At 43.4% G+C, this 72,089-nt stretch overlaps 1 long non-coding RNA gene and 1 pseudogene across 1 annotated transcript; both read right to left on the bottom strand.

Moving 5' to 3' along the window:
* Positions 1-3,298: 3,298 nt before the first annotated feature.
* On the bottom strand, positions 3,299-6,491 carry LOC137348935 (uncharacterized). Its single transcript, XR_010969142.1, has 2 exons — positions 3,882-6,491; positions 3,299-3,749 (listed from the first exon to the last, which is right to left on the bottom strand). It is a non-coding gene; the product is annotated as an uncharacterized lncRNA (long non-coding RNA).
* Positions 6,492-6,765: 274 nt separating this feature from the next.
* Positions 6,766-19,429, bottom strand: LOC137348934 (Ig heavy chain C region-like; annotated as a pseudogene).
* Positions 19,430-72,089: the final 52,660 nt, after the last annotated feature.

The raw sequence follows: 72,089 nt of genomic DNA on the forward strand, positions 1-72,089 counted from the left end.
CAGTCACAATGTTGGGAGTTTACTACGGGCCTCCCAACAGCCAGCGGGAGAGAGAGAAACATATATGTAGATAGATTTTGGAAAGATGTAAAAGCAACAGGTTTGTTGTGGTCGGTAATTTAAACTTCCCCTGTATTGACTGGGACTCAATTAGTGCTAGGGGCTTGGATGGGGCAGAATTTGGAAGGAGCATCCAGGGGGGCTTCTTGAAACAATGTGTAGATTGTCCAACTGGGGAAGGGGCCGTACTGTACCTGGTATTGGGGAATGAGCCCAGCCAGGTGGTCGATGTTTCTGTAAGGGAGCATTTCCGGAACGGTAGCCATAATTCCGTAAGTTTTAAGGTACTTGTGGATGAGGATAAGAGTAGTCCTCCGGTGAAGGTGCTAAATTGGAGGAAGGCTAATTATAACAATATTAGGCAGGAACTGAAGAATTTAGATTGGGGGCGGCTGTTTGAGGGTCAAACAACATCTGACATGTGGGAGTCTTTCAAACGTCAGTTGATTAGAATCCAGGACCGGCATGTTCCTGTGAGGATGAAAGATAAGATAGGCAAGTTTCGGGTACCTTGGATAACGAGGGATATTGTGAGCCTATTGAAAAAGTAAAAGGAAGCATTCGTAAGGGCGAGAAGGCTGGGAACATACGAAGCCCTTGAGGAATATAACGAAAGTAGAAAGCAACTTAAGCAAGGAGTCAGGAGGGTTAAAAGCGGTCATGAAAAGTCTTTGACAAACAGGATTAAGGAGAATCCCAAGGCTTTATATACGTATATAAAGAACAAGAGGGTAGCCAGGGTAAGGGTTGGTCCACTCAAGGACAGAGGAGGAAACCTATGCGTGGAGTCTCAGGAAGTGTGCGAGGTACTAAATGAGTACTTTGTATCAGTATTCACCCAAGAGAAGGACTTGGTGGATGATGAGTCCGGGGAAGGGAGTGTAGATAGTCTGGGTCATGTCGATATCAAAAAGGAGGTGTCTTGAAAAACATTAAGATAGAGATGTCCCCAGGGCCTGATGGGATCTACCCCAGAATACTGAGGGAGGCAAGGGAGGAAATTTCTGGAGCCTTGACAGAAATCTTTGTATTCTTATTGGCTACAGGTGAGATCCCAGAGGACAGGAAAATAGCCAATGTTGTTCTTTTGTTTAAGAAGGGTGGGAAGGATAATCCAGGAAATTAGAGGCCGGTGAGACTTGCATCAACGGTAGGGAAATTATAAGAGAGGATTCTTCGGGACAGAATTTATTCCCATTTGGAAACAAATGGACTTATTAGCGAGAGGCAGCATGGCTTTGTGAAAGAGAGGTCGTGTCTCACTAACTTGATCGTGTTGTTTGAGGAAGTGACGAAGATGATTGATGAAGGAAGGGCAGTGGAAGTTGTCTACATGGACTTCAGTAAAGCCTTTGACAAGGTCCTTCATGGAAGATTGCTACAAAAGGTGAAGTTACACGGGATCAGAGGTGAGCTGGCAAGATGGATGCAGAACTGGCTCGGTCATAGAAGACAGAGTGAAGCAGTGGAAGGGTGCTTTTCTGAATGGAGGACTGTGACTAATGGTGTTTTACAGGGATCAGTGCTGGGACCTTTGCTGTTTGCAGTATATGTAAATGATTTGGAGGGAAATGTAGCAGGTCTGATTAGTAAGTTTGCGGACGACGCAAAGGTTGGTGGAGTTGAGGATAGTGATGAGGATTGTCAGAGGATACAGCAGGATATTGATTGGTTGGAGACATAGGCAGAGAAATGGCAGTTGGAGTTTAATCCGGACAAATGTGAGGTAATGCATTTTGGAAGGTCTAATACAAGTGGGAAGTATACAGTAATGGCAGAACCCTTAGGAGTATTGACAGGCAGAGCGATCTGGGCGTACAGGTCCAAAGATCACTGAAAGTGGCAACGCAGGTGGATAAGGTAGTCAAGAAGGCATATGGCATGCTTGCCTTCATCGGTTGGGGCATAGAGTATAAAAATTGGCAAGTTATGCTGCAGCTGTACAGACCCTCAGTTAGGCCACACTTGGAATATTGCATACAATTCTGGTCGCCATACCACCAGAAGCATGTGGAGGCTTTGGAGAGGCTACAGAAGCGGTTTGCCAGGATGTTGCCTGGTCAGGAGGGTATTAGCTACCAGGAGAGGTTGGATAAACTCGAATTGTTTTCAACGGAACGACGGAGGTGGAGGGGTGACATGATAGAGGTTTACAAAGTTATGAATTGCATGGACAGAGTGCTTAGTCGGAAGGTTTTTCCCAGGGTGGAAGAGTCAGTTACTAGACGACATAGGTTTAAGGTGCGAGGGGCAAAGTTTAAAGGGGATGTGCGAGGCAAGTTCTTTACACAGAGGGTGGTGAGTGCCTGGAACCTGCTGCCGGGGGAGGTGGTGGAAGCAGGTACGATAGTGACGTTTAAGAGGCATCTTGACAAATGCACGAATAGGATGGGAATAGAGGGATACGGTCCCCGGATGTGCAGAAGGTTTTAGTTTAGACAGGCATTGTTCATTGTTCTTTGAATTGTGCCTCCTTCTTTGTCTAATATGCTTCAGGATTAGGAAGTCATTCCCAGGGGTTGTCCTCTCTGATGTATTAGATAGTCCCTTGGATGTGGGCTCATTCATCGTGTTTTTGCTCCCTGTTGTGGGAGATGGACCCCAGGCTCTTGGAATAATTCCCAGCATTTATTCTTAATGGTCTATCGTTCCAGATATTCATTAGTCTTGAGGAATCATTCCCAGCGTTTATTGTCTCTCATGTCTGTGTTATATTTCTAACCTGGTCTGTGCCTGCCCTGGGAGCGTTTGCTTTTGCAGTGCAGAGGGAGCTTTACTGTGTATCTAACCCGTGCTGTGCCTGCACTGAGAGTGTGTGTTGTGGCAGGGTGAAGGGAGCTGGACTCTGCATTATCCCGTGCACGACCTATTCTGGGAGTGTTTGATGGACAGAATTCTTTCATATACTATACTGTATCAGCCTATGATGGAGCAGGACGCTGCTCTTTAATGCAACGTGGCACCTGACTGTGACAGACTATAAGATGGGAGGTGCTCCTCTTCGCTCTGCGGCCATTCTGTCCCTGGGCATTGGCATTTTGAGGCAGAAGGAAAGGTGTCTTTATTCTGATGGGCCACTGGATGGCGCAGCAGCACCATCACCGAAAGACTTTTGGTTCAAACACAAACCAGACAGGACTGGTGGAAAATAGCTGTCAGGAAAAGGAAAAATGTGTAATCGGTAAAATGGAGTGTGTGAATGGGCCTTGGAGCAAGGAATTCAGCAAAGTCAAGTTAGTCCATTTGTTACTCAAGATTTATTAACAATTTCAAAAAAAACATTTTACAGAAACATTCTTAAAGGGTCCAAAGTGAATTTAACACCTGTGAGTCACATTGAGGACAAAACACATGCGATCTGAGCTGTAGACTACTTCTAAAATTGTTACAGATCAGAGAGAAAACAGGGGCTCAACATAAAGAGAAGGAAACAGTTGCGAATAAGGAATAGTTATTTATTTACAGATGAAATTCAAACTATTGTGAAACTCGAAGGCGCATAGACATTATAGGTAAGATTATCTGACACAATTCAAAGAGTAAAACGGAAACAATGTTTATGATCTTCTCAGCTACAGATTCTGAACCATAAACGGACGGCAATTTACTTTTACAGTTTGTTTGAGAATACAGAAATGTTAAAAAATAAGGAAAATCCATGGCGGCCGAAATTCGATCGATTACTTAACCTGTAAAAGAGGGATAAATGAATGAAGCAGAGATTTCGTGGTCTTGGACATTCATCTCAGAACTATGAAATTTTAGAGATTTGTTAAACCGCTTCATTTAATTTGAAATGTGAGTGGATTGAATATTCTCACCTTCACCAGAGTGACGGCAGCGCTGTAGAAAATGCTCAGGAAGAACAGGATGATGAATGTGGAAGCGGTTGTCCAGATGTTGCCGCTCTCTTCCTCATTGTCTTCAATCCAGATGTGGCCTGTGTAATCTTCAGGTTTTTAGAGGAGAAATATATTTAGATCGTTCATTAATCCAGGATATAAGATTGTCAATTTGCACTCGCAGAGTTCTTCCTTAAGCCATTATTTTGCTCTCTACTTTAATTTTCAATTTGTATCGATTGTGAAGTTAATCACTCTCAGCAATCTACCTCTGTTACTAACCCCACAGCCATTCTTCCCATATGATCCTCGTCCAGGCCCTGTTGGAAAATATGATATTTCTTTCTTCAGGGTCAGGCGCTATTCTAGTCTGGATCAATCTTGTTCTATCATTCGGGATATCGATGGAATTTTACTGATCAATATCGATAGTTTTGAGATTTTCATTGGTGCTGGGTAAGAGATTGGATGCGAGTTCTAATCTTGTTTATTTGTGATGGAAGTTGTTGGTCTATCATTAACTGACCTCAGTTTCTAAGTGAAAACTTTGCTTCACTGTGTTTGTAGGTCCAACATGTATGAGGGAATATGTTGGAGAAGGTGCCCATTCAAACAGTGCATTTGAATGCTACTTTCACATATCGCCTGGTGCTTTTGTTTGTACGCTTTAATACATGTGTATGTGTGCATAAGTATCTGTTACTTTTCATCACTCAGTGCGTGTCCATGGCAAGTGTGTGTGAGATATAATGTATGTTTTAATGCGTTTCTTTGTGCACCCGCCTGTGAATGTCTCAATGTGCGTATTTATATCTTGATGCCCGTGTGTTGTGCCCCTGTATGTTAGTATGTGCTTATGTGCCAATGTGTATCAATGTGTGTTTTCAAGTGGCCGCGTGTGTGTGTATGTGCATGTGCGTGTGTATAAAATATATCATCCTTAATGTTTTGTCTTCATTCATCCATGTGTGTGCATGAGCATGATAATGTTTGTTTTTGTGTGTGGTTTGGTCCCCATGCGTGCTTCATGTTGTGAGCATTTGTGTTGACAGATGTCTTTATGTTTTCCTGTGTGTCAATGTGTGTTTATGTTTCCATGTGTGCGTATGCGTTTGTTAATGTTTGTTTTTGTGTGCTTCTGTCCCCATAAGTGTGATAATGCGTCTGCTTTTGTGTTGATGTCTACGTTTATGCATTAATATGTGTGATTATGTGTACATGTGTGCTAATGCGTGTGTTATGTGCATGTTTTTGCATCCATGTATGTGTCATAATGTTAATGTTGGTGTCTATTTGTGTGTGAGTGATCGTGTTAATGTGTCTGTTTAAATGTTTGAGTGCAGATGTGTTTGTCTGTTAATGTGCGAGTATGTTTCCATCTAGCTGTGTTTATGTCTATGATAATGAAAGCTTTTCCGTCTATGTTTCTGTGTTTGTGAGACTGTACTAATGTGTACATTTATGTTTATTTTTGCGTGGGTGACTGTGAAGTGTTTATATCTGCGTTTGAGTCTGTTTGTGTGTGTAGGTGTAAGTGTGTGGTTGTGCATTTGAGTGTGTTTATGTGTGTGTTTTTGTCTGTGTGCCTGCGCATCTTTATTCTTGTTCAAAGTTTTACAGAGAATAAATAACCGGGTCTGACCCTGACGGTGTGCATTATGGAGAATATTCTTCACTGTTCTGTGTATAAATGTATTCTGTGCGAGATGTCATCTGACATCATCTGAATGACTGCAACAATGCAACTGATGGATAAAAACAGAAGTTCTGGAAATACTCAGCAGGTCAGACAGCAGCTGTGGACAGAGAAGCAGAATTAACGTTTCAGGTCGGTGCCCTTTTCACACACCTGAAATGTTAACTCTGCTTCTCTCTCCACAGATGCTGCCTGACCTGCTGAGTATTTAAGCATCTTCTGTTTTTATTTCAGATTTCCCCTATCTGCAATATTTTGCTTTTATTTCCATGAAACTGATGGGCCACAGAAACATCAGGAACAGGAGATGATTAAATCTTCAGCTAGATTTAGATGATTATGTTATTGGAATTTAACAGGGAAACCGTGAACGATATTCCGTTACATAAATATATATTTTACAATGTGATTCCCATGTGGAAAGTTTAAAATCTTCGCACACTGCGCTCGAAGCCGACTTTGTACTGATGGCATTTGAGTCCATTTAATAGAGAGCAGGGGGAGTGGGAGTATAAGGTTTACAAATGTCCTTGCCCCTTTTTCTGTTGGAGGAAATGTGGCGAGGAGCTACAGTCAGTTCACAATTCTCTTTCCCGTCTGTCTGTTGCAGAAGTACCGTTGCAGTGGATTCACAAGTACCCTTTCCTCTTCTCTGTTTGGGAAGTGGGGTACAGTGTTTTAGTAAATTCCTCTTCCCCCTCTTTCTGATGGGGGATTTTGGGAAGATTTCGAATTCGTGTGTGGCCATCACTTCAGTTCCCAGTGCGCATGATGCTGCAACTAAAAACTGACCCTATTCTGAAGGGATGGCCAACACGAGAAGCAGGTACACCGAGATCTAAATGCACTGCGTATTTTTGTTGGTAAGGAGAAATGTCCAGATTCCCCATCTCCTCCTCCCCGGCCCCCCACCCCTGTCCCCCTCTAATGCTCCCCACCGCCTCCCCCTCATCCAACAGGAGGAAAGTTGCTGAAATACTTCCACAGAATCCAATAATGAATCAGGTTTACTCTGTGAATTATTATGTGCTGGAAACACTGGTTGTACAAGACTTGGGCCCGAGACCTGCAAATATCATGCTTTGATGAAAAGACATACACTTAGCAAATGTGGGAAGCACAATTAATTGAGCTGTTGTGTATTTAAATCGCGATTGGAAGAAAAGGTCTTGATTGTGTTTTTTTATTTAAGAATTGAAATGCAATCGAGAAATTCTCATTGACATGAATTAACGGTGTCCAACAGTGCAAGGGAAATGTTCACAAAACTCGGTTTACCGCTGGATTTATTAACTGTTCTGTTGATGATCTTCAAGGGGATCGCTTCATGTCCCACCACACAGGAGTAAGAAGCGCCGCTGGCCCACTCCTCTGCTGCAATGGATAACAGGCTGTAGATGAAGAAGGAGCTCTTGTCGTTCTCCGCCATCACCTCGGTGTTCTTGTAGTTGCCGGGATTCACCGACTTGTCATTGACGGTCCACTTGACGAAGATCTCTCGGGGGGAGAAACCTCGCACTAAGCAGGTGAGGGAGAGGAACCTCTCTGCGGAGACTTCTTCTGCTGGGGGCAGGAGAACAGACACAGACGGTTCCCGCAGATCTTTCCATGCTGAAAAATTTAAATAAATGTCAATAAACTAGACAATTTCAGAGACAATGACACCAGTGGTTAAATGTGAGAGAAATTGTGAAGGTTTTCCTTTTCGTCTCTGGGGCCTGTGCTGTTTTCCAGCCGGTGCAGAGGCGCTGCAATCCTGCTCGCCGAGAACATAAAGGATTAGACTGGAAAATTACATAGAACTTGCAGCACAGGAGCAGGCCATTAGGACGAGCTAGCCTATGCTGGTGTTTATGCTGCACACGGACCTCCTCCCACCTTACTTCAGCTCTTTCTATTCCTTTCTCCATAATCTACGTATCTAGCATCACCTGAAATGCATCACCTCTGGTCCCAGGGAGGTTCATTATTGAATTACAATTAAATTATCAGCGTAATCCATTCAACCACTTAATTGGGCCTTGCACAAACACCGGCAAGAAGCACAACATCTGATTTATTGCTTCAATCACATTGCTCACCTTCCTTGTGGATGGCATCTCTGAGAGGAGTCGGCAGATCCTGATGGCTCACCACACAGTAGAACACAGCCTCACTCAGCCAGGCTTGTGTCGAGATGTCTACAGTGCTGATCACGCTGTCGGGATCCTCTCCGGGTTGGACGGCAATCTCTGATTTCAAAGGCTTCTGTTCTTGTGTCCAGGACACGTTGACACCATAAGGAGCATTAGACACGACGCAGGTTAAGGTGACCGTCGCCTCCAGTAAGACCTGTTCTATTGATGGTGGCAGTAGTTTAATTACTGGATGATTGCACTCGGAAGAATCTGTAGAACAGAAATGAGAGTCAAAGAAATCTCCATCTTCAGGATCAGGACGCGAGTATTTAACTATCACTTTTTTCAGGAGGGGAAAAACACCTTTCGCTTCAACACTGTCGTTCATGGGAAGGGCAACGATTTGTAAAATCTGGGACATCCAAGCGGATCACATCTCTGCTGAATATAATGGCTCTGTCACCCTGGGACATGAGCTACACATGTAATTCATACTGGCTCAAAACGAATGAAATTACGAATTTTAGGACCAACTGGAAACAAAGTTAATGTTCTGGTGCCTTGTCAGTATATTTGGGGAGATGAAAATGTTCAGCAACCAGTCAGAGGAGGGGCGAAAGGTCGGTAAAATGCAGTCCCAAGGTTTTTGTTTTTGTGTGGTGAGGAATAATTCGCAATACCGGATGAGATAGTTTTCTAATATCTGCCACGAGTGAGTATTTCTCATGTGTCGGCCTGGAGTTAGAAGGCGATCTGACCACAGGACTGTAATAAGAGCATAAGAATAAGAATAGGCCATTCAGCCCCTCGAGCACGTTCTGCCATTCAATTACACGATGGCTGAATTGTATCTTAATTCTGTTTACCCATATATAACCCTTAATACCCTTACCTGTCATAAATCTATCACTCGCAACATTAAAGTTTTCAATGGATGTCAAGCTTCTAAAGCGAGTTGGGGGAGAGAATTCCAGATTACCGCTATCTACTGTGTGAATACTCCCTTCCTGATATCATTCCTGAATGACCATGGTCTAATCTGAAGGTTATGCCCCCTTGTTCTGAAGTTCCTCACCAGAGGAAATATTTTTCTCCATTGACTCCATCAATTCCAGTAAACATCTTAACCACCTCAATTAGATCACCCTTTAATCTTCTATCCTCAAAGCAATACCAGTTTGGCCTGTGAAACCTGTCCTCTTAACTTAACCCGATCAGCCCCGTTATCATTATGGCCAATTCTTGTTGCACCACTCCCAAGGCCAATACATTCTTCCTGTGCTCTGCAGTCCAGAATTGAACACAGTTTTCTAAATAGGGTAGATGCTCTTTCTGGCACCTGATTCCGAGGCCGTTACCAAGAAAGGGTTCCAGATGCCGATTGCTGCTCCGTGTATGATTAACCCATTCAGGATAAAGCTGATATACAGGCCACCTCACTCACTATATAACATCACAGTAGAGCTAAACATTCTTTCATGATGTGATGACATGTTGAACCGTGAGCAATCCTAATTTCTAATTTCTAAATCCTAAACTCACAGCCAAATAACACATAAAAACTGCACGATGGCGATTTAGAAATTGTTCTTTGTACTAACTCCAATAAATTCCTGACTTTCAGTAACATGGAGTACAGAAAGGTGTGGAGCTTCCTGGGACTGTGCATCTTACCTGGCGATCCGGTGATGTTTCGGCTTTGGGTAGCCGCTTGATGGGAGACCTGGCAGGTATAGACCGTGTTGGTGAACCATTCCCGAGCGGGGACTGTCAGCCGACTGGTCGCTGAGAAGTTCCCGTTCGTTTCACAGGCGGGAGAGGTGACGAAGCCCGATTCCATGGGATGTCCATCCTTCAACCAACTCACGGTTATTGCTTCTGGATGGAAATCGATGATTGAACACACGACAGTTGCAAATCTGCTGCTTGTGATTTCTTCACTGGAAGTCTGGGTGAGGATAACAGTTGGATGGACGATGTCACCTTTACAATCTTCAAGAAAAAACATGTTAGACATTTCTAGAAGAAATTAATAACTAATACAAACTGTTCTGATATTTTAACAGGTTATTTGCATCAAGCAGGCACTAACTGATGTTTCCAGGGGTCTGCACTGTGCACAACACTCTAAATGTGGAATAGCCAATGTTCTACACAAGATCCTTCTAGCTTTTCTGATTTTCCACAGTTTCCACAACACTAACCTGGAATTTCCTTGATCCAGAGCGACTCGCCGCGTCGAACCTCGCAGTAGATTTTGCTGCTTCCCACCTCTGATTCGGTGATGGTTAATTGGCTGCTCAGGGTGTAGGTTCCCTTCTTGTTCAGCACTGACGGGTAAGTCTTCAAACCAGTGGTGATCGGTTCTTCACCTTTCTTCCAGGAAACGCTGGTGATTTGGGGGATGTAGTCCATCGCCAAACAGCCGTAGGCCATGGAGCCATCGGTGTTGGGTTGTTCACAGGAGCACAGGCCGTAAAGAGTTGGGGGAGATGGTGTCGCTAGGAAAGAATGGCAAATTGAACAAGTTAGACTGTGATTCATGCTTATTAAGTAACCAGACATCTCGCAATTCGACTCCAGCTGGAAACTGATTCCAATATTTTCCGATTAAAACCTTCATCCGCATTTGAGCTGCGATCAGTTACATCATTTGGTGTTCATCACCTGTCGGTCCCCTGGTCAGGAACACACCTCTCTTTCAGGACCTGTCACATTACAAAAGTAAGAGCCTTTTGAAGTTATCTGAATGAGGTATTTTACATTGGATTAAACTGAAAGAGGAGTTTCCCCACTTTGTTCGGCCAATATTTATTTCTAAATCAACAACACTTGGTCAAAAAACATGCGGCATTTAGTTTTTGGAAATTTCTTCTCTGCAAATTGACTGCTGGGTTTCTCCGCACCTCCACCTCCTCCCAGCAACCCTCCCCACCACCAGCAGACCACCCCGCCCCCCCAACTCCCACTCCCCCTCCAAAAATATAGCAACTACTCTGAAAAAGTGCCATTGGAATGCGTGCTTGTAAAATGAACTTAATACTGTAAACTTGAATACAAGGCAAATTCATACCATTACTTTCCCATAAAAACCTACAATACATCTGAGCATGCTTATGACCCTGGATGATAAATTCATAGACATGATAGCTGAGAAGAAGGCCATTCGGTCCATCAGGCCTGTGAAAGATCACTCCAGCGATCCCGCTGACCTTCCAATTCCTAATCTTTTCAAAATTTAATTTTATCCAGCTATTTTAGATTCTGTTTACAGCCCTCTTTCTGATAGGACATTCCAGATCCTAACAACCCCCTGTGTAGAAAAGTAGATTCATACACTCTTCCTTCATTCTTTTGACGCTGATTTTAAATCAGTGTCCTCTACAGACCAACTCACTGATCTGGGCAAATTGGTATCTGAATTTCTGTATAAAACATTCATTATTCAAAACACCTCACCAGACTTCATTTTAATCTTCTATGTTCCTATAATAATGAAGAACTTTTACAATAAATAGTTGAAGTCTACTTTAAAATATGGACTGAATCATTTCGTACACAGATTTCAGAGGGGAATTTTTACACAGCCTAGTTTCTGGAATTAAAATTTTTAATGACTCGGCAATGACTCTAAGCTATCACTTTCCTTTTCAGTACTTGAAGATTGTGACTTCTGTTCGATATTATTCGACTGAATGGATTCTCTGGAGTTTGCTTCTCCCTCCAACTCAAATAATAAACCGAATTAGATCCGATTCGTAAAAATCGGTCATTTGGACTGATGCACTTTAAACGGTCCATTTAACTTTCCAAAGTATCTTCCCACCCCTCACCAGTGAGAACTGGTGTTGCTGACTGTGTCGTTACAGACACATCTTCTTGCTGCTTGCACCGACCATAATGTGAACATCAGGACTATTCTACAAATATTCTACAAATATCTGATATTGTCATTACTTAAACATTATAAATCGAGTGAATATCAGTCGGTTCCATGGAAGGAAGGACAAAAGTTCCTGAAGTGTTATTGCTGACATGGTCAACTCTCACTTCTGATTTGTGCGGATAATTCAAACACCTGAGGCCTATGGGTCAGATATTGGAAGCTCGCTCACCAATATGATGTGAAAGAGGATGCTGGTTATGCTAGCGCAACAGTAGGACATATGGGCTTTCAAATGTCACGTAAGAGAACATTCGGAAAATGGAAGCGCATGGATTAAAGGGGTCTTAGTAACCTGTTCAGGTATAGGAAACAGAGAGTGACGGTGAACCAATGATTTTCTGACTGGAGAGAATTAAGCATTGTGATCCCCCCTTGCGTTGGTCATAGGGTCATTATTATTTTTGTTAAATATAATGACGTGGTATTGGGTATGGGGCGTAGAATTTCGAAGGTCAAAGACGATACTAAACAAATAGTGAGCAGGATAGTATCAGAGTTCAGAAGGACATGGGCAGGTGAAATGTTCAGAGACAGAGCAAATACAATTTCATGCGGTTAAATGTGAAGTGCTGGAACTTTTGAGGGACAACACGGAAAATTAATGCAATCTAAATGGTTGGATATTCAAGGGGTAGAAATGTAGAGGGACCAGAGTTGCATTTTCACAATGTTTTTTTTCAAGGTCGTTAAGAAAGCGAATGGAATACTTGGTCTTGTAAAATGGAGTACGAATTACAAAAAAACAGGAAGTCATATTAAAGTATTACTAATCACTAATTAGGCTGGAGTATTTTTGCACAATTCTGGCCGTCACACTTTCGAAAGGATGTCAAGGCTTTGTGGGGAGTGTCGAGGGAGTTTACCAGACTGATGCCAGGAATGAGGGAGTTCAGTTATATAGAGTTATTATACGAGATAATTGTTCTCATTAGGCGGTTACCGATTAGTTATGTTCAAAATTATGGGTTGCTTTGATAGAGCAGATAAGGAAAAACTATTTCCTCTGAAAAGTGGGTCAGTAACAAAATAATTAATTGTCAAAAACGAGCGTGGGCGGGTGGTGGCTGCGGAAAGTGGTTTCTTTCCTGACAGAGGGGGCTTTTCACAGATGCATCGAACGATTACACCACAAAAGGAGGCCATTCAGCCCGTCGTGTCTGTGCAGCTTCTCTGCAGGTGCAACCGGACATATCCTTGAAGAACATTAATTTGCGTGGCTATGAGGGAAAAACTGGCTTGTCAGATTAAATTGGAGAGCGCTTTGAGAGCTAACACAGGCATGACGGGCTGAATGGCCAAATTCTCTGCGAGAACTTTCCATCATTCTACCCGACTCAGTAGTATTAGTTATCCCCAATTTAATGGGACGAAAAGCTTCATAAATTTTAACATCTCTGTGACATATATTTTGTTGCTTTTTATAATGAAAGAGGGTTTTTAAAATAAGAGGTTCTGAGCGATTTTATTCAAATGAGTCAATCAGATACTGTCAGAGACTTAAAGCATATTGTGATTGACATTGATTGCAAGCTCACTGTTTCACTTCAAAAATTTCACAAGAGCTTACTTCAGCGGCTGTGTGCCCTCTGCTGTGACACAATCCAATAATTGCCTCTCACCAGAGTTTATCACTGACTGTCACCTTTTGAAAATACTTGAACTAAATAATGATTTCAAACATGAGAATATCATGATGGTTATTCGGAGCGGGAGTCTCCACTATCTCCATTTAAAGTGCCAAAATAACGTCCAGTCTCCCATCAGATCAGAACAGGCGTTGGTCTCTGGAGCGTTACAATCACTTCCTGAAACTGTTTGTTCTGAAAGTGCACTCAAAATCAGGCCAATCTCATTCAATAATTATCTGAAACTTAATATATTTAAATATTATTAATTCATTAAAATATGGCCAAGAATTATTATTAAAATCAATTCATGTGCGTTGTTTCATCTGGACAATTGAATAATTTATATTCATATATCTGGGTCGAGGACTCACAGCTTATGAGTTTGATGCACATTGAGATTCCTTGAACACTGTGGGGAAAACATTCTCAGATCAGGTACAGGACAGTTAAGCTGCAAAGTAAAGATCCATCTATACGGCAATATCATGAGTTGTAATCTCAGACATCGCAAGTGTTAAATTCCGTAGAAAGCTGCCTCTACACTACACTGTCACTCTGGGTCAGGTCCACCATCTGTTTAATATAAAATAAAAATTCCCTCTACGCTGTCCCATCAAATATATCCAGGACAGGTTCAATCCGGTTTAGATACTGAGTAATTCCTCCCTCTACGCTGTCCCCATCAAGTAGTCCCAGGACAGTTACAATATAGATTAAATATACAGTAAAACTTTCTCCGCATTGCCGAATCAATCACTCCCAAGGGAGGTACATTACTGATTACAAACTGACCAAATCTCCTTCTACAGTCCGTCTGTTGTGTCTCTGAACTGTTATTTCTGACTGCCACAGACTGGAATTATGATCTCATTGCTGAGGCGCCTCATCAAACTTAAAGTCAAACTTTTAGGTTTCTCGGGGGTACAAGTTTCTTAATTAAATGGATCAAGTTGCACTCCTTGAAATGAAACGAACCAGTCTGTTTGCAACCTGCAGGGAGGATTCCTCGTCCTGACACAGTGAGCAGGCGCACAGCAACAGAACAGACACAAACGGTGCAACAATCGGGCTGTCAGCAGTTAGATCTGTTCAATTGTCAATTTCAATGAAGCTGTTTGATTCTAGTTCATCAATTGTCAAATTGTGACCACTCCAAATCTGTATACTCTTTGAAATTAAACTGATATTCATTTCAAAAACTCCCTTCGACCTCCAAATGTTTCTCCCTGTCTGTTTACAATCTTAAAAGCATGTTAGAAAGTTTCGCTTAAAATGAGTACATCAGAAGAATACACATTCAGGAAAATTAGATGTCCATAACCAGAACTCAGTGACAGAGTAAGAATTTAGAAAATCAGGAGATATGTATCTTGCAAACTGATTACCCACTGGTTTGACACAATTTCATAATTCAATTTTACAAAAAAAATTAGTTGAACCACTGCTCAAAGTTAATTCATTAAAATCTGCGGTGATACTTGATTGAGCTGAGAACAGCTGAGTAAGAAATGTATTGTTCTCTAAGTTATTGCCAGACATAATGAATTAAACTCTCCGATTCTTGAGACTTTGCACTCATTGGAATCCTGGCAAGTATACTATTGAATTGTGGGAGGTCATTTATGTTTAGTGAATTAGCACTATTATATTCTAAGCTAATATTCATGTTAGCTGATTTTATACTGCACTTATCATTTATAAATAAATAAAAATAAATAAATTATTTAATATTACTTCAAGACCAGTTTCTGCCTGGCACCTTGTGAATTAATGGAGTTTTAATTAAGTCATTATGACACTTTATCAGTATTAAATAATTAACGTCATATTAATAGATGAAAACCTTCAGACAAATATATTACTTCATGCTGAAATCGAATCACAGTGCAATAATTTAAAATGAACAATAACTTCTAGTCCCGCCCTGCTTTCTCTCTACAAACTTGTAAACTGCGCAGGTATCTGAATGCGTTGATATTTTATAAGCTCCTTCCATTCTCAGCGAGTATTTCACACAATGGATTTAGCCTGGCCGGGGTCACATGTCACTAACTGGGCTGCAACATGGCCTGTTTGTGAAAGCAGCTCTCCCGTGTTTAAATATCGTTATAAATCTTAACTATATGAGATAAAATATCTAAAACATCCGGGCACTTTGCGATCAGTAACTATGCTGCCACTATTTAATCACACGATGTTTTTAGATTTTACTCCCGTAATTCACAAATTAATTGCAAAATATATTTTGATTTTTATTGAAAGAAGTTCCAAAATGATCACTGCAAAACTGGACGAAAACAACTCTTTCAAATCATCTGTGACATTGAAACCTAATGAGCAAATGTAGCCGAGATTTGGCGGATCAATTTAATATTTATTAAGAATTAAGCATAACTCTCAGGTATAATCTGTTCTTTATCTATCATTCCATCCTGCGTGCAGCACAACTATGGGAGACAGGATGTTGTTACTGAATTCAAAACTAACATTAAACTTTTGTAATTAATTGAATCTGCTTGAATTTCCAGGTGTTATTTGTTTGTCTTTAGCCTCACGCAGTCTGCAAGTTTCTTCAATTTAAATAAAATCATATGCACAATTCTTTGACTGCCATTGACCTCTTGTCCCAGGAAAATGGTTAATATTAAATTAGTGATAATTATCTCACTATCCAACAACAAATGACATTGAAGAAAGAACATGGAAGAACATGAACTCAAAGAATGTAATAACCGGACAGATAGATTGCACTGACAAACTGCAATTTACAACGCCTATTTAAGTTGTAAGTAAATACAAGCTGACATTCACCTGTTTTAATCAGGAATATCACAATTAATTTAAAAGCGCTCATTAACCTGAAAACAGCACTGGAATAAGTACACTCTTATTGAAATAATTTCAAGCACAATTAAAAATAGTCTCCAGTCATAAAGTTTTCCGGTCACGACAATTGTGCGCTTGGCACACCAGAACTGTAAAAGACGATTCATGAATAATGAATCGATCTTAATATGAAAGCGTATTTGGTTTATATGAGGACATATTGCCGCATTATAATTGTTTGAATTGTATTAATTTTACTCTCCAATCTGCAAACCTGCTACTTATTAAGTTTGTAATTGCAGTAACATTTCACGGATTGAAGGAGCGTTACAAACCATGGCTTAACAGTTCAATCTGCAATTATCATTTAAATTTTTTTAAATGCCTTGAAATATCTTTTTTTTTATTTCTGAAATCTGCCTGTTATCCGGCTTTCGAATCGTCTTTGAAGCAGTTTCAAACAAATAGAATGTATCCATTTGATCAGAAAACCTGCAGCCGCTCGGTGTCACCCGGGTTCAACAAAGCAGAAACGCCAAATAGTTTTACAAATTTTACTTTGTAACACAGAGACACACTCTCCTCAGCAGATAACCTCCAACTCACATCACTGAGGGGCTGAATCCCACCTCAGTGCGTTTCAAGGCGAAGCAGCTTAATTCCACAATCACTTTCAGTAGAATCAAATGTAACATCCCAAAAAAAAATCTCAATACAGAATCCACCGAGCCTGCCTGTCTCTGAATTACCAAATATATAAAATAATGGCAGCAGATTTGTTAGTACAGAGAGCATGTTTAATAAATTAATATTGATTCTGTAGCATATTTCATTGATATTGCCTGATATCACTGCATTATTAAAAGTGACGTTATATTAATGTAAATCTGGCCAAAGCTGCAAATTTGTTATTTATGTAATTCATAATTACATCAAAATTTATTGTATTACATATGAGCATTCGTAAGCAGTAGATTGATAGATAGCAATTTAATTACCACAAATAAAAATAGATCAAAATATCAGAAGGCTATTTTTGACCACTGAAGCTTTCTGCATAATTTTATTTCAAACATATTTAAAGACTTATTGTTTCTATTAGATCAGAAAACCTGCAGCAACTAGATGTCACCCAGATTAAACATTGCAGAAACGTCAAACGGTTTAAATACCAAACAGTTTGGTATTTAAAGTAGCCCAAACACTCAGTCTCATCAACAAATAAACACCAAATCACATCAATCTGGAGCTGAATCCTTCAACAGTACCGTGTGTAAAGAAACCATTAAGTTCTTTAATCCCTTAGCAGCAGAATCACATAAAACATTGCAACAAATTCGCAATATAGAATCCACCAAATCCACTTTTCAGTGAACGAATGTATCATGACAAAAAACAGAAATATAAAATTAAAAACACAAATAAAACAGTTAATGAATAAATGTATGTTTCTTACCTGCAGTCACCGTCACCATGGTCCCTTGTCCCCAGTACTCAAGATAGTCACAGTGTTACATTCCCTGGGCTGGGTCACACAATAACCGGCTCTGCACAGAATAGTGAGAAATCCATTATTATTTTAAATATCCACACTCCAGAGGCAAAATAAAATCTTGATGGTTCTTTGTAAAATTATAACTGCGTTAATAATTCTTTTCACTCTTTATAAATTTCCCTGATGTTTTATATTTCACACAGTAACATATCAGCAATTATTGAAATCACTAACTGATGAATGAATAATTAATCCATTTATCCATAATAAACCGTGCTAGGAGGACAGTGCTGGACACAAATAGTACTTCACTGTATATATAGTTGGATTGTTAAAGCGAGCACTGACCCAGACTCATCAATTAGTGCTGAGGGAGTTTTTGTATTGACAGTAACTGCTGTGCCACCCAGTATAGCACAGTGAGACAAACCGTGTCAAATACTGTGGCGGACTGTTAACTGTAAAATACAGAGTTTACATTTCACAGCGATCTCAAAAACATGATTGCGATCCCCCTAAGAGGACATCAGTGAGAAAGTTCAGTTTATACCAGTCATTATATTTATAAAGAGATCGGAATATTTCTGAACCATCTGTGCTGATTTAGCGTGACAGTCAATATTAATAAAGCAGGAGACTTCTATACAATTTTACAAATCTATATTGTATTTCCCCAATTTTATATTTAATCCTCATTGTTTACGGACCATCTGCTGCGTTAGTGATCGCTGGTTTGAGCAAACTCCCTGTCTGGGGTTTTTGTATGAAGAACTCGCTCTGTACAGCACCGTGACCCACTGTAGTACCCACAGTGACACTAACCTGCACAAATACTGCACTCACTGTCTGTTCAGTACTGCCTCCCAATATTCACTTCAAATAAAAATTCACTTCTGATCTAATTCAGAATATATCCAAATGTTTACACCATGCAGTAGGAATTGAACCCAGCTCCAAGTAACTCCCTCCAGATATCAGTCACATTAAAACTAGCATCTTATCCAGATTTGCAATTGCTGATACTATTAATATTAAAAATCAGCACAGCCAAAATTACTCATCAGTACTTCGGTTCGTGTCTTAGATTTATACCATTGAATTTTCACTGTGCTACTTGTGTGAGAGACGGTCTATGGCCTGGTTCTGAACTCTGCCGTTAACATTGTATTTAATAAAATTACTGACCGTCAGTTTATGATGGAAGTTATCGAATTCTCTCTCCATATGTTCTTGTACATGTCCAGCCCTGGTTCCTCTCACTGTGGTCTGTTGCACAGTAATATATAGCGGTGTCTTCAGTCTTCAGGCTCTTCATGTCCAAAGCGAAAATGTTTTTTGAAGTGTCTTTGGACGCAGTAAATCGATCTTTAATCCCTGGGGCGTAGTAGTTGCTGGATGAACTAGCATAGCTAACCAGCCACTCCAGCCCCTGTCCGGGAACCTGCCGGACCCAGCTCATCCAGGTGCTGCCAAGAGTGAACCCGCTGGTTTTACAGGTCAGTCTCAGGGAGCCTCCGGGTTTCCCGGTCTCTGCCTCTGGCTGAGTCAACACGATATCCGAATGGACACCTGTAAAAAATATCAAAAACCCCGAGAATTAATCCTGGTGAAATGATTCCTGACTCTGTAATATTTCAGAGAAAGACTATCACTGATCCAATTAGTGAGAGACTCGGATAGTAAAAACTACTCACGGGATAAGAAAACCAGCAACAGACTGAGAGAAATCGCCAACCTCATCCTTCTGGCAATTCGGGGAAAATGGTTCTGACAAGAACTCACTGAGCAAACTGGCTCCCGCACTGTTGTATTGCGGTCCCAGTGACCTGCATTTAAGTACCCGGCAGAAGGGGGCGAGGTTACAGGCGCCGCCTATAGATTCCCTGATGGAGGCGGTAACTGGATCCACGTCCCACCTTCCACATCATCAACAGAATGGACTCATATCATTACACTGAGTTATTATTAAATGCGAACTTTTTATCTGTATCCAGGGATAGTCAATCGGCTGTGTGGTTTCAATGCAATGTGTTACTTGGTACTAAATGGAACTGTTGCAGTGAAGAATGTGTCAGTAATAAACAATTGCATTGTGGACTGTGAATTAAATTCCTTTATTTCCTCAACTCATCACAGGGGATGTGAATCACTAAGATTAAATTACGTTACCAAGGTCAAAAGTTACTGATAGTATGTATCAATTCATCTCCCGTTATCTATCCCCTCGATCAATACCAGTGAAGTATCCCCAATAATTTGAATTGTTATCAAGTTATGCAATTAAATGCGGGACATGAGTAAAGTGATTCTATTTTCAATTTGACTGGCTGTAGTTATACGATTTAGGATCAGAATGAATAGAAACGCCTCGTATTATACAAGTCTCTCTCTCTGTCTGCATTTCTCGAGCTGCTCCTCACCATGACTCGACGCCATTCCTTTAAAAATTACCAAATACAGAAGTCCGCTTGCCTTGTCACGTAAAATTCATATCAGCTTTTGAAAAAGAGAATCTAGTGAATCAGAATCAATACGGTGATCAGGAAATCTATCCCTGATACCCAGATTATTGCAGCTAACATTAATAACTGACTGGTATCAGGAACACAGTACATCAGGACTTAAAGCTTTGCTGCAAAATATCACAATTATTTGTTGTGGAAACGGATCACAAACTGGGCATTTCTCTAACCACTGATATCTCCACTGAGAGGGATGGATATGCAATCCAAATTATCAGACATTAAACTGTCCGCAGCTGTTATCAGTAATGAAAGAGACTTTATCGTTTGAATGTGATACATAGCTCTGTGAGAAAATTCATGGAAATGCAGCGGGTTCAGAGCAATTCCACCTATTTCATTATTTACTTGACGATTCCCAATTTTCTATTTCCGATGTGGATGTGAGGGTCATTAAAATCTCTCTCTACAACTTCATGTAGTAGAAATAAATGGTTTTAATGATTCAGAATACTATTGAATTGTCACATGTCAATTTATTATTTTGCGCTCCCAGTTTATAATGATATGAGCAGTGAGTTTACCGAAAATCATCCTTTAGACGTGATACCGTGAAATGATTTATTTTTTGTAAGAGCGCTGCAGAATAGTTAATATTTAAATGGTTAAATGCCACCTTTGTCCATTCATATTCACACTAATCTGCCCCACACAGTATTTGGCACCAACCCAGCCGACTGTCATCAGGGAGACTCAAACAGCAATGTCATTTACAGGAAGCATCTGGGGTTCTGTGCAGTAAATCAAAGATCTGTTTCCTCATTACTGACCGCTTGGCTACAAACCAACTTCAAACCCTTACCATTGTCAATGAGGCCTATTGATAAACAAATCTGCCCAGCAACAATACTGGAGTTAATTTTATTTTTTTCAGTTGCTTGCCGAGGTGAACTGTTCCCATCTCTCAGCAAAGGAAATATATCCACTGTCTCAGACACCCTTTTAGGACCAACAGTCTGAGGAACTGTGCAGCATATCATAACATTGTAATAGATAGATAGATAGATAGATAGATAGATAGATAGATAGATAGATAGATAGATAGATAGATAGATAGTTAGTTAGTGTGGGCCTCAGAGAGAAAATACATTCTGTAATTGATAAATATGATTGTTTGCGTGGATGGAGACATAGCTGCAACGATGCAGGGATGACTAGCTAGTTGGATGGCTGAATGAAAGCAAAATACTGCTGATGCTGAAAATCTGACATCAAAGTGAAAAGTGTTGGACATACTCAGCAGGTCCGGCAGCAACTGTGGAGAAAGAAACAGAGTTAACGTTTAACGTTTGTGCAGTAGGCGACACAGTGGCACAGTGGTTAGCACTGCAGCCTCACAATTCCAGTGACCTGGATTCGGGTACTGCCTGTGTGGAGTTCTCCTTGTGACCGCGTGGGCTTCTGCCGGGTACTCTGGTTGCTTCCCACAGCCAAAGGCTTGCAGGTCGATGGGTAAATTGGCTATTGTAAATTACTCCTAATGTGGGTATGTGGTAGGGAATATGGGATTAACATAGGATTAGTATAAATGGGTGGTTGTTGGTTGGCACAGACTCGGTGGGCCGAAGAGCCGGTTTCAGTGCTGTTTGCTTCTCCAAAAACTTTCATCAGAACTGGCAAAGGTTAGACATGTAATAGGCTGTGTGAAAGTGGTGGAGTTGGTGAGGAATAGAATAAAAGGGAAGGTTTGGCACAGAGCAGAAGAGATTTCCTGAATGTCTAAACGTTTTGTTTCACGTACTGATGAACAGATTGATGGATGTGTGGAATGAACTGATGGACAGATAGATAGATGGGCCTGAAAGATGCTGTTCTACAACCACATCTTTGTGATTGACGATTCTTAACAGGAAGCCGCCTCTTTATTTCATTTACATTACTTTGACACCTTCCAGTTCTACCTGATTTTCTGGATCATTTCAATCCCTTGGATATCCAGAAGTAACGAGATCAATTCACAAAGAGAAGCCTGGTGATATCCCTGCGGTATCTGGACTAATGGGGCACATTTATCACAAAGATATAAAGGGAGAATATGACTGGGTTATGAAGGGACGATTGTAATATTTCTGAACATGTGGTCCTTTCATGTACATCAAAGCACTCAACTCGAATTACTTCAAACACATCAGCAATATAGAAAATCATTGGATACATTTTTCACTTCCCTCTGTAAATACTTATTCCTCTGTTATACTGGTCCAGTCAAACCATTCTAAAGAACACAGATAAAAGGAGAATAAACTGTAACTTTCTTTACCGCCATATATTCATTGTAAGTCTTTGGCCACAGTGAAATATATCATGTGGGTATCGCACACTGTGGTCCCAAATTCAAATGTCCTTAACTCCTTCAGCCACATTCCCCAGAGCCTCTCCATTTAGTCCATTCATGCACTATTGTTCACGAGTTCAGTACATCAGTGAGATTTACTGAGGCTGATGGTTTAGGGTCCCTGTTATAAGAACATGAGAAATATGGGCACGAGTAGGCCCTTCAGCCGCTCAAGCCTGCTCCGCCATTTAAGAATATCATGGCTGATCTTGTTGTGGTCTTAACACCACTTTCTTGCTTGACCCGAAACCTTCCGCAACCAATCCCTGATAACCCTTGATTCCCTTGTCGATCAAAAATGGGTGACCATGATATCATTGTCGATTGTTGTGAAGACCCATCTGATGCACTATTGTCATTCAGGGAAGGAAATGTGCTGTCCTTATCTGTTCTGGACTACATGTGACTCCAGACCCACGCCGATGTGGTTGACTCTTAACTGTCCTCTGAAATGGACTAGCCCGCCACTCAGTTCAAGGGCAATTAGGGATGGGCAATAAATGCTGGCCTATCCAGCGACGCCCACATCGCAGGAACAAATTAAAAATTGTTCGAATAATACAATTCCCAGAATGGCAGAGTTATTCTCGTGTTGGATTCAAGGTCACACCCACAGACATTGAATGTACTAACTATAACAAAAACAAAAAGTGCTGGAAAAGCTCAGCAGATCTGGCAGCATCTGTGGAGAGAGAAGCAAAGTTCACGTTTCAGGTCTGTGACCTTTCATCAAAACTGGCAAAGTTTAGAAAAGAATTTCCTCCTGTTCACTGTACTGACTACCTGCCGTTCTGAACCATATGGGGGAATGACCTGAGAGGTCCGGACTCTGCCTGATTTAACACTGTATCTATAATGGAAGTTTAACTGTTGAATGCCTGGAGTTCCATTTACTTATTCCTCCTTGATCTATATTTTAATGAGCAATGACCCTTGACCATCAGCCGTGGCATGGTTGGTAGCACTCTCCCCACTGCGTTTGCAGGTCCCAGTTTCATGTTCTACTCCAGGACCTGAGCACAAAAATTACATTGGAACTACAGTGGACTGCTGCACTGTCAGAGGTATCGATTTTCGGATGGGAAAAGAACCCAAGGCGCTGTCTGCTCTCTCAGGTGTGAAGGATCCCATGGCACTATTTCGAACAAGTGCTGGTGAGTTCTACCAGGTGTTCTGATCAGTATTTATCCTTCAACCGACCTCACGAAACAGATTATCTGGTCATTGTCGTATTGCTGTTATTGGAGGGGCCGAGTGGCCTGCTGCTGCTCCCAATTCGCATGTTCGTCTGCTTGCTGTGTGCAAATTGGCTGCTGCATTTCCTACATTGCATCAGTGATGGTAGTTCACAAGTAGTTCATTAGTTGCAACGTTTTTGAGACGTCCTGTGGTCGTGAAAGGCCCGAGAGAAATGCAACAATTTTTGGTCTTTTTTACGAACGATAGTTGTAAAAAGGAGTGATGGATTGAGCAAGTAAATCATACACTGCTCGAATGATAAAGCTGAGAAGGAGGCCATTCAGCCTTTCAGGACTGCACCAGCTCTTTGACAAACTATCCAATTACTCCACTCCCCCCCTGCTATTTCGCCAAAACCGTGCATTCTTTTTCCATTTGAAATATCTATGAAATTCCCTTTCAAAAGTTATTGTTCAATCTACTTCCCCCTTTTCAGGAATTGCATTCCAGATCATAACAATTTCCTCTGTCATTTGTCTTCCTCCTCATATCGCCTAGACTCATAGAATTAGAGAGTCATTTACGGCACAGACGGAAGCCATTCGGCCCATTGAGTACATGCTGGCTCTCCACAGAGCTTTTCAGTCAGTGCCCCACTGCCCCACTCGATCCTCGTAGCCCTGCAAGTCTATTTCCTTCAAATGACCATCCAGTTTCCTTTTGAAGTCATTTATTGTCTCTGCTTCCACCACCTTTGTGGACAGCAATTTCCAAGTCATTACCACCCGCTGTGTTACAGCGTTCCTCTTCATATTCCCCTTGCATCTATTGTCCAAAGCCTTCATTCTGTGTCTCCTAGTCCTTGTACCATTAGTTAATGTGAACGACTTTTCCTCCTCTAATATAAAATAAAACAAGAAATGCTGGAAATACTCAGCAGTATTTACACTCAGAACGGTATGTTAATGCCTTTGTTCCATGACCTTGTGGTCAGTTATTCTCTGTGATCCGATCTTATCAACACCTTCACCTTTGTTATCTCTTGCCCCACCCCCGCTTCACTTGCTTAAAAACTTTTACATTTCTAATATTTGTTAGTTCTGATGAAGGGTCACTGACCGGAAACATTAACTCTGTTTATCTCTGCACAGATGCTGCCAGACCTGCTGAGAATATCCAGCATTTCTTGTTTTTATTTCAGATTTCCAGCATCTGCAGTATTTTGCTTTTATTTTCCACCTCGAACTTGCCTAAATCTGTCATAATCTTGTACATGTTTATTAATCTCCCCTCAACCTCTTTTGTTTGAAGAAGAATAAGCTCAGTTTTTCCAACTTAACCTTGTCACTAAAATCCTCCATCCCCAGAACTATTCTAATAAATCTCTGTCAAGGACTCTCACATGCTTCCAAAAGTGTGGTGACCAGAACTGGACGCAATACTCCAGCATTGGCCTGACCTGAGCTTTATAAATGTTCAGCGTAACTTCCCTGCTTTTGTACTCAATACCTGTGTTTATGAAGCCCAAGATCCCATATGCTTGCCTAACCACTCTCTCAAGATGTTGTGCCACCTTCAAAGATCAATGCACATGCATTCCAATGTCCCCCTGTTCCTGTACACTCTTTAGAACTATGCCATTAAGTAAATGCTGCCTCTCCCTTTTCCTTCTGCCAAAATGCATCACCTGCCACTTGTCTGTCCACTCTGCTGACCTATCTATGTCCTGTTGCAGTCGTTATATATCATCCTCACTACTTGCCATACCTCCACGTTTGGTGTCATCTGCAAATTTGGAGATTCTACTCCATGTTCCAAGATCCAAGTCTACGTAGCTTTTGGTTATATTGCTATTTACCTTGAATTTTTGTCCTCTCGTTATCAACCGTTCTACCATTGGAAATATTTTCAATTTACATATTCTATCAAACGCACCAACGCTCCTCAGACAGCACCTTCCAAACCCACAACCTCTACCACCTCGAATGACAAGAGTACCAGATGCATGGGACCATCACAGGGCGGCACAGTGGCGCAGCAGTTAGCACTGCAGCTTCACAGCTCCAGCGACCCGGCTTCAATTCTGGGTACTGCCAGTGTGGAGTTTGCAAGTTCTCCCACATCCAAAAGACTTGCAGGTAAATAGGTAAATTGGCCATTATAAATTGTCCCTAGTATAGGTAAGTGGTAGGGGAATATAGAGATAGGTGAGCATGTGGTAGGAATATGGGATTAGAGGAGGAATGGCATAAATGGGTGGTTAATGGTAGGCACAGACTTGGTGGGCCGAAAGGCCTGTTTCAGTGCTGGAAATCAAAATCAAATCACCACCTGCAAGTTCCCATCCAAATCACACACCATCCTGACTTGGAACTATATCGCTGTTCCTTCACTGTCGCTGGGTCAATATCCTGGAACTCCCTTCCTAACAGCACTGCGGGTGTAGCTACCTCACATGAACTGCAGTGGTTCAAGAAGGCAGCTCATCACCACCTTTTCAAGGGCAATTAGGGATGGGCAATAAATGCTGGCCTAGGCAGGGATGCCCACATCCCATGAATAAAAAAAAATCAAAACATCTCTATGAAATCTCCTTTTAACCTTTTCTTCTCTCAGCAGAACAAACTTTGCTGCTTCAGTCTCTCCATCTAACAGAAATCTTTATCCTTGGTACCATTTTAGAACATTTCTCTGGACCATCTCCAAGGCCTTGAAGTCCTTCTGAAAAAGTGGTACCCAGAAATGAACACAATACTCCAGCTGCGGCCAACTGGTGTTTTGTAAAAGTTTAGCATAATCATAATTTTTCTGCTGGAGTCGTCTATGACTTGGTGCAATGAGAACTGAGGTAAGGGCTAATGTAATATAAACAGATGGATGGTGCGGTGTAGTAATAACTGAGACAGGATCTAGTGCAATATAAATTGACACATTATGCAATGCAAGAATAAAAGAGATATTGTGCAGCGTAATATAGATGGCTATGTGACATTGAGTAATATAAACAGCGGAATCATTTTGTGTAATAGGTTTAGAGCCATGCTTAAATATATTACATGATCTGCAATTACGTTTTGAATAAAAGGAAATAAAATGCTAAACTATAATTTGTGAAGGTAATTATCCATCTTTGTTGAATCCATTGAGAAGTATTAATAATGATGTGCTTTCTACACAAACGCACACATTTTACATATACACATATACAATTACACATACATGTACACTTACATGTGTGTTTGTGTGTGCTCGATTAGTTTTCGGTTGTTCCCATCTAGCAGCTGAGAGCTATGGAATTAGGTTAAAGTTACACTAGACTCTGCCTCCTTTGTTACTGCACTAGACACTGCTGCAGTTTATATTACAGTAGACATTATCTCAGTTGGCATTGCATTAGACATCTCTTTGTTTATTTTGCACACGACTCATTCTAGTTTACTGCTGCACTTGACCATGCTTCAACTTATATTACACAAGGCCCTGCCTCAGTTGTTTCTGCAATGCACCATATCTCTGTTTATATTACACTGGACTCTGTCCCAGCATACTACATTAGACCATGTGCAGTTATTACTGCAGGAGACCATTTGTCTGTTTATAATACATAGGCTTTGCTCAGTTGTTACTACTAGATCATGTCCCACTTATATTACACGAAATCCTATCCCACCAATATTGTACTAGACCATGTTGCTTTTTATATTATGCTAGGTCTTGTCCCAGTTATTACTGCAGCAGCCCATAGGGTTGTGTTTTGTGGTCACGGTTCCAGACTCTGTCTGACACCGGCATTAGGTCAGACGAAACCTAAATAGAAAATCCTGCAGGGAAAACAATTCTTAACAATAGAAAGGAATTGTGAAAATTATCACAGTACAACACAAGTGATGGATTCGTAAACTTCAACACAACAGAATTTGTCAGTAAGCAGTATAAATTGCTTAATTTTAGTCCTATCCCTCAACCCAGTTCATCTCTGGGAGATTGTCACAAGATTCGCCCCATCCTTTCAACAAAAATATTGGTCATGTCTTACCAACTTAATAGAATTCTTTGAGGAAGTGACAAAGTTGATTGATGAGGGAAGTGCTGTAGATGTCATATACATGGACTTCAGTAAGGCGTTTGATAAGGTTCCCCATGGTAGGCTGATGGAGAAAGTGAAGTCGCATGGGGTCCGGGGTGTACTAGCTAGATGGATAAAGAACTGGCTGGGCAACAGGAGACAGAGAGTCGGAGTGGAAGGGAGTTTCTCAAAATGGATACGTGTGACCAGTGGTGTTCCACAGGGATCCGTGCTGGGACCACTGTTGTTTGTGATATACATAAATGATTTGGAGGAACGTATAGGTGGTCTGATTAGCAAGTTTGCAGACGACACTATGATTGGTGGAGTTGCAGATAGTGAAGGGGACAGTCAGATAATACAGCACAATATAGATAGATTGGAGACTTGGGCAGATAAATGGCAGATGGAGTTCAATCAAGGCAAATGTGAGGTGATGCATTTTGGAAGATCCAATTCAATAGTGAACAATACAGTAAATGGAAAAGTCCTGGGGAAAATTGATGTCCAGAGAGATTTGGGTGTTCAGATCCATTGTTCCCTGAAGGTGGCAACGCAGGTCAATAGAGTGGTCAAGAAGCATCCGGCATGCTTTCCTTCATCGGACGGGGTATTGAGTACAAGGGTTGGCAGGTCATGTTACAGTTGTATAAGACTTTGGTTCAGCAACATTTGGAATACTGCGTGCAGTTCAGGTCGCCACATTACCAAAAGGATGTGGATGCTTTGGAGAGGGTGCAGAGGAGGTTCACCAGGATGTTGCCTGGTATGGAGGGCACTAGCTATGAAGAGAGGTTGAGTAGATCAGGATTATTTTTATTAGAAAGACGGAGGTTGAGGGCGGACCTGATTGAGGTGTACAAAATCAAGAGAGGTTTCGACAGGGTGGATAGCAAGAAGCTTTTTCTCAGAGTGGGGGATTCAATTACTAGGGGTCACGAGTTCAAAGTGAGAGGGGAAAAGTTTAGGGGGGATATGCGTGGAAAGTTCTTTCCGCAGAGGGTGGTGGGTGCCTGGAACACGTTGCCAGTGGAAGTGGTAGACGCGGGCATGATCGCGTCTTTTAAGATGTATCTAGACAGATACATGAATGGGCAGGAAGCAAAGAGATACAGACCCTTAGAAAATAGGCGGCATGTTTAGACAGAGGAACTGGATCGGCGCAGGCTTGGAGGGCCGAAGGGCCTGTTCCTGTGCTGTAATTTTCTTTGTTCTTTCTTTGTTCTTTGTATTACCCACATAATACCAGAGCAATTAGAAATTGCACACCACTGCTTATCGCTATGAACAAGATTAAACGTATTCTTACAACCAAAAATGATTGCACCACACACAGACATATATTTTCATTTATATTCCTATCCATCTATCTATATAAAAGTTAAATGGTCTGGTGCCGTAAAATAACTGAGACACGGCCTCGTATAAACAAACGACAAAGACATGGTTTAATGTAATTAAACAGAGTTATGGTTTAATGCGATATTCAATTCAATTCAATACCATTTTATTGATGATAAGTTGAATAGGAGAGAACAGAGTGGAGATGTGGTGGCCAAGTGACATACACCAATATACTACTCAGAAAATTAAAATCCTTTTGAGTAGAACCCGTAATCATGAAACTCTTCTATACAGTTGTTGTTTTGGGTGCTGTCCTTTTTGGATCTCTTTCCTGGTACTGTTGTCTTCGGAATGTAGATACTTTCAGGGTACAGAGATTTCTGAACCAAGCAGGAATGGTAGTGATGAGCAGATATTTCTTGGCAACATCTGCTCTCAAAGAATTTGTACAAAAGAACATTATGAACAGTAAGAATCGCCCCTTGTCTCAATTTTACTTTTCAAAGCGTTCAGGGAAAAGGCTACAATCCCTTAAACGTAGGACAAATCGGTTCTTGAACTCGTTCGTGCCTTTCTCTGAAATAACTTTTAACGGGAGCTTGATAAATGGATGACCATATCCATTCATTAAGGGACTCATTGATTATTTTCATGTCTTGAAATTAGTTTTAAACATCTATTTTAATCAACTTAGACTTTGTGTGATAGGGTAATTTTCTTTCTTTTTATTGCTATTGTCCATATGCAATTTTAAAGTGTGCAATGTTATTCCGATCGAGCAGCTGAGAGTTATGGCATTAGCTGGATTTTAGCATCCTGCACCAGCCCATCTGGCGGTGCTGTGTGGTCACGGTTCCAGACCCTGTCTGACACAGTCAGTTGGTCAGATGAAAGCTAAACAGAATATCCTGCAGGGAAAACATCCCTCAGCAATAAAAGGAATCTGTGAGCAATTTTCACAGTACAACACAACAGTGAATTCGTAAACTTTAACACAAAGTTTATCACTAAGTAGAGTAAAGTTCATTACACCTTTAGTCTGGTCCCTCAATCCCAGTTGATCGCTGGGAGATGGTTACATTACGCAAGTTGACGCTGACCATTGTTTGTAAAATTTAGCAACATCATTATTTTTCTACTCGTCATCTACGGCCTCGTGAAATGAGAACTGAAACAAGGCCTATTTTAATGTAAACAGATACATGGTCCGGTAGTACACATTACATGACACTCGGCCCTGTTTACATTACATTTGGCCCTATTTCTGTTGATGTTACTGTGGTCTTGTCTCAGTTTTAAATGCAGAAACGTTTGACTCTTAGTATAGCAAACAAGATTCTGTCTCAGTCATTACTGCACTAGGCCAACTCCCTCTCTCTCTCCCTCTCTGTTTATAATGCACCACCTCCTCTCCCAGTTACTAAACCATGTCTCTATTTCCATTGCTCCAGACCCTGCCTCTGTTATTACTCAACTAAATTAATTCTGCTGATATTTCACTGTCCCAGTTTATGTTACTAGAGATGCTGCCTCCTTTATTGTTGCACTAGACTACGCTTCTACTCACATTTCACAAGGCCCTGTCTCACATATTACTACACTGGGCCATATCTCTGTTTCTATTAAGCAAAGCCCTGTCTCAGCTTACAACATAAGACCATGTGCTGTTATTAGTGTAGGAGACCATTTCTCTGTTTATAATACATATTGAATTAAGTAAATGCTTTAAAAATTGGTGACGATAATTACTTATATTTATGGAGTTGAAAACAATATGGTGTGCTTTGCACAGATACAAATGGGGTTACTTTGGTGAGAGAGTGAAACCAGGGGCTAAATGGGGACTGTGCTAATGAAAAGCCCTTGTTTGAATGTCTGCATTTAGCATCCAATTTCCATCTAATTGCTGATTGCCATAAAATTGAACTTGTCTGGAAATGCTAAACCAGAGACCAGCAGCTTCAGCACTCAGATGCTGATTAACCACAATATTCTTGAATCAATATATGTGGGCTCCATGCACACACTTCTACTATAAGTGTGAGGTTGGCGTCCTGACACACGGTAACAAGTTTCAGGGTGGCTCAGGAACCAACTGAGTGGCTGCACAGATTCTCAGAAATCCTTGTAGGTCCTGGTGGAGGAGATCCAGGAGAGGAGGGATGTCCTGTACCCGCAATGTACCCTTCTGTCTCACTATCCTGCAGCAGCTGGTGCAACTCTGCCTGGCCTCATTTCCTCCTCCCATTCGTACACCAGGATGCCGATGACCTCGCTGTGAAGGCCATTCCTTGAGAGGCAGGTTCTGCCACAAGTGGCGGAACCCCTTCAACCAAGATCAACAAATTAAACGAACAAACGTTCAGCCATCTTGCTCTGTTACAAATTTCTCTGTGCAGAAATCGGCCACATTCATCTGGAATTAGTTGCACTTCAAATTTTGGGACCTCCTAGAGAAGGTGATGGGCTGGTACATCAACGCAAGTTGTTTCTTGGTGTATTAATATCAGAAGCAGTAACTGACATCGACATTTTCACAAGAGGAGCAATGGCCAAACACAACCACAAGGTGTCAGTGAAAGCCCGATTGTTTACATTACTTGAAACAGGTGCTGCCTTCATTATTACTGCTCCAGATCCTGTTTCTGTTTATATTACACTCGATGCTGTCTCTGTTTATATTAAGCTGGAACTTGCTTATGTCTATATTATACTAGATGTTGTCACTGTTTATATTATGTTAGGTCATTTTCCAATTCGTATTCCAACAACCATTGTCTCTGAACATATAAAAACAGTCCATTGTTCAGCTATCCCGACATTGGCCCAATCTCAGGTGTTAATACTCTGGACCATGTTCCAGCTTGCACCACACAATACCCTGTCTAGGTCATTCCTGCACGAGATCACATTTCTGTTTCTATCACACAAAGCCCTGTCTCTGTTATTACTGTGATGAACCATCTCTCTGTTACTACTACACGGAATTCTGTCTCACCTAGTGCTGCACTTGTCCATGTCTCAGATCATTGAAATCGAGGTTCTGTATCAATAATTACTGCACTGGACCTTGTCTCGGTTTTTCTTCTAATGGACCCTGTCTCACGTTCTATCATGTCCCTGTTCTCATTACACAAGACTCTGTCCCAATTATTATTGCACTCGACAGATTTCAGATTACACTTGATCATGTATCTGTTTAACTTACACCAGAACATGTCTGTTAATACTACACGAGACACAATCTCAGTTTTTACTGAGCTAGATCCAGTGTTGGTTCATATTACCGTATATCTTGTATCAATAATTGGTGCACTGGAGCCTGTCTCAGTATTCCTGCACCAGGCCCTGTCCCTGTTTATATTACCACAGTGCCTGTCTCTGATCATGTTGCACCAGTCCCTCTCTCAGTTATTACTGTTCTGGACCCTATCTCAGCTGCTACTACACAGGACTATGCCTCTGTTTATATTAAGTTCGGCAAAGTCTCTGTTATTGCTGCACCAAACCCTGTGTCTGTTTATAGTACACTAAACCCAGTCTCAATTAGTGCTGGACCATTCAATGTCTCCGTTCATATTACACTGGAACATGTCCCTGTTAATACTCCACTTGAACATGTCCCTGTTCGTATTAAAATAAGTCTTGTCTTTTCATTACTAATGTGTTTATATTGCAATTAGAACACTCTCTGTTTATATTACACAGGACCCTGTCTCTTTTTATATGACACTTGACCCTGTCTCTTTTTATATTACACTGGACCCTGTCTCTGTTTATATTCCATTTGACCCTTTCTCTGTTTATATTACACTGGACCATGACTCAGTTACGACTGCACTTCGTTGCATCTCTGTTTATATTACATTCGACCCTATCTCTGTTCTTACAACACCAGGCCTTGGCCCTGTTTATATTACACTCGACCTTATCTCTGTTCTTTCTGCACTAGGCCCTGTCTCGATTTATATTACACTCGACCTTATCTCTGTTCTTTCTGCACCAAGCCCTGTCACTGTTTATATTACTCTCGGCCCTGTCTCTGTTTGCATTACACTCGGCCGTGCCTCTGTTTATATTAAACTAGGCCCTGTCTCTGTTTATATTACTTTGGACGCTGACTCTGTTTATATTACTGTTAACACTGTCTCTGTTTATATTTCACGAGACCCATTTCGGCAAAAGTGACCATAACGCTGGAAGGTTTAAGATAGTTATGGAAAATGACAAAGATAGACCAGAAATAAAGGTACTGAGTTGGGGGAAGGACGATTTCAATACGATAAAATAGGATCTGGCCTAAGTGGACTGGGAGCCGCTACTTGGAGGAAATTCTACATCAGACCAGTGTGAGTCATTCAAAGGGGAAACAGTGAGCGTTCAAAGACAACATGTACCCGTTAAGGTGAAGGGAACCCTGGATGTCAAGGGATATAGAGGATTGGATCAGGGAAAAAGGAAGCTTTTGGCAGATTCACAGCGCTGAAAGCAGTGGAGGTACTAGATGAGTATCGAAAGTGTAGCGGGGGGGGGGGGGGGTACTTAAAAAAGTAATTAGGAGAGAGAAGAGTAGATAAGAAAAAACACTGGCAGGCTAGATAAAGGAAACTTCTAAAGCGTTTTCTAAGTATATTAAGGGTAAGAGGATAACCAGGGAAAGAGTAGGACCCATTAGGGACCAAAGGTGCAATCTCTGTGTGGAGCTGGAGGACATTGGTGAGGTTTTAAATGATTACTTTTAATCTGTGTTCACCTTAGAGAAGGTCAATGTTGGTGCAGAGATCAGGGAAGGGGATTGTGATATATTTGAACATATTAGCATTGAAAGGGAGGAAGTATTAGCAGTTCTGGTGAGCTTAAAAGTGGATAAATCACGAGGCCCAGATGAGATGTATCCCAGGCTGTTATGTGAGGCATGGAAAGAGATAGCAAGGACTCTGACACAAATTTTCAAATCTGCTCTGGCCACAGGAGAGGTACCAGAGGATTGGAGGACAGCGAATGTGGTACCATTATTCAAGAAGGGTAGTACGGATAAACCAGGGAATTACAGGCCGGTGAGTCTAACATCAGTGGTAAGGAAACTATTGGAAAAAATTCTGAGGGATAGGATTAATCTCCACTTGGAGAGGCAGGGATTAATCAGGGATAGGGAGCATGGCTTTGTCAGGGGGAGATCGTGTCTAGCTAACTAGATTGAATGTTACGAGGCAGTGACTCGATGTATAGATGAGGATAAAGCAGTTGATATTCTACATGGACTTCAGTCAGGTTTTTGATAAGGTCCCACATGGGAGATTGTTTAAAAAGGTAAGATCCCATGGGATCCAGGGCAATTTGGCAAATTGGATCCAAAATTGGCTCAGTAGCAGGAGGCAGAGGGTGATGGTTGAGGGTTGTATTTGCAAGTGGAAGGCTTTGACCAGTGGTGTACCACAGGGATCGGTGCTGGGACCCATACTGTTTGTAGTGTACTTTACTGATTTAGGCGTGAATATAGGAGGTGTGATCAGTAAGTTCGCAGATGACATGAAAATTGGTGCTTTCGTAAATAGTGAGGAGGATGGCCTTACATTACAGGACGATATCGATGGGCTGGTAAGATGGGCGGAACAGTGGCAAATAGAATTTAGTCCTGAGAAATGTGAGGTGATGCATTTTTGGAGGACTAATAAGGCAAGGGAATATATAGTGGATGGTAGGACCCTATGAAGAACAGAGGGTCAGAGGGACCTTGGTGTACTTGTCCATATATCACTGAAAGCAGCAGCACAAGGAGATAAGGTGGTTAGGAAGGCATATGAAAATTATGAGGGGTATTTATGGGTTAGATAGGAAGAAACATTTTCCCCTAACGGAGAGGTTCATAACTAGGGGACATAGATTTAAGGTAAGGGGCAGGAGTTTTAGAGGGGAGTGGAGGAAGGAAAGTTCACCCAGAGGGTGATTGGAATCTGGAACACACTGCCTGAAGAGGTGGCAGAGGCACGAACACACATGACATTTAAGAAATATTTAGATGAGCACTTGAAATGCCATAGCATACAAGACTAGGGGTCAAGTGTGGGCAGGTGGGATTAGTATTGGACAGGTGCTTGATGGTCAGCGCAGGGGCGCTGGGCCGAAGGGCCTGCTTCTGTGTTGTAAAACTCTATGACCCGATAGGATTCTTGCCTTTATGAGCCGAGGCATTGAATATAAGTGCAGGGAGGTTATGATGGAGCTCTCTAAAACACTGGTTCGGCCACAGCTGGAGTACTGTGTGCAGTTCTGGGCACCACACTATAGGAAGGATGTGATTGCACTGGAGAGGGTGCACAGGAGATTCACCAGGATGTTGCCTGGGCTGGAGCATTTCAGCTATGAAGAGAGACTGAAAAGGCTAGGGTTGTTTTACTTAGAGCAGAGGAGGCTGAGGGGGAACATGATTGAGGTATACAAAATTATGAGGGGCAGTGATAGGTTAGATAGGAAGAAAATGTTTCCCTCAGCGGAGGGGTCAATAACCAGGGAGCATAGATTTAAGGTTTAGAGGGGATTTGAGGAATTTGTTTTTCACTCTGAGGATGGTTGGAATCTGGAATGCACTGCATGAAGAGGTGGTGGAGGCAGGAACCCTCACAACATTTAAAAAGTATTTGGATGAACACTTAAAACGCCATAGCATACAAGGCTACGGGTCAAGTGCTGGAAAATAGAATTAGAATCGTTCGGTGCTTGAGGCTGGCACAGACACGATGGGCCGAATGGCCTGTTTCTGTGCTGTCTGACTCTATCCAGTTTATGTTTCACGACACCTTATCTCTTTTTATATTGCACTAGACCTTGTCTCTGGTTATATTGAACTTGACCCTTTCTCTGTTTATATTACACGAGACCATGTTTCAGTTATGACTGGACTTCGTTGCCTCTCTGTTTATATTACACTAGACACGATCTCTGTTCTCACTGCACCAATCCCTGTCTCTATTTAGATTACATTAGATCCTCTCTCTGTTTATATTAGACTAGACCCTATCTCTCTTCTTACTGCACCAGGCCCTGTCTCTGTTTACATTCCACTAGACCCTCTCTCGGTTTATATTACACTGGGCCATGTTGGGTTTTCACTGCACTAGGCCATGTTTCCAGTAGATGAAGAGATATTATTATGAATAAGGATGTTCGACTGGAAATTGTTATCAGGTGACGGCCGAACGGACGCTTTTGGCTCGGCCGCCCGTTCTACCCAGGGCCTGGTGTTCAATTACATTGCAGTTAACGGAGTTGCTGCCAATACCAAGCGGTCAATCCGATAGTGACTCTTTCTGTGCCACTGTCTGAAACCAATTTCCATCTTATGTGTTTGTGTGTTGGGCGGGTGTAACCATTCTCTTATGGAAGAACACTTTTAATCTTGTTAATAGCTATCAGTAGCTTATGTGAAATTTCTAATTGCTCTGGTATTATGTGGGTAATATTTGTGTTAAAAGGATGGGCTGAATCCTGCAACAATCTCCCAGAGACGGACTGGGTGGGATTGAAGGATTAAAGGTCAGTAATAGTGCCCTGCACTTCACAATACTTGGTAACAAACTCTGTTGTGTTAAAGTGTGCTAATTCACACTTGTGTTGTACTGTGACAATTCCTCACTTTATAATGTTCAGGATATTTTTGTCGCTGCGGGATTTTCAATTCAGAGTTCACTTGACCTCGTGATTGTGTTCGAAACAGCCTGGAACAGTGACCCCGCAGCCCCAAACGACAGGCTGCCGCAGGGTCCTAATGTCCACCAAGTTCAATCATCTGATCAACAGGGACAACTGAAATGAAAACACACAATGTTTTATATAGGCGAGTGTGTGTGTGTGTGTGTGTACCAAATAAATCATCCTTCATGATTGCAAGGTGGTTCCACATAGTTATATGACCTATTTCACTAGATTGTTTCTGCATTTTATTTCCTTTTATTCAAACTGTAATTGCAGATTGTTTAATACCGTGTGATATAAACAGAGATATGGCCTCGTGCAATGATAACAGAGAGACAGGACATCAGGTGAAACTATAAGAACCATGTCTTGATGTAATCATAATTGAAACAATACATTGTACAATAATAACTGAAAGTGGTCATAGTGTAAGACTAGCAGAAGCAGGGTCAACTTTAACAATACCAGAAACAGGTTCCTACTGAAAAGTGACAGAGACAAAGTCTCCAGCAATAATAATAGAGGTGTGCACTAGAATTGGAATAACAGACAGGTTATTTTTCTAAAAATAAGAATGGCAATGTGTAACAATTACACAGACAGGGTCTAATACAATAAGAGTAGAGGCAGGATCCAGAGTATAACAGCAAAGATGTGGCTTACTTTGAGTGTAACAAAGGCAGTGTTTGATCCAATAATAACAGAGGCAGGCTGCAGTGTATTTTTTTTTTTTTTTTTTTTTATTTCCAAAATATACTTTATTCATAAAAATCTGTAAAAATTACATTGCCAAACAGTTTCCAAACAGCACCAAAAAATACAAACATTGCAAAAGGGATCAGTTTCTTTCAATAATGTCATGAGTTTCTTCCCAACCCTTCCGTTTCACAATTGTCATGTCAATTACAGTTTTACATTTACAGCAATTGAGAATATTAACGATACAGTTCGAGGGGTTTCCCATGAATCCAGCCCCTCAGTCCAGCTTGGTGGGGGAACCTTACACTGTGGTCTTTCCCCATTGAGCCTTTGCTGCGGCTGCCCCAAGCTTTAGTGCGTCCCTCAGCACGTAGTCCTGGACCTTGGAATGTGCCAGTCTGCAACATTCGGTGGTGGACAACTCTTTGCGCTGGAAGACCAGCAAGTTTCGGGCAGACCAAAGGGCGTCTTTCACCGAATTGATAGTCCTCCAGCAGCAGTTGATGTTTGCCTCGGTGTGCGTCCCTGGGAACAGCCCGTAGAGCACAGACTCCTGTGTTACAGAGCTGCTTGGGATGAACCTTGACAAAAACCACTGCATCTCTTTCCACACCTGCTTTGCAAAGGCACATTCCAGGAGGAGGTGGGCGACCGTCTCTTCCCCACCACAGCCAACGCGGGGGCACTGTGCGGAGGGGGCGAGACTTCGGGTGTGCATGAAGGATCTGACGGGGAGGGCCCTTCTCACCACCAGCCAAGCTACGTCTTGGTGCTTGTTTGAAAGTTCTGGTGATGAGGCATTCCGCCAAATGACTTTGACGGTCTGCTCGGGGAACCATCCGACAGGATCCACCGTTTCCTTTTCCCGTAGGGCCTTGAGGACATTCCGTGCAGACCACTGCCTGATGGACCGGTGGTCAAAGGTGTTTTTCCGCAGAAACTGCTCCACGAAGGATAGGTGGTACGGCACGTCCCAACTGCATGGAGCGTTCCGCGGCAATGTGACCAGGCCCATCCTTCGCAACACCGGGGACAGATAGAACCTCAGCACGTAGTGACACTTGGAGTTTGCGTACTGGGGATCTACACATAGCTTGATGCAGCCGCACACGAAGGTGGTCATCAGGATGAGGGCCACGTTGGGTACATTTTTCCCGCCCATGTCCAGAGATTTGAACATCGTGTCCCTCCGGACCCGGTCCATTTTAGATCCCCAGACGAAGCGGAAAATGGCTCGGGTGACTGCCACGGCGCAGGAGTGGGGTATGGGCCAGACCTGCGCCACGTAGAGCAACAACGTGAGCGCCTCGCACCTGATGACCAGGTTCTTACCCACAATGGAGAGAGATCGCTGCCCCCACATGCCCAACTTTTGTCGTACCTTGGCTACTCGCTCCTCCCATGTTTTGGTGCACGCCCCGGCACTTCCGAACCATATCCCCAGCACCTTCAGGTAATCTGACCTGACGGTGAAGGGGACAAAGGATCGGTCGGCCCAGTTCCCAAAGAACATGGCCTCGCTCTTGCCGTGGTTAACTTTGGCTCCCGAGGCCAGTTCGAACTGGTCGCAGATGCTCATCAGTCTGCGCACGGACAGCGGATCCGAGCAGAAGACGGCGACGTCATCCATGTACAGGGAGGTTTTGACCTGAGCGCCTCCGCTGCCTGGGATTGTCACCCCTCTTATGCTCGCATCCTTCCTAATAGACTCAGCAAAGGGTTCAATACAGCAAACAAACAAGACCGGGGACAGAGGACAGCCCTGTCTGACTCCAGATTTGATCGGGAAACTTTCAGATTCCCACCCGTTGATTGAGACTGCGCTACTGATGTTTGTGTAGAGCAGTTGGATCCAATTGCAGATTCCCTCCCCAAACCCCATTTTGGAAAGCACGTCCATCATGTAGGTGTGCGATATCCTGTCAAAAGCCTTCTCCTGGTCCAGGCTGATGAGGCAGGTGTCCACCCTCCTGTCCCGTACGTAGGCGATCGTATCCCTGAGTAGCGCGAGACTATCAGAGATCTTCCTGCTGGGTACAGTACAGGTCTGATCGGGGTGAATCACCAGCTCCAGAGCAGACTTGACTCGACTGGCTATGACTTTGGACAGAATCTTGTAATCAACATTAAGCAGTGAGATGGGCCGCCAATTTCTGATTTCTGCCCTCTCCCCCTTCTGCTTGTAAATGAGGGTGATGATGCCTCTTCTCATGGATTCTGACATGCTGCCGGCCAGGAGCATACTCTCGTATACTTCCAGCAGGTCCAGGCCGACCCAGTCCCACAGGGACGAGTACAACTCGACCGGTAAGCCGTCGCTCCCGGGGGTTTTACTCGTCTCGAAAGACTCGACGGCCTTTGTCAGCTCGTCCAGAATTAGCGGCTTGTCCAGTCTCTCCCTCCTGCTGTCATCTAGGACCTCTGTGATAGATGACAGGAAGGACTGGGAGGCTCTGCTGTCTGTGGGCTTCGCGTCATACAGCCCAGCATAAAAGGATTTGCTGATCCTTAGTATGTCGGACTGCGAAGACGTTACCGAGCCATCTTCTTCCTTCAGGCTGCTGATAACAGAGCTCTCTCTGTGTACCTTTTGGAAGATGTAACGCGAGCACGTCTCATCCTGCTCGATGGAGCGGACTCTGGACTGGAAGATGATCTTGGAGGCCTCCTTGGCAAAGAGCGAGGCCTGCTGGCTCTTCACCTCTTGGAGGTCCTCCTTGACCTCGACCCCCATTGACTGCAACCGGAGTAGATTTTGCATAATTTTCTGGAGTCGGGACAGTTCCCTCTGTCTCTCTCTCGCCTTCTGAACACCTTTGTGGATGAAGAACCTCTTGATGTTCTCCTTTATCGCTTCCCACCAGTGAACTGGAGACTCAAAGAGGGGTTTCACGGTCCTCCAACCTTTGTAATCCCTTTTGAGTTCCTCAACGTTCTCTGGGGTCAGCAGTGTCGCATTGAGCTTCCACGTCCCTCTGCCAACCCGCTGGTCGTCCTGTAAGTGACAGTCGGCCAGTAAGAGGCAGTGGTCGGAGAAGAACACCGGCTTGACGTCGGTGGATCCGACCGTGACAGCACGGGACACAAACAGGAAGTCAATCCTGGAACGGGCAGACCCGTCCGATCTTGACCATGTGTATCTGCGCTGCGCTCCGTCTGCAGGTTTGCTGAAGACGTCGTGCAGTTTGGCATCCTTAACTGTTTCTATTAGGAATCTGGACGTAGCGTCCAGTTTGCTGTCGTCACTGCCGGATCGTCCAGCCGCATCGATGATGCAGTTGAAGTCACCGCCTAGGATGACCGGCCTGGACGTCGCGAGCAGCAGTGGGAGCTGCTGGAAGACGGTCAGCCGCTCGCTGCGTTGTACCGGGGCGTACACGTTGATCAACCGGAGCGGAGCGTTGTTGTACATCACGTCTGCTACGAGGAGGCGGCCGCCCACCACCTCCTTAACTTCGGAGATGGTGAAGTTACCTCCCCGCAGCAGAATACCCAGGCCGGAGGAACGGCAGTCATTACCCCCCGACCAGATCGATGGCCCGTGGGACCACCATCGCGACCACTGCCTGCAGGTGCTGAGGTGTGGTATTCCACACTCCTGCAGAAACAGTAGGTCAGCTTTGACCTTGGCAAGGTAATCCAAGGTTGAAACACATCGCGTAGTAGATTTAATGCTACGCACATTAATGGAAGCAATTCTTACACCCATTTTTTACTAAAAATTAGTTGTTGCTTCCCATACCATTTGTCCTCGCTAGTCCCAGTCCTTCCCCTTCGGGATGTTCCTGCATACCCATCGTATGCGCAAGCAGTTTCACGTTGGTTGGGCTCAGAAACCCCTCCTGATTTTTCATGCAGGGTTTGTGCCGCTCGGGTGACATCGGGGGGGTCTTGTAGGCAGAGAGGATTGGGTTGTCCTCAGCTGCTTCCATCTGTTCCTCCTCGAAAATATCACAGCTCCCGGTCTCCCGGAGCTCAGGTGCGCCAGACGTGTCTTTGCTCCCGGTGTCCCGGAGCTGAGATGCGTTGGCCACGTCGTTACGTGTGGGGAATTGGGGTTGGGGCACGCCGGGCCCATCACAGCTTCCAGTGCCCGGGGGCTGGGATGCTTTATCATCCATCTCGGAGTTCTGCCGCCTCTTTTGAAGGGGCTGTCGTTCCAGCATTTCCCCGTCCAGTGAAGAGGAGTTGTTGCAGTCTGATTCAGAAGAGAGCCTCCTCTTGCCACTGGTTTGGGTGGTGGCTTTGGGATGTTTTTTCTTTGTGGTTTTCCTCTGGACCACTTGCCACTGACCTGTTTGTCCATCTGCTGCCTCCTCCTCCATTGATTCTGTCTGTGGAGGAGGGGTTTCCGGGCGCTGGGTAGGTGCTGGGTCGTTGGTTTCAGCTGCCTCCCCTTCCTTCTCAGGTTGAAGTTCCTCACTGCGAAGAAGGTTGCTGGTCTCCTTTCGAACAGCGGACGCCTTCGTCGAACCTTCTCCCGGCCTTTCCTTGGACCTTGCCGCCTGAGCATAGCTGAGGCAACGTTTGGGGCAGGTCTTGTAGAGATGGCCTGCCGCACCGCACAAGTTGCAACACTTAGTCTGCTTACAGTCCTTGGTCTGATGGCCTTCCTCCTTGCAGTTCTTGCAAACAACCGTGCTGCAGTTGGCTGCCATGTGACCAGATTTGCCACAGGTGCGACAAACTCTGGGCTGCCCAGCGTAGACCAAGAAGCCTCGACTTCCCCCGATAGCGAAGCTGGAGGGAGGGTGGATGATGGCTCCACTGGGATCTACCTTCAAGGTCACCTTGACCTGCCGCTTGCTGGTCCAGATCCCAAAGGGGTCCTTGACATCAGTGCTGCTGCCGGTCACCTCGACGTACCTGGCGAGAAAGGTGAGTACATCCACCACAGGAACATGGGGGTTGTAGAGGTGAATCGTCACCACCCGGTCCCGTTGTGACGGAAGCGTGAAGAGCGGCTCCGCTGTGAGGATCGACAGTGGAGCCCGGTCCCCTTTCTCCTTGAACGCCTTCAGGAACTTGATGCATCCCGCCACGTTCCGGAACGTGTATTACTGAACACATCACTACATCCAATGTGATGATAACACAGTCAGTATCCAGTGCATCAAAACCAAAGCTTTGGTCTCCTATCATAGTGCATGTGAGTCAGAATCTATTCATATAACAGCAAATACTTTGCCGAACACCTCATAACAGAGTCAATGACCACTGCAGTTTGAATGAGATGGGCTTAGTGTAATAACACAGGCACTATTTGGTGTAATGGGAGCTGGGAAAAGATCATGTCAGCATTGACACTCTCAGCCTCAGTCAGAAGGTGTGGGTTCAAGCCCCACTCCAGACACTCGACTGCATAATCTAGGCCGATGCTCCCGTTGCCAATATAAATACAAGTCGTTCTGTTCTTTTGCCCACTATTTTGTTAGACTCAGAAGGAGTGAGGGGAATTGCAGATGGAGAAATTCTAGGCAATTTCTCCATCCAGCGAGGCAGGGGCTCTGGTGACATAATTGCAAGTTTGACGTGACTGCCCATTCCTAAACAACCTCTTCCCCCCTCCCCCTAATAATCACAGAGGCCGGCTCAAGGGTATCAATAACAGAGGCTGCTTTTACTGCAGGAACTCTTACCTTGAGAGAGGCAGAGGGTCTAATAAACACCCGATTGCAATAGGAAGACAAAGTGCAGGGAAGCACTGACGTTTTGGGCCCAGTACAGGCTTCTGTGTTATGGTGAGTGAAACAGGGAGTAGTGTGAGAAAATAGGAATGGAAACATCATGACAGGCACATGTGGCTGACTCCATCCGACTACGCTGATGCACAAAAGGGGGTGACCACGAGGACAGGGCGTACTCCAGAGATTTCTGATATCTGAGGTGACAATGGTGCATGTCTCAGAGGAACTGAAAAGAAACTGCTTCTTCTCATCTGTCAGCTGTGCCTCAGTTTTTACAACGCTCACCTTTGAGTCATAAGCTTCCAGGTTCAAGACCCAATCCGGGGCTTAACAGCAAAAATCAAGGCTGATACAGTAGTGCAGTATTGAGGGAGCACAGCACTGCCAGAGGTGCCGTCTTTCAGATGAGATGTTAAACCGAGGCCCAAATCTACTTGCTCGGGTGGATGTAAAAGCTCTCTGGTACTATTTGGAAGAAGAACAAAGGAGTTATCCCCAGTGTCCTGGTCAAGGTTTATCCCTCAATCAACATCACAAAAACAGATTATCTAGTCTTTATCGCATTGCTGCTTGTGGGAGTTTGCTGTTTGTAAACTGGCTGATATGTTTCCTGCATTACAACAGTGACTACACTTCAAAAGTACTTCATGGATTCTAAAGCATTTTGAGATGTCCGGTGGTTGTGAAAAGCCTGATATAAATGCAAGTCCTTCCTTTCCTTTTTGCAGTCGCTGTGTTGCACAGGAACATCGGGGCCGGATCTGACAGTTCGTAGAAACCAATGTTTTAAATCTTCTGCTAAAGCCAATTAAATTCAAAGTTCAAACCTCACCAGAGGAAAATTCAGAGTTGTGCAAAAATGAGTGAGCTGTCCAATTAATCCCATTGTTCATATCGCTGCCAATTTGCACCCCCCACCCCCACTCCACTACCACCATCTATATGGCAACAAAACCAAAAGGGGAGATGAGAAGAATTTTGTTTTAATACAGAGATTTTCTGTGATCTGGAATGCACACCGTGAAAGGGTGCTTGAAGCAGATTGAATAGTAACTTTCAAAGGGAACTGGATAAATACCTGAGGGGAGGTGGAAGATTGTTGCAGGATTCACCCCATCCTTTCAACAAAAATATTACCCACATAATACCAGAGCAATTAGAAATTTCAAACAGCTTCTGATAACTATTAACAAGATTAAAGATATTCTTCCATACAGAAAATGATTACACCCGCCCTATTTGGAACACTTCTATTAAATAGTAACACACGCAGGTGGAGTGAGAGAGAGAGAGAGAGAGAGAGAGAAAGAGAGAGAAAAACAGACACTTTTAAAAAGGCAGAAACACGAGGTGGTGAGAGATAAAAGCTGAGAAATAGAGAAAACAAGGAACACACAGAGAGAATGGCATAAAATTAAAGGGAGCAAACTGCCAGCTGCCGGTTTCAGAGAGCAGAGGGAGCTCAGTGACTGATCCACAGACATGGTCAGTTATGTCCGGAAATGGAGACTCGAAACAGAAACAAAAGGTTCATTTGTAAATGTCACCACAATGTGATCTGTGTGACTCTGCAACGACTCTGTGGACAGATATAGGCCGCCTTGGCATATGTTTCCACCAGATTGTGGCCCCTGGATTTATTTTCTGCTCAGAAGTGAGATGTGTGGTTTGGAACCGGCAGAAGAGAAACAGGAAGTTGTGTTGCCTGAGAATGAAATAGCAGGTGTCAATTTCAGGTTTTCACCATGAACAGTCTTCCTGCCTGTGAGGGTGGATTCAATCTGACAGCACCAAGAACAAGCTCAAAGATTGCTTCTGGTCTCAACATCACGTTCACCTCCATTCACATTTAATTCACATTTGATTCAGTGAGTTCAGTCTGCGAGAGAGGACAGCGGTTCATTAAGTTCAGTCTGAGCAAGAGGAGAGAGGTTCAATGAGTTCAGTCTGAGAGAGGAGAGAGGTTCAGTGAGTTCATTCTGAGAGAGAGGCGAGTGATTCCGTGCGTTCAGTCTGAGAGGAGAGAAATTCAATGAGTTCAGTCTGAGAGAGAGGAGAGAGGTTCAGTGAGTTCAGTCTGAGAGAGAGGAGATTGATTCAGTGAGATCAGTCTGACAGAAAAGAGAGAAATTCAATGAGTTCCGTCTGAGAGACAAAAGAGAGATTCAGTGAGTTCAGTCTGAGCGAAAGGAGAGAGATTCAGTAAGTTCAGTCTGAGAGAGGAGAGAGAGGTTCAGTGAGTTCAGTCTGAGAGAGAGGAGAGAGATTCAGTGAGTTCAGTCTGAGAGAGAGGAGAGAGGTTCAGTGAGTTCAGTCTGAGAGAGAGGGGATAGGTCCAGTGAGTTCAGTCTGAGCGAGAGAAGAGTGATTCAGTGAGTTCAGTCTGAAAGAGAGGAGAGAGGTTCAGTGAGTTCAGTCTGAGAGAGAGAAGAGAGATTCAGTGAGTTCAGTCTGAGAGAGAGGAGAGAGATTCGGTGAGTTCAGTCTGAGAGAGGAGAGAGCTTCAGTGACTTCATTGCATCTGAGAGAGAGGTTCAATGAGTTCAGTGACAGACGTGTTCGCCTGGGCAATGGAAGGGTCTGTGTGAGATCACTTTCTCAACAAGACCACACAACAGATTGTGTTGTGAATAGGTGTTATCGTTAATGAATGATACGGAATGCTATTACATTTTGAATAAATTGAAATTGAATAAAATGTTGTACAACGCTTCATGCACATAATCACTTATGTTAGTGCAATGCATTGCATGCATTAAGAAGTATGTGTTCTGGGCACACCGTATCCACACACAACACACACACACACACACACACACACACATGTGCCTCACACACGGTCACCCACAAACCACACACCCACACCCACAGAGCATACCACACACATGCACATACGCACACACAGAAACATTTTGTTTTAGCTGGTTTCAGTTGCACCACTTAACTCGTTGATGAAAATCTAATCGGGTGGACATTAGGACCCTACGGCAGCCCATCTTGTGGTGCTGGGAGGACACGGTTCCAGACTCTGTCCAACACAATCTGTGGGTCAGGCGAAAGTTAAACAGAAATTCCTGCAGAAAAAAAAAATCCTTAACATTAAAAAAAAACTATCAGCAATGGAGACAGTACAACACAAATATCATAGAGTTATGCAGGACATAAACAGGTCCTTCGGCCCATTGTGTCTTTCCCATTCATCAAGCACCTAACTATTCTAATCCCATTTTCCAGCCATTGGCTCAGAGCCTTGTATACTATGGCGTTTCAGGTGCTCATCTATATACTTCTTGCTGTGAGGGTCCCTGCCTCTACCACCTCTTCAAGCAGTGCATTCTAGATTCCAACCACTCTCTGGGTGAAAATGTTTTCCTCAAATCCAGTCTAAACCTCCTGCACCTTACCTTAAATCTATGCCCCCTGGTTATTGACCGCTCGGCTAAGGGAAAATGTTTCTTCCTATCTAACCTATCAATGCTCCTCATAATTTTGTATCCCTCAATCATATCTCCCCTCACCCTTTTCTGCTCTAAGGAAAACAACCGTAGCCTTTTCAGTCTCTCTGCATAGCTGAAATGCTCCAGCCCAAGCAGCATCCTGGTGAATCTTCTCAGCACCCTCTCCAGTGCAATCACATCCTTCCTATAGTGTGGTGCCCAGAACTGTGCCCAGTACTCTAGCTGTGGCCTAACTGGCATTTTATACAGCTGCATCATAACCTCCCTGCTCTGAAATTCTATGCCTCGGCTCATGAAGGCAAGTATCCCATATGCTTTCCTAACCACCTTATCTACCTGTGCTGCTGCCTTCAGTGATCTATGGACAAGTACACCAAGGTCACTCTGACCCTCTGTATTTCCTAGGGTCCTACCATCCATTGCATATTGCGCTGCCTTGTTAGTCCTCCCAAAATGCATCACATCACACTTCTCAGGATTAAATTCCATTTGCCAAAGCTCCACCCATCTTACCAGCCCATCAACATCGGCCTGTAATCTGAGGCTTTCTCCTCACTATTTACGACACCACCAATTTTCGTGTCATCTGCGAACCTACTTCCATACCTCCTATGTTCACGTCTAAATCATTAATGTGCACTAAAAACAGCAAGGGTCGCAGCAACGATCCCTGTGGTACACCACTGGTCACAGGCTTCCACTCACAAAAACAACCCTCGACCATCACCCTCTGCCTCCTGCCACTGAGCCCATTTTGGATCCAATTTGCCAAATTGCCTTGGATTCCATGGGCTCTTAGCTTCTTGACCAATCTCCCATGTGGGACCTTATCAAAAGCCTTACTGAAGTCCATAAATACTACATCAACTGCTTTACTCTCATCTACAAAATGTCATCACCGCCTCAAAAAATTCAATCAAGCTAGTCAGACATTATCTCCCACTGACAAAGCAATGCTCACTATCCCTGATTAATCCCTGCCTCTCCAATTGGAGATTACGCCTGTCCCTCAAAGATTTTTCCAATAGTTTCCCAACAAATGATGTTAGACTCACTGGCCTGTAATTACCTGGTTTATCCCTGCTACCCTTCTTAAATAATGGTATCACATTCGCTGTCCCCCAATCCTCTGGTACCTCTCCTGTGGCCAGAGAGGATTTGAAACTTTGATTCAGAGCTCCAGCTACCCCCTCCCTTGCCTCACATAACAGCCTGTGTTACATCTCATCTGGGCCTGGGGATTTATACAGTTTTAAGGCCGATACAACTGCTAATTCTTCTTCCCTTTCAATGCTAATATGTTCAAGTATATCACAATCCCCCTCCCTGATCTCTACACCTACATCGTCCTTCTCCATAGTGAACACAGATGAAAAGTAATCATTTAAAACCTCACCTATGTTCTCCGGCTCCACACACAGAATGCCACTTTGGTCCCTAATTGGTCCTACTCTTTCCCTGGTTATCCTCTTGCCTTTAATATACTTGCAAAACGCCTTAGGATTTTCCTTTATCTTGCCTGCCAGTGTTTTTTCATGTCCCCTCTTCGCTCTCCTAATTACTTATTTAAGTACCCCCCTACAATTTCTATACTCCTCTAGTACCTCCACTGTTTTCAGCACACTGAATATGCCATAAGTTTCCATTTTTTTACTGATCCAATCCTCTATATCCCTTAACATGTAGGGTTCCCTGAACTTGTTGGTTCTACCCTTCACCTTACTGGTTACATGTTGGCTCTGAACTCTCACTATTTCTTCTTTGAATGACTCCCACTGATCTGATGTCGACTTTCCTACAAGTTGCTGCTCTCAGTCCACTTTGGCCAGATCATGTTTTATCATCCGAAAATCGGCCTTCTCCCAATTCAGTACCTTTATTTTCCGTCCATCTTTGTCTTTTTCCATAACTACCTTAAATCTTGCAGAGTTATGGACACTATCCCCGAAATGTTCCCCCACTGACACTTCTGCCACTTGTCCAGCTTCATTCCCTAGGATTAGGTCCAGTACTGCCCCTTCTCTTGTTTGGACTATCTGCGTTCTGGCTGAAAAAGCTCTCCTGCATGAATTTTAAGACTTCTGCCCCCTTTAAGCTATTTGCACTGAGACTATCCCAGTTGATATTGGGGAAGTTGAAATTCCCTGCTATTATTACCCTATTATTTTTACATCTCTCTGAGATTTGCCTACATATCTGCTCCTCTATCTCTCCCTGACTATTTGGAGGCCTGTCGTACACTCCGAGCCAAGTGATTGCCTCCTTTGTGTTTTTAAGTTCTACCCATTTGTGGAACCTTCTAAGATATCATCCCTCCTTATTGCAATAATTGACTCCTTTGATCAACAGTGCAAGGCCAACTCCTCTTTTACACCCTCCCCTATCATGCCTGAAGATCCTATTCCCTGGGATACTGAGCTGCCAGCACTGCCCTTCCCTCAACAATGACCCTGTGACAGTAATAATACCATATTCCCATGTGTTAATCAACACCCTCAATTCATCTGCCTTACTTGTAAGATTCCTTGCATTAAAATAGATGCAATCCAGCCTTGCATTTTGCACTTGTGCCTTAACAGGTCTATATTTGCTCTGCCTTCCAGATTGACTCAGTTTATATCTATGACTATGCATCACCCTCTACTATACCAACACTCAGTATCCCATCCCCCTGCCAAGTTGGTTTAAACCCCCCCCCCCCCCCCACCACCCCAACACCCCCCAACAGCACTAGCAAACCTCCCAGCAAGGATGTTGGCCCGTTCCGGTTCAGGTGCAACCCGTCCAACTTGTTCAGGTCCCAAATTTGCTGGAAACAGACCCAGTGCTCCAGGAAATTAAAGCCTTCCCTCCTGCACCACCTCCTCAGCCACGCATTCATCTGCTCTGTCCTTCTAATCCTATACTCACGAGCACGTGGCACCGAGAGTAATCCAGGGATTACAACCTTTGAGATCCTGCTTGTTAATCTGCTTCCTAGCTCACTAAATTCTTGTTACAGGACCTCATCCCTCTTTTCACCTATGTCGTTGGTACCAAAGTGTACTACGACCTCTGACTGTTCCCCTCCCCTTTCAGAATATGAATTAGTAAACTTTGACACAACAGAGTGTGTCACTAAATAATGTAAAGCGCAGTGCACTATTGCTCACCTTTAGTCCTGTCCCTCAATCCCAGTTCATCTCTGGGAGACTGTTGGAGGATTCAACCCATCCTTTCAACACCAATATTACCCACATAATAAAGAGCAATTAGAAATTGAACACAGCTGCTGATAATGATTCACAAAACTAAACGTATTTTTCCAACGAAAAATGATTAAATCCTCACACACAAATGTTTATCTTTATATGTATTAATATATATGACTGTCACTGTGGTCCCATCAAGCTATATGTCTGTCTATCTCCCAATCTATCTGTCTGTCTGTCTCGCTTTATGGCTAGCTAGCTATCAAGCTATTTCTGTGGCTATATGTCTATCTATCTATCTATCTATCTATCTATCTATCTATCAGAATATAAGAAATAGGAGCAGGAGTCGGTCATTCAGCCCCTCGAGCTAGCTTTGCTGTTCAATCAGATTATGGGCTGATCTGCTCATGACCTTAACTCCACTTTCCTGCCTGTCCACCATAACCCTTGACTCTCTTATAGATCAAAAATTTGTATAACTCACCTTTGAATATATACAACGACCCAGCTTCCACTGCCCTCTGGGGAAGAGAATTCCAACCACTAACGACCCTCTGAGAGAATAAATTCCTCTTCCTCCGTCTTAAATGCGAGACCCCTTATTTAGAGACTGTGCCCCCGAGTTCTAGATTCCCCCACGAGGGGAAACATCCTCTCCGCAGCTACCCTTTCAAACCCACTCAGAATCTTATATGTTTCAATAAGGTCATCTCTTATTCTTCTGAACTCCAATGAGTATAGGCCCAACCTACTAAACCATTTCTCATACGACAGCCCTTCATCCCAGTCACTGGACTAGTAATCCAGATGCCCAGGCTAGTGCTCTGGGGACATGGGTTAGAATCCCACCACGGCAGATGGTGAAATTTGAATTCAATTAATAAACCTGGAATTGTAAAAACTAGTCTAATGTTGACCATGAAACCATGTCGATTGTTATAAAAACCCATCTGGTTCACTCATGTCCTTTCGAGAAGGAAATCTGCCGTCCTTGCCTTGTTTGGCCTACATGTGACTGCAGACCCAGAGCAATGTGGTTGACTCTTAAAATGCCCTCTGAAATGGCCTCGCAAGCCATTCAGTTCAAGGCCAAATAAAGATGGGCAATAAATGTTCCCCTAGCCAGCGATGCCCATATCCCATGAACAAATAAAAGAAAGGGAATCGGCCTAGTGAAACTTCTCTGAACTGCTTCCAATGCAAGTACATCCCTCCTTATGTAAGAAGACCAAAACTGTACCAATGCCCTGTACAGTTGTAGCTAAAGTTCCCTACTTTTATACACCACCTTCCTTGCAATAAACACCAACATTCCATTTGCCTTCCTTATTACTTGCTGTACCTGCATGCTAACTTTTTGTGATGCATGTACAAGGATACCCAGATCCCTCTGTACCACAGCATTCTGCAGTCTCTCTCCCTGTAAATATTATTCTGCTTTTCTAAACTCCTGCATTATACTCCATCTGCCAAATTCTTGCCCAGTCTCTTAATCTATCTATATATCTCTTTGCTGACAGTTGTGTCTTCCTTACAACTTGCTTTCCGAACAATTGTCCACAAATTTGGCTACATACACTCGGTCCTTTCATCCAAGTCATAAATATAGATTGTAAATAGTTGAGGCCCAAGCACTGATCCCTGTGGCAGTCCACTAGTTATGGTTTGCCAACCTGAAAATGTGCCATTTACCCTGTCTCTCTGTTTCTGTTAATTATCCAATCTTCTATGTATGCGAACATATTACCCCCAACACCATGAGCTCTTATCTTGTGTAATAAACTTTTTTGTGGCAGCTTATCGAACGCCTTTTGGAAATCCAAAAGCACAACAACTGTTGGTTCCATATTATGCACCCTGCTTGTTACATCGTCAAAGCACTGTAATAAATTTGCCAAATACAATTTCCTTTTCATAAACCATGTTGACTCTAACTGGATGCATGATAGAGTCATAGAGTCATAACGGTACAGGAGGAGGCCATTCAGCCCACCGAGTCCATGCTGGCTCTCTGTAGAGCAATCCAATCAACCCTGTTCACCAGTTCTATCTCCGTAGCCCGGAAAATGTATTTCTCTCAAGTGCTCATCCAATTTCCTATTGAAATCATTCATCATCTCTGCTTCCACACTCTCGTGGGCAACAAGTTCCAGGTCATTACCACAAGATGTATAAAGCAGTTCTTCCTCATATAACCACTGCATCTGTAGCCAAAAACCTTAAAATTGTCTCCTCTAATCCTTGCACCATCAGCGAATGGGAACAGATTTGCTTTATCTGCTCTATCCAAACCTGTCATAATCTTGCATACCTATATCAAATCTCTCCTCAGTCGCCTTTGCTCCAAGAAGAACAACACCAGATTCTCCAACCTAACCTTGCAGCTAACATTCCTCATCTCTGGGGCCATTCTTATAAATCTCCTCTGCACCCTCACATCCTTCCAAAGTGTGGTGACCAGTACTAGATGCAATACTTTAGTTGTGGCCTAACCCGAGCTTTACAGAGGCTCAGCATAACTTCCCTGCCTTTGAGCTCAATACTTCTATTTTTGAAGCCCAAGATCGCATATGCTTTGTTAACTCCTCTCTTACTATGTCCTGCTACCTTTAAAGATCTATACACATGAACCTCTAGTTCCCTCTGCCCCTGGACACTCTTTGGAACTGTAACATTTGGTCTATACTGCCTCGGCTTCCCCCTTTTGTCAAAATGCATCGCCTCACATATCTCTGTAATAACTTCCATCTGCCACTTGCCTGTCCGTTATACTTGCCTATCTATGTACTTTTGCAGTTGATTTGTATCATCCTCATTGTCTGCCAAATGATTTTCTAAATGACCTGTTTCTATTTCCTTAATCATGAATTCTAGCATTTTTCCAATGACACATGTTCGGCTAACCTGGCTATAGTTCCTTGCTTTCTGTCACCTTCTTTCTTGAATCGAGGTGTTACATTTGCGTTTGTCCCTCTATCTATCTATCTATCTATCTATCTATCTATCTATCTATCTATCCATCAATCTAGCTGTCTATCTATCTATCTTTGTAAGAGATGTTTTACAGTGCAGCAATAAATAAGATAGGACCTGGTGTAATATAAAAAGAGACAGGAGAGAATGCAGTCTTGACTGAGACAGGGCTGTGGGTAATATAATTTGAGACTGGGCCTTGTGCAGTAATAACTGAGACATTGCCGAGTGTAAAATAACCAGATACATGGTCTAGCCGAGTAATGATCTGGGCATGTTCTAGTGTAATCTAAGCAAGGACTGGGGGAGGCCTAGTGGAATATAAACAAAAACAAGGTCATTTAAATAAAAAGTATGTGAGGGCCTTGTGTAATGTAACCAGAGACATGTTCTCGAGTAATAGAGACATCAACAGTCAATTTTATTGTAAACAGAAAAAACAGTTAATATAGCAAGAACTGAGAGAGGGCCAAGTGAAGCTAATAAAGCTGCATGACCTCAAATAAAATAAACTAAGAGAGATTTTTACTTCAATATCCTTCCTAATAGCATTGTGAGTGTACCTACTCCACAGGGACTGCAGCTGTTCAAGAAAGCAGCTCACTATCACCTTCTCAAAGGATATTTTGGATCGGCAATTAATGTTGGCCTGGCCAGCGACACCCACAACCCATTAAACGAATAAATAAAATAGACTTTCACTGCCATCCGCTGGCCCGACATTGCCATTGCTCCTACTGTGAAAATGTCAATGTCGCTTGCTGTTTCTGTAGTAATGTGTCAAGAAACAACTCAACTAATTCCAGATGAACGTGGCCGATTTGTGCCTCGATACATCAGGAACAGTGCAAAGCGGTTGAATTCCAGTTTATGTATTTTTGTTGATCTTGGTTCAAGGGAGGAGTGTTGACCAGGACACAGTGTGGAACTATGGGACTTTTAATGTCCACCTCAACAAAAAAGGGGTGGGGGAGAGATTATTGTTTCAAAATGTCCCTGGAATGATATTGCCCTTTCATTAATGGACCCATTGGAAGCCTGGTTAATATACTCAGTTTCTGAAGCTGACATGGAATCCACAAATTACTGATTCTGAAATCAGAGTCAAGTTGTGTTACCCAAGTTGCTGCTGAAATGTTTCCTGTGTCCAGGTGACATTTTATATCAACATTGGTTAATACCATTGCTGTTACGCTTCCGTATACTGATATCACAAATAGCAACTTCTGGATTACAATTACAAAACGTTTGATTGATACAATTGAAATTCATTGAATCATGGAATCTGACAGCACAGAAGGAGGCCATTCGGCCCATCGTGGCGGCTGCTTGAAAGAGCTATCCAATCAGTTCCATTCTCCTGGTCTTTCTCCAAAGTCCTGAAAATCTTTCCTTTTCATGTAATTATACAATACACTTTTGAAAGTTACAATTGAAAGTGGTTACACCAACCTTGCAGGTATTTCATTCCAGCTCATAACAACTCGCTGAACTTTAAAAATAAAACTCCTCATCTTCTCCCTTCTTCACTTACCATTGATTCTAAATCTGTGTCCTCTCGTTATCAACATTCCTGCCAGTGGAAACTTTGTCATGGATATTTTTCCGTGCGATTTGTGTGGTTTAGAACGGGGAAATGTTCGTTCGAATGAGCGAGTTCAGAGGATTCAGTATTTCACCTTCTTCCTCAACACCTGAGGCCAAGAAGTTAGATGTTGATGTAATGTAGCTGATATCAGCTTTGCCTGACACGGGAAAGGTCCCTGGTCACTTGGGAAACCTTTCATTCAGTTTGTGACAGGATGTTGCTGGTTTACTAACAGTAATGTAAACTATTATCATTCGCCTGACAGATGAACTGTTTTGTGACAAAAGCAGAAAGCGCTGCAAATACTCAACAGGTCTGGCAGCATCTGTGGAGAGAGTAGCAGTGCTAAATTTTCAGGTCTGTGACCTTAACTCAGAACACAGATCAGCACTTTCTATTTTCATTTCACACTTCCATCATCGGCAGTTTTTCCTTTTATTGAACGCTTGCTTCCCTGGTCAGGAAACAAACCCGGCTGTGGCGGCAGGAACTCCCACTTCTAACCACTAGACCATCAAGCAACAGGACCTGCGAGCTCCGGAGCCATTGTTGATATAATTGAAGGTATCGGTGTGAATTTCTTAATTTAATTTGTGCTGGATGCAAAACCATTTCATAACGCTGCTGCTTCCAGATCTATTTAAATGTGTCTGTATATTTCGTTCACGTTTCGAGTCAGTCTGTCTTCATCCTGAAAGTACTTTCTGCCTGTTTATTTCCCTCTTACTTTTCATTTACACCTAAATATTATCACGGTCTTGTGTTTTATTTCTCTCTTTGGGAAATATTGTGCTGTTCCTTTAGGACTGTAAAAGATCAGTGCAACTTTCAGGCAGTAAGTTCCGGAGGGTCAGTGAGCCAGGGTGCATTCCGATTGCCAAACAGCAGCCACAGAGAAAGAGAGGACACGAGATTCAATGTTACAGGTTAGACTTTTAAAATTAGCCGAACAACTGTCAGAAGCGGAGCTCTGAGACAATTTAAACTGAAAAAAACTGTGTTATTTCTCTCTCAAAATTCTACAAAGCGTCAAGCCGAATTAATTCTACAAAAAATAAGAAAAGGCTTCTTCTTTCACAACAAGTTATCTGCTGTGTTCATTGCTGGAAAAAAAAGAAGAGGTTAATGCAACAACTGCCGAACTGCTGAACCTATATATTTGAGGTATCCTTTTTCTCATGGGACCATGGAAGTCTGCAAGTGAACTTTGACTGTAGTGTATTGGAAGACCAGTCGTAACTTACAGAGACTTGTTTATTTGTTCTATTTCTGAGAGGAAGATACACTTACAAATCAACAATCTTTTAAAACCGAGTTTCTAGAATCATAGAGTGATAGAGCACAGAAGCAGGCTCTTCGGCCCATCCTGTCCACGCCGGCCATCAAGCACCTATCCATTCTAATCCTATTTACCACCATATGGCCCATAGCCTTGTATGCTATGGCGTTTCAAGTGCTCATCAAAATACTTCGCAAATGTTGTGAGGGTTCATGCCTCCACCAAAATATCAGGCACTGTGTTCCAGATTCCAACCGCACTCTGGGTGGTTTGTTTTCCTCAAATCCCCTCTAAGCCTCCTGCCCCTTATCTTTAATCAATGCCCACTGGTTATTGACACCTCTGCTGAGGGAAATCGTTTCTTCCTATCTACCCAAACTATGCCCCTCATAATCTTCTACCCCTCAATCAGGTCCCCCCTCAGACTATCCTGCGCTTAGGAAAACAACCCTAGCCTATCCACTCTCTCTTCACTGCTCAAATGCTCCAGCCCAGGCAACATCCTGGTGAGCCTCCTCTGCACCCTCTCCAGAGCAATCACATCTTTCCGATAGTGTGGCGACGAGAAGTGTACAGAGTACTCCAGCTGTGGCCTAAATAGTGTTTTGTACAACTCCATCATAACTTCCCTGCTCTTATATTCTGTGCCTCGCATAATATAGGCAAATATCCCAAATGCCTTCCTAACCACCTTATCTACCTGTGCAGCTGCCTTCAGTCTTCAGTGATACATGGACAAGTCCGCCAAGGCCCTTGTGACTCTCTCTACTTCCGAGGGACCTACGACACATTGCATATTCTCCTGCCTTGTTAGTCCTCCCAAAATGCATCTCAGGATTAAATTATATTTGCCACTGCTCCACACATCTTATCAGCCCATATATATCGTCCTGTAATCTAATGCTATCCTCCTCACTATTTACAACACCACCAATTTTCGTGTCATCTACAAATTTACTGATCATACCTCCTATATTCACGTCTAAATCATTAATGTACACCACAAACAGCAAGGGTCCCAGCCCCGATTCCTGTGGTACACCACTGGTCACAGGCTCCCAATCGCAAAAACAACCCGCAACCACCACCCTCTGCCTCTTGTCACTAAGCCAATCTTGGATCCAATTTGCCAAATTATCCTGGATCCCATGGGCTCTTATCTTCTTTCCCAATCTCCCTTGCGGGACCTTATCAAAAGCCTTACTGAAGCCCATGTAGACTACATCAACTGCTTTACCCTCATCGACACACCTAGTGACCTCCTAGAAAAATTCAATCAAATTTGTTAGACACAATCTCCCTCTGACAAATCCATGCTGACTATCCCTTATTAATCACTGCCTCTCCAAGTGTAGTTTAATCCTGTACATCAGAACACTTTCCAAACGTTTCCCAACGACTGGTGATGGACTCATTTGCTTGTAAGCAACTAGTTTATCCCTACTTCCCTTCTGGAATAATGATACCTCATTCACTGTCCCCCAGTCCTCTTGCACTTCTCCTGTGGCCAGAGAGGTTTTGAAAATTTGTGTCAGAGCCCCAGTAATCTCCTCGCTTGTCTCACAAATCAGCCTGGGATACATCTCATCTGGGTCTTGGGATTTATCCACTTTTAAGCCCACTAAAACCATTCATACCTCCTCCCTTTCAATGCTAATTTGTTCAAGTATATCACAATCCCCCTCCCTGATCTTTTCACCTACATCGTCCTTTTCCAATGTGAACACACATGGAAAGTAATCATTTAAAACCTCACCTACATCTTCCAGCTCCACACACAGATTGATGCTTCGGTCCTTAATGGGCACTACTCGTTCCCTGATTATTCTCTTGCCATAAATATACTTATAAAACGCTTTGGGATATTCCTTTATCTTGCCCACCCGTGTGTTTTTCATGCCGCCTCTTCCCTCTCCAATTTTTTTTTCACTACACCCCGACACTTCCTCTCATCCTCGAGGGCCTCCACAGCTTTCAGCTCTCTGAATATGCCGTAGGGCTCCTTTTGTTTTCCTTATTCAATCCTCTATATCACTTGACATCTTGGGTTCCCTAGACTTATTGGTCCTACCCTTTACCTTTACTAGAATATGTTGGCTCTGAACTCTCACTATTTCCTTTTTGAATGACTCTGATATATACTTTTCTGAAAGTAGCTGATCCCAGTCCAATTTGACCAGGTCCTGTTTTATAATATTTGAAAGCGGCCTTCCCCCAATTCAGTACCATCATTTCCGGTCCATCTTTGTCCTTTTCCATAACTACCTTAAATCTTACAGAGTCCTATCCCCGAAATGCTTCCCCACTGACGCTTCTACCACTTTTCCGGCTTCATTTTCGAAGCGCAGATCCTGTATGGCCCCTTCTCTTGTAGGACGTTCTACGTGCTGGCTAACAAAGATCTCACAGATGCACTTTAAGAATTACGCCCCCTTTAAACCTTTTTCACTGAGACTATCTCAGCTAATATTGTGGAAGTTGAAATACCCTACTATTATTACCCTATTATTTTTACACCTCTCTGAGATTTGCTGACATATCTGCTCCGTTACCTCTCCGTGGCTGTTTGGAGGCCTGGAGTGCAGTTGGGGGTACTCATTCAAGGAATGCACAAAATTAATATGTAAGTGCAGCAGGCGATTAGGAAGGCAAATGGAATGTTGGCCTTTATTACAAGGGGGTCGAAATACAGGAAGAAAGAAGTCTTACTGAAACACTGTCTGCATTTTTGGTCTCCACATTTAAGAAAGGAATTTTTTATTCGTTACATGGGATGTGGGCGTCGCTGGCCAGGCCAGCATTTATTGCCCATCCCTAATTGCCCTTGAGAAGGTGGTGGTGAGATGCCTTCTTCAACCGCGGGTAGGTACGCACAGTGCTATTAGGAACGGAGTTCCAGGTTTTGATGTAGTGACAGTGAAGGAACAGAGATCTCGTTCGAAGTCAGGGTGGTGTGTGGCTTGGAGGGGATCTTGCAGGTGGTGGTGTTCCCAACCATTGCTGCCCTTGTCCTTCTAGTTGGTAGAGGTCGCGGCTTTGGAAGGTGCTGTCGAATGAGCCTTGCTGCATTGCTGCAATGCATCTTGTAGATGGCACACATTGCTGCCACTGTGCGTCGGTGGTGAAGCGAGTGAATGTTTGCGGATGGGGTACCAATCAAGCCGGTTGCTTTGTCCTTGACGGTGTCCAGATTCTTGAATGTTGTTGGAGCTACATCCATCCAGGCAAGTGGAGAGTACTCCCTCACAATCCTGACTTGTGCCTTGCAGATGGCAGACTGGCTTTGGGGAGTCAGGAGGTGAGTTACTTGCCACAGGATGCCTAGCCTCTGACCTGCATTTGTAGTCACGGCTACTCCTGTATGTTTCTGATCAATGTTCACCATCAGGATGTTGATAGTGGGGGATTCGGCGATCATAATGCCATTGAATGACAAGGGGAGATGGTTAGATTCTCTTTTGATGAAGATGGTCATTGCCTGGCACGTCGGTGGTACGAACGTTGCTTGCCACTTATCAGTCCTCACTGGATATTGTCCAGGTCTGGCTGTATTAATACACGGGATGCTTCAGTATATGAGGAGTTGCGAATGGTGCTGAATATTGTGTAATCATCAGCGAACATCCCCACTTCTGACCTTATGATTGAAGGAAGGTCATTGATGCAGCAGCTTAAGATGGTTGGGCCTAGGACAGTACCCTGAGGAACTCCTGCAATGATGTCCTGCAACTGAGAATTTTGACCTCCAACAACCACAGCCATCGTCCTTTGCACTAGGTATGAGTCCAACCAGTGGAAAAGCTTCCCCCTGATTCTCATTGATTCCAGTTTTACTAGGGCTCCTTGGTGTCGTTCTCGGTCAAATGTTGCCTTGATGTCAAGGGCAATCACTCTCACCTCACCTCGAGAGTACAGCTCTTTTTTCCATGTTTGAACCAAGGCTGTAATGAGGTCTGGAACTGAGTGGCCCTGGCGGAACTCAAACTGAGCGTCACTGAGCATGTTATTGCTGAGCAACTGCCGCTTGATGGCACTGTCCGGGTCACCTTCCATCACTTTACTGATCATCGAGAGTGGACTGATGGTGCAGTAATTGGCCAGCTTGGTTTTGCCTTGCCTTTTGGGGAGGCGGTGTCGTAGAGGCATTGTCAATGCACTAGTAATCCAGAAACGCAGGGTATTCCCTTAAGGGAAGGAGTTCGAATCCCACCATGGCAGAAATTGGACGAAAAGCAAAATACTGCGGATGCTCGAAATCTGAAATAAAAACAAGAAATGCTGGAACCACTCAGCAGGTTGGGCAGCATCTGTGGAGAGAGAAGCAGAGTTAACGTTAAGGGACACTGACTATGATGAGAGGTTGAGTAAATTGGCCGATATTCTCTGGAGTTTAGAAGAATGAGAGGTCTTCTAATTGCCAGGGTAGAAGCTGAGAGATGGTTTTCATTGGTCAGGGAATGCAGAAAACTGGGACACAGCCTTAGGATAAGGGGCCAATCATTCAGGCGTCAGATGAGGAGAAATTACTGCACTCAAAGCTTTGTGAATGTTTGGAATTCTCTACCACAGAGGGTTGTGGATGCTCCACTATTGCATACATTTAAGGCTGGGATAGATAGTTGTTTGGCTTCGCAAGGATTCAAAGGGTATGGGGAGTGGTAGGAAAGTGGCGTAGAAGCCCAAGATCAGCCATGATCATTTTAAATGGCGGAGCAGTCTCGATGGACCAGATGATCTACTTCTGCTCCTCTTGCTTGTGTTCTTGTGGGAGCTCCCTTGGGCAGTGGTATTTGGCAAATAACCCTCTGGCTGGGTAATCTTTTGCAAGTTTCGATTGGATGCTGCTTTCATGCAACTGATGCACTTAAAACTTGCCTCCTCCCAACTGAATAGAATTCCGCAAGTGTTGTTGTCGAGAGTTGTTGTCATTTCAAATTTCAGTGAGATCTTTGTTTCACAGCAGAGGCTGTTTATCGGTGTGACAGCGCCCTCTGGTGAGCACTAATCGGAACTCTCATTCTGGAGTTTTTGACGAGAACATCGGAGCAGGAGCAGGCCACACAGCCAATCGAGCCGACTCCGCCATTCAACACGATCTTGGCAGATCATCCACTTCAACGACTTTTCCCACGCTATCTCCCCTTTATGCCATTGACGTCTAGAAATCATGTTAATGATTGCTTTAAATATCCTCATTGACTGAGTTTCCACAAACCTATGGGGTAGAGAATTCCAAAGATTCACAACCCTCTGAGTAATGACATTTCTCCTCATCTCTGCCTGAAGTGGTTTCACCCTTATTTTGAGATTGTGCCCCCTGGTTCTAGATCCCCCAACAAGGGGAAACATCTTACCTGCATCTACCCTGTCTATCCCCTTAAGTATTTTGTAAGTTACAATGAGATCATCTCTCATTCTTCGAAACTCTAGAGAATACAGGCCCAGGTTCCCCACTCTTTTTTCAGAAGGCAGTCCTGCCATCCCGGGAGCAAACCTGGTGAGCCTCGTTGCACTCTCTCTTTGTTAATAATATCCTTCCTCAGTAAGGGAACCAAAACGGCACACAATCCTGCAGGTGCTGTTTAACCGAGGTTCTATACAATTGAAGCCAGACTTCACTAGTCCCGTACTCAAAACCTCTTGCAAAAAAATCTAACATGTCATCAGCCTTCCTAATTGCTTGTTGCACCTGCATGTTCGCTTTCAATGACTTATTGACGAGGACACCCAGGTCTCTTTTACATCTGCTTTTATTTTAGAGATACAGCACTGAAACAGGCCCTTCGGCTCACCGAGTCTGTGCCGACCATCAACCACCCATTTATACCAATGCTACACTAATCCCATATTTCTACCTCATCCCCACCTGTCCCTATATTTCCCGACCACCTACCTACACTAGGGGCAATTGCTAATGGCCAATTTACCTGTCAACCTGCAAGTCTTTGGCATGTGGGAGGAAACCGGAGCAGCCGGAGGAAACCCACGCAAACACAGGGAGAACTTGCAAACTCCACACAGGCAGTACCCAGAATTGAACCCGGGTCGCTGGAGCTGTGAGGCTGCGGTGCTAACCACTGCATTATTTAATCTCTTACTATTTAAGAAATACTCTGCACATCTATTCCTCCTGGCAAAGTGAATAACCTCACATTTTTCCACATTATGTCCATCTGCCACGTTCTTGCCTACTCACTAGGTCTCTCCAAATCCCCTTGAAGCCGCTTTGCATCTTCCTCACAACAGACATTCCCGTCTAGTTTTGTGTCATCCACGAACATTGAAATATTACATTTGGTTCCCATATCTAAATCATTGACATATATTGTGAACAGCTGGAGCCTAAATACTGATCCTCGTTTTACCTCACCAGTCACAGCCTGCTAATGCGAGAATTACCCATTTATTACTACTCTCTGCTTTCAGCCTGTTAACAAATCCTTAAACTACTCCAGTATATATTACCTCCTATCGCATGTGCTTTCATTTTGCTGACCAACCTCCTGTGGCGGACTTTATCAAAACGTTCTGAAAATCCATGTATACTACGTCCATTGACTCTCCTTCATCACTTCTGTTAGTAATATCTTCAAAAAACTTCTAAAGTTTCGTCAAACATGATTTCCCATTCATAAAACCATGTTTACTATGCACAGTCTGATCATTATTATCCAAGTGTCCACTTATTACATCCGTTACAATACATTCTAGCATTTCCCCAGCACTGATGTAAGACTAACAGGTCCTGTGCTTCCCTGTTTTCTCTCTCCCTCCCTTCTTAAATTGTGGGGTGACATTTCTCACCTTCCAATTTGCCGGAAACGTTCCAGAATCTATAGAATTTTGGAATATGATCACCAACACTTCCACTATCTCATTGTTGCCGCTTTTAAAACACTGAGATACGAACATAGGAATTCGGAGCAGGAGTAGGCCACTCAGCCCCTCGAACCTGCTACACCATTCAATACGTTCATGGCTGAACTGATTATTGCACATTACCACCTACCCCCGATCATCTTTCACCCCCTTGCTTATCAAGAAGCTATCTACCTCCGCCTTAAACATATTAAAAGACTCTGCTTCCATTGTCTTCTGAGGAAGAGAGTTCCAAAGACCCACGACCCTCTGAGAGAACTGGGATGAGAGAGGGATATACAATATCAGGTCCCATGGACTTATCAGCATTTAGCCCTATTAATTGCTCCAATACAACCTTCTTACTAACACCAAATTCCTTCAATTACTCATTCTCCCTAGTCCCTTGAATCTCTAAAGCTGGGAGATTAATTATACCTTCCTCAGTGAAGACTGACACAAAGTAAACATTTAGCTTCTCTACCATTTCTCTAATCCCCACTTTAAATTCACTTGAATCTGCCTGTAATGGACCCACATTAGCCTGAGCCTAACGAGTACGATGCAAACCTGAAGTACTGCGGGGCTCATGGCGCAGAAATGCAAGGTGATGTTGGAGATCAGGGCATTGCCAATCGCTAGCTCAGTAATCTTGGCATCTTTTGTCAACATAGAAACAAACCAATTAATGATGTCGGTGTTCCTGTGTACATTCCCTCCATTACGATGAAGCATACACTGTGCCGGCTGCCCAGGGTGCTGACTGCACCAGTACATATAAGTGTTAGAATCGTTTCTCTTTTCAAGCTGCACAGTCGTGTGATGTTACTTTTCTCTTCAATTGTCATTTCAAGGACAGTCTGTTCAATTGTGTCTTGGTGGTTCAATTATAAGAGAATATCATAGTAATAGTCATGATTAGAAGCATTATCATCACCACCATCTCAATGAACATAATTATCATCATTTGACCAATAATGAAACCTAGGTTGCAGCAGGGAAAATGCATTTTTGCTTGAAAGGAAACATTACAGTAAAGTAATTTAATGATGATTAACAGTGTGAGCCTGTTCCATATGATGCTTTCTGAGTCTGTAACTCTGCAGTCTGGAAAATCCGCTGTCTGAGCGAACGCATTTCCTAACCCACTGACCTTCTAACTCAGCCAGTGCCAAACAGGGAACAGTGACAGCAATCTCTCCATAAACACAGGGGAAGCAAGGCGGCTCAGAGCCAAAGCAACTGAAGTTTTGCGGGCGGGGCTGCCGCGGGGGCAGTGTTGACACACGGAGGATTCATTTGTAAGGAACTGAATTCATTCATAATGTCTCAATCTGAAATTGTATAACTCTACCTGTCTCGAAGAGTTGTTTTACTTGCGAAATTATTGCACATTCGCTACAAGCAGGCTTGCGATATGAAAGACAGAATTATTATATTATTTACAAGTTACCGAAATCTTCATCAGTGAAGTGGGTTAAAACTCGGGTGGGAATGTAACGGTGGGAAATGGAATGAAATGTTAATAAAAGCAAAATACTGCAGATGTTGGAAATCTAATCGGACAAGGTCACAGAAAATAACTGAGCAGCAGGTCATGGACCAAAGGCAGCGGTATGTTACTGGTGTGGTCACATACAAGCGTTACTGCAGAGAGGGTGCAAATTGACAGAAAAAGAACAGCCCTGACCCCAAGCACAAGCATGGAAAAAACTGTGAGTAGGCACAATAGAAACAAACGAAGCAAATTAAAGTAAAATAAAAGAAACAAATAACAAAGAAAAAAGAAAAAATAACTAAGAATAAAAATTAAAAGGTGGGTCCGTCATGCACTGAAATTTTGAACTCATTGTTCAGTCCGGCAGGCTGTCGTGTGCCGAATCGGTAAATGAGATGCTGTTCCTCGAGCTTGCGTTGTCGTTCACTGGATCACTGCAGCAATCCCAGGACAGAGATGTGGGCATGAGAACAGGGGGTGTATTGAAATGGACAGCAACCGGAAACTCGGGGTCGTGCTTTCGGACTGAGTGGAGGTGTTCCGCAAAGCGGTCACCCAAACTGCGTTTAGTCTCCTCGACATTGGGGACGGAAGTGACTGTTCAGAGTGGTAGAAATGGACGGGAGAAGAAATTCCAGCCGGTCGAATAACAACACGGCGCTGTTTCTTCCTTTCCAGTTCTGTAAGGTCGCAGTCTCTATTTCTGAAGTTCAGACTGGAACCGCAGAGATAAAACTCTGCCTGACACCACTTATTGTCCTGATCACAGGTCGGTACCATTAGAAACTCCCTGCAACATTCGCCAATCATCATTAAATTTCCCATCTCCAGCTGTGGGTCACTTTCACTTTATTGTACTTCATCTAACATGCTGTGTGTCCGCTGTTTATTTTCAGAGATGGGTAACAGAGACTCAGGGCTCCAGTAAGAACAAGGAGTTGGATCAGTAAATTTAGCAATAATCTATAGTTGTTCTGCATTGTTTCACTTGCCAGCTGTAACCTGTTCTGGTATCACCAGTATCCACACCGAGCTCCTTAGTATCTGTTCAGAACCGATAGTCACGGCAAGAAGGAAACGGCTCCCGGTTTTGAACACTTCAGCGGTAATCTCAACCGGATGCAAGGCACTTTTCTCCTGCCTATGAAAGGCTTGAGGATCACAGACAACGACTATTATTACTGCACCATAAGACCCACAGTGAATAAGATTCCTCGAGCAGAACACAGGTCGGCATTAAGGGTGGGCGCCAAGAAAATACATGGGATTGAATCCCAGAGAGTTTGCACAGAAAATGAAGGGAATATGCACTTTTTCCGAGCTGTTTTCTCAGTCAGTGCTCTCACCGTTGTGAAAGGTAACATTTTTGTAGCATTTGAATCTAGGGTCAAATTCAGATATTCCCAGCTACCTGTTAACAATGACTTGCAGATCTCTGGGATGAATAACAGGATCGATCTGTCCAAGTAACATATCCGTCAGGCCACATCTTGCAAAGTTTCTGGAATTGCATTGGTAACAAAAGTGGCTGAATGAAATCATCACTTTACTGGTACAAGTTGAACATAAGTGATACCGCACAACGATTTGAAGAGGAGTGGCTACTTATAATGTCCCTGATAGCCTTAGGACTGTAGCAATGATGTTCATGGTCGGGAGGGTATTCATTCATACCAGGGCTTGAGAGCAAATCGAATGATTTCACCTTAATTAGAGAGAGATCTATTTCTCATATAACATAAAGATATCCAGTTAGACAACAATGGAGACAATGTGAGAAAGAAGCAGAAAGACTGCCAACGAGATAAACAACAAGTGACTGAGACAGGGAGAAAGACGCACAAACGTATTCAGGGAAGAAAGTATTGGTGAGACAAAGCAGTAATTAGTACTCAACGAACCTGATTGGTTCACAGCTAACATAATATCTGAGCCACCAGCCAACGTAACCCAGAGAAACACCCGTCCGTTTTCCAATAAGTGAATTCTGCCTCGATCAAAGGTCATTCTTCAATATCGGATTGGAAAATTAACAATTAAAGCATTCTGCTATTTTCAGTCGAACGCTAAACCAGACAGCATGTGCTTCCTACGTTTCTTACTGATGATACTGGTCTTGTTGTCCGGTGAACCTATGTTTAAATGATCAGTGTGTCCTCCATTGGTTATATTCAGTCTTTTGATTTTGACTTCTGTGTATTGTTACAGGAATGAGTGGTGACGATTCAGTGTCCCTGGACCCACTTGAATTAACGGTTCAGGAAAGACGGGTGGTAATTCTGAACTTTAGTTACACGACAGCGTAGCCTGACTTAAATCTCTTCTGGTACATGCAGTATCTGAGGGAAGCTCCGAGATTTTACTGAGAACATGCGGCATGATAAAGGGGGATAAATCTCCAGATTTTCCGGATTCTGGTGAATTGGATAAAGACAAGAAAACAGTTCCTTCAAAGGTCGACGGGGCTCTTGTCTCTGACTCTGCGGTGCGTTACTGTGTCCTCCGCCCCACACTGTCAGAGGAGCGCAGTAAGTCAGTACAAACATGGCAAAGGACTCTCACCTCCTCTCACTGAATCTGGATTGTTATCTGATAATGGAACACAAACCAAACTATGGAGGGAAACACATGGGTCAATTTATAGATGGGTAGTTCATTAAACAGTTAGAAAGATAAATGGACAGTCTCCCCGCCTTCACTTTCTCATTCAATGATCACTTCCTCCTTTGTTTTGAAAGTATCCAGCTGCTGCAGACAAACGCCTGTGAATTCCGGCTGTGGAGTCTGTGAGTATAAAGCTCAGTGTGTTTCACAGCTCAGTAAGGGGTTGGTTCTTGTTCGTTTGGGAGCTGAATGATGAGATAGTTGGACATTAGCACTTCAGTCATCACTCCGATTGCCCGACTGCAACATAACCAAGAGGTGGATCGGATCATGAAGAATATAAAACAGTTAACTCTGGATATAACTTTAAATTAAACTGCGGAATTATAGCTTAGGGACACGGGTTCAAACTATGAAAGGTCATTTCAGGACCGGTATCAGGAAATTCTTCAGCAATCAATGCGTGGAATCAAGTTCCAGATGCAACAGAAGATGGTCAAACCTGGGAATAATTTCATTAAATGATGGATATTCCAATGGCGAAGATAGGAGCAGGATGGGGTTGGAGGCATGTTGGTGTTAGACAGTCTATCCTAAGAGTGGCAGAATTCCAACTCCCGCCCTGCATGATCCTGTGATCTTGTGATCAATCGCAGGAGTCGGCAATTTCTTTTGGACATGCAGTCGCTTGTAGTCACCAGCAGAGGGCACTAAATGTCTTCACTGTGTTGGTGTCAATGTGGAAGCGACTGCAGCTTCAGTATTGAGTAACTTTACTGAAGAAGCGGATTGAAGAAAAGTTTCGGTAACAGAACCATTCATTTCAAATGGAAGTTGTTTTTATCAATGTCATGATGAAGGAATAAAATATTATTACTAATGGCGATATTCTGCATTTTTTAACAAGCAGATCACCACAGAATCACTCAGTCCATTTGTTGCGACACTCCGCCACTCTCCTCAAAGCTGTTAATTATTCCCTATTGCATTCAAGTAAAAGGCGCTGGCTGTCTCGTTTATCTGCAGAACAACTGCAAACTTGTTATGCTGGCTGTGGAAATTCTAATGAGCAGTACACAGCTCTTCTCGTGGAATTCAATGGCACAGATGCCAGGACAACATGAATTATTTTCCTCATGCACCAGCCTCACAGACTGGCTCTGTTAAAGGGCCAACATTGAGTTTTAACCCCGTCCAGTTCCCTGTTGTGAGAGCAATTTCATTGGACTCCATGTTCACTGCTCTGATGTCATCAATTCTGGATGAAAGGACCGAAGAGCTGATTGGATGAATTGCAATACTAATGCGCTGAGTGCTGATTGGATGAACTGGAGAATAAAGGATTTGTGATCTGATTGGACGAATTAAACAACAAAGGACCCGTGAGTTGACTGGATGTCACCTGCTGTCCATGCCAGCAATGGACCTATTGGGAGAAAGGCTGGATATCGAACAGCATCTTCTAAAGGCCTGATGAAAACAATTCCAGCTTCAATCAGTTCAGTTCATATCAGCCCACAACTGTCTGAAAACATCTTGGATGTTACTTTATATTTATTCCTCACAGCTGCAGCTCTCTCAACTGGTAAGTTCACAATTTACACAAGGCCGTCTTTCACATCTTGATCATATAGTTCATCGGTCTGTTCCCTGAAGACAAGGGTAACAATCGATTGATCAGAAGTGAACAAAGCAATCCGGATCTACCTTGAGTCTGAACACTGTTTGAGCAAACTCGACAAGCTCCCCCAATAAGAGAAATTTGAAGAGTTGAGCTGAGATTACAGGGGAATGGCTGACAGACATGTTCCTCCCCACCAGGGCTAATGACAGACACCGATACACACACGAGTCTTACACCCACAGGTCGTTTGTCGGCTTCCCTTTACAGTCGATCCCAGCACCTTCCTGTTGCAGCTTCTGAACTGTGGAAAGTGTATTTGTGTTTACCTGTCCTGATTTCTCAGTTAAGTATTGGGGCTAACGGGCTGATTCTGGGAGATAGACGTTGGTTAATTTAATATTGCTCTGTTCTTGCAGGACATTGTCGAGGAGACTCCATTTCACAGTAACCAGCTGTAATCATAGTAAGTGAAGGAGACGATGTTCGGTTGCACTGTGATTATACAGCTACAAGCAGCAGCAATCCTTACCTATTCTGGTACCGTCAGTATGCCAGTGGATACATGGAATATCTGCTGCAAAGAAACAAATACAGTGAGGACCGAGAAAGATTTCCAGAGGACCGTTTTTCAGCGGAGCTCGATGATTCGATCCGAACCGTCCCGCTGAAAGAATCTAAAACAGAACTGACAGACTCTGCGGTGTACTACTGTGCACTGAGACCCACAGAGACACAGAGCTGGGCTGATCCTGTACAAAAACTATCAGAGAGTTGCTCAACATAACAGCAAGTTAGGGAAACATTGTGATTGGAGGCGAGTGTCTGCATTAGTGATTAGAACTTGTACTGTTAATGTTAATATACAGTTATTCTTATTCCTGCAATGTTTCACTTTTCAAATAATGATCTAATTTCCTTTTAAAAGTAACGATTGAATCTACCTCCACCAACATTTTCAGACAGTGTATTATGGAGCATAACATCTCGCTGAATAAAGGCAAAATTCTCTTCCTTTTTCCTCTGTTTCTTTTAGCAAGTATCTATGTGTTTTTGTAGATCAGCAACACCGGACAGCCCGCTTCTACCTCCTTCCGAAAATTCACAAACAAGACTGTCCTGGCAGACCCATCGTTTCAGCCTGTTCCTGCCCCACTGAACTTATTTCTTTCTATCTTGACTCTATCTTTTCTCAACTGGTCCAGTCTCTTCCCACCTGCATCCGTGACTCTTCTGAAGCCCTACATCGTTTATGACAATTTCCAGTTTCCTGGCCCAAACCGCCTCCTCTTCACGATGGACGTCCAATGTTTCTACACCTCCATCCCCCACCAGGAAGGTCTGCGGGCTCACCCCTTCTTCCTTGAACAGAGTTCTTCATTATGCCTGCCTTTTTGTGGGATATGTCGAACATTCCTTGTTGTAGTCCAACTAAGGCCCCCTGACCCAACTCGTTTTCCGGTATATTGATGATTGTATCGCTGCCGTTTCCTGCACCCGCCCCGAACTGGAAATCTTTATCAACTTTGCTTCTAATTTCCACCCTTCTCTCTCCTTTACATGGTCCATCTCCGACACATCCCTTCCCTTCCTTGACGTCATTGTCTCCATCTCTCGGGATAGGCTGTCTAATATAAGCCCACAGACTCCCATAACTACCTCGACTACACTTCTTCACACCCGACCTCCTGTAAGTACTTTATTCCATTATCCCAGTTTCTCGGTCTCCAGCGCATCAGTTCTGATGATGCAACCTTCGGCAACAGCGCTTCTGACCCGCAACAGGGTTCCCCTTGTCCTCACTTTCCACCTCACCAGCCTCCATATCCAAAGGATCATCCTCCACCATTTCTGCCACGTCCAGCGTGATGCCAATACCAAACGCAGCTTCCCCTCCCCTCCCATGTCAGCATTCCGAAGGGATCATTCCCTCCGCGACACCCTCGTCCACTCCTCCATTACCCCCAAAGGCCGTCCCATTCCTATGGCTCCTTCCCATGCAATCACTGGAGGTGGAATACCTGCCCCTTTACCTCCTCTCTCCTCACTATCCAAGGCCCGAAACACTCCGTTCAGGAGAAGCAGCGATTTACTTGTACTTCCTTCAATGCAGTATACGGTATTCGCTGCTCGCAATGCAGTCACCTCTGCACTAGGGAGACCAAAGGCAGTTTGGGTGACTGCTTTCGGGAACACCTCTGCTCAGTCTAAAAACATGCCCCGAGCTTCTTGTCGCTTGTCATTTCAATACCCGCACCCGCTCCCACCCATACAAAGTCCCGCCCCCTCCCTTCCTCCACCCACCCCCCACCCCTCCCCCCAACTCTGCTCTCTTGCCGAATTCTCTGTCCTGGACTTGCAGCAGTGTTACGTGTGCTGTGGATAGAGTGGAACCAGTGGATGGAGCTTACTTAGGTTTCCAGAAGGCATTTGATAAGGTGCCACATCAAAGGTTATTGCAGAAAATAAAAGCTCATGGTGTAGGGGGTAACATATTGACATGGACAGAAGATTGGTTAGCTAACAGCAACAGAGAGTATGCATAAATAGGTCAGTTTCTGAATGGCAAGATGTAACGAGTGGTGTGTCACAGGGATCTGTGCTGGGGCCTCAACTTTTTACAATTTATATAAATGACTTAGATGAAGGGACCGAAGGTATGGTTGATAAACTTGCTGATGACACAAAAATGGCTGGAAAGTAACTTGCGAAGAGGACATAAAAATGCGACAAAGGGATGAAGATAGGTTAAGTGAGTGGGCAAAGATCTGGAAAAGTGAGTATAATGTGGGAAAGTGTGAGATTGTCCTCTTTGGCAGGAAGAATAAAAAAGAAGCATGTTATCTAAATGGTGAGAGATTTCCGAGCTGTGAGATGCAGAGGGATCTGGGTGCCCTAGTGCATGAATCGCAAAAGGTTAGTATGCAGATACAGCACATAATTAGGAAAGCTAATAGAATGTTATCGTTTAATTGAATACAAAAGTAAGCAGGTTATGCTTCAGCTATAAAGGACGTTGGCGTGACCACATCTGGATTACTGTGTACAGTACTGGTTCCTCATTTAAGGAAGGATGTAAATACGTTGGAGGCAGTAGAGAGATGGTTTCCGAGACAAATACCATGAATGGATGGGCTTTCTTACCAGGAAAGGTCCTGGGGAAAATTGATATACTGAGAGATTTGGGTGTTCAGGTCTATTGTTCCCTGAAGGAGGCAACGCAGGTCAATAGAGTGGTCAAGAAGGCATACGGCATGCTTTCCTTCATCGGACGGGGTATTGAGTACAAGAGTTGGCAGGTCATGTTACAGTTGGATAAGAGTTTGGTTCTGCCACATTTGGAATACTGCGTGCAGTTCTGGTCGCCACATTACCAAAAGGATGTAGATGCTTTGGAGAGGGTGCAGAGGAGGTTCACCAGGATGTTGCCTGGTATGGAGGGCGCTAGCTATGAAGAGAGGTTGAGTAGATTGGGATTATTTTCATTAGAAAGACGGAGGTTGAGGGAGGACCTGATTGAGGTGTACAAAATCATGAGAGGTATAGACAGGGTGGATAGCAAGAAGCTTTTTCCCAGAGTGGGGGATTCAATTACTTGGGGTCGCGAGTTCAAAGTGAGAGGGGAAAAGTTTAGGGGGGATATGCGTGGAAAGTTCTTTACGCAGAGGGTGGTGGGTGCCTGGAACGGGTTGCCAGCGGAGGTGGTAGACGCGGGCACAGTAGCATCTTTTAAGATGTATCTAGACAGATACATGAATGGGCAGGAAGCAAAGAGATACAGACCCTTAGAAAATAGGCGACATGTTTAGATAGAGGATCTGGATCGGCGCAGGCTTGGAGGGCCGAAGGGCCTGTTCCCATGCTGTAATTTTCTTTGTTCTT

Source organism: Heterodontus francisci, chromosome 34, assembly GCF_036365525.1.
Source record: "Heterodontus francisci isolate sHetFra1 chromosome 34, sHetFra1.hap1, whole genome shotgun sequence".
NCBI lineage: Eukaryota > Metazoa > Chordata > Chondrichthyes > Heterodontiformes > Heterodontidae > Heterodontus > Heterodontus francisci.